A 71,619-nucleotide genomic window follows, 5' to 3' on the forward strand; every position below is an offset into this window, starting at 1 on the left:
GAAATGCTAGATATCCTATAAGCCAAAAGCTCCCAGAGACTTGACTGTCTTCCAACCGGTCCACAACTCTGTAAACTGTAGAAAAACATACAGCAAATCGCGCTGTTGGCGGAGGGACCACCCTTGCTGCTTCCCAGCAAAAGCCAACTGTACAGCCTCCGAGAGTTTTTCCGTATTACCTGTTGTTTGACTTTATCTTAAGTCTTTGGATTGGCCCTACAGTTTGTTGTTTTCTAGTGCTCTCCTTTAATTTGTGAGTAAATAAAAGTTTTGACACATGGTCATTTATTTCTGCATGTTCTTAATTCTTATCCTTTTCCTTGAGAAGGATCTCTCTAGCGCATTAAGCAGGAGTCTCAGGCAGGAAGTGACGGCATACTCAGAAGGGAAATGGAATAGGAGTTGGTGAAGGGACTATTTTTAGGGGTGTGAGTTCAGCCAGTGGGAAACTGTGGCCACACTGGAGGAACACAAAGGCGGCCAGCAGGGAGGGGCAGGGGAATAAATGACCTTTCTCTCCTTTTGTACTCTCAGCCTGATGAAGCCAGAGGGCACTGGAGACAGGGTGATAGTGTTAAATTTGTTTTCCACTGTTTCCCTGACACTTTTCTACTAAACCCGTCCTTCATGCATCATAAATTCTTGGTGAATTTAGAGTGTGGTTCAAGTCTGCTAAATTAAGGGGGAGAGGAATTATAAATATGGACTGGACATTACGGCGTATGCCTTTAATCTCAGCATTCAGAAGACAGATGCAGGTGAATCTCTCAGTTGGAAGTCAGCGGGAGATCATAGATAGTGAGATGCTTGTCTCAAAATAAATAAATAAATAATAGAATTTTTTAAAAAAAGGATTATGTATAACGTCCCACATAGATGAGTAACACAGCTCTTTTTTAAATGTCCTCTGCAGCACCAGGACAGCTTAAATTGGAAGCAAAAAGCTAAGAAACATGAGGGGACAGGGAGAAGGGGCCGGGGATGGGGGTGGGGGAAGATTTGACAGACTCTGTATGATCTTCCATGGTCATTCTCTGTATGTGTGGTGGAAGCTTAAAGAATCTGCTTTGGAGAAGAGAAACCGCACTTCATAAAACACGGGATGGGGCTGGTGCAACGGGAAGATGGGTAAAAGCTGTCTCCAGGCTGTTGTGGGTTCCCCAAGATCTGGTTGCTTCCAGATGAGTGAATTCTCCTGTACACAGGCCTTTGTTGTGTAAACCTTGCTCCCCAATTAAAGCGATTGGTTAAATAAAAGTGGCTACAGCCAATTACTAGAAAGAATGGAGGTAGGCGGTGCTTCAGTGACTGGGCTGGGGGTCTCAGGTAGAGGGAGAATGAGAGAAAGAAGGAGAAAGAAGACAGAGAGAGCAGGAGGTCTCCATTAGGCCAGGAGAACATGGCCGAGGGAGAAAAGTGCATTCTGAGGACAAACTGCAGCCCCAGGAGAAATGCAAATAGCAAGTAACTTGTGGAGCACAGCTGGGAAATAGCCAGCCTAGCATAGAAAATTAAACTACGGACAATCGCCCAGGAATTGTGTTAAAGTTGATTAAATAAATCAATAGGACTATGTTTCGATTATTGGGGGGGGGGCCTGACCAGGTCATCTTAATAACTAACAGAGTTATTAATAGCATTTACAACAATACCAGTTAAGAGCCCACTACTGGAGGGAGATGAACGATGCTGTGCCTAATCTAGCAGAAGGATCTGGAGCTCAAGGAATGATCTAGAAAGAAGAGGAAGAAGAAAGGAGGTAGCAAGAGAGATTGAAGTTAAAGTAGCGGAAGTGACCAGCCATGGTGGTCCACACCTTTAGCTCAGCACTTGGGAGGCAGAAACAGGCAGAGTTCTGTGAATTTGAGGTCAGCCTGGGCTGCATAGTGAGTTTCAGGCTGGCCAGAGATATAGAGTGAGACCCTGTCTTAAAAAAAAATTTTTTTTTTAATAGAAATGGATGGGAGGAGCAGGAAAGCAGGCTCGGTGGTTAAGAGTACTGGTTGCTCTTGCAGAGGACCAGGGCTTGGTCCCACCACCAATATGAACCCTCATGATTATCCAGAACTTTCATTCTGGGAGATTTGATGCCCTCATCTGACAGACACAGGCACTCACATGATACACATACATAGATACAGGCAAAACACTTATACACATAATAAAACAAAATAACCTTTAGAAGATGGATAGAAGGCCATCTGAATGATGTTTACTATTCAACTTTAAATTATTTTCTACTGAGTCTCTGGCACATCATCTATGTGAATAGTCTTCATAAAATCCTAATAATGAGATGCCTTCTATCAGCCCTTTAGTAAGGCTTGGGCATTGTGTAAACATGTATGGTGATACTATGTATGTTACAGTAACTTATGAAGGCATTTGTTGTACTTTCTAGAATCATATTGATACTTAGTGTCTTAGGGTTTTGCTGCTGTGAACAGACACCATGACCAATGCAAGTCTTATAAAGGACAACATTTAATTGGGGCTGGCTTACAGGTTCAGAGGTTCAGTCCATTATCATCGAGGCAGGAGCAGGGTGGAGTCCAGGCAGCCATGATTCGGGAAGAGCAGAGAGTTCTACATCTTCATCTGAAGGCAGACAGGAAAATACTGGTTTCCAAGCAGCTAGGATGAAGGTCTTAGAGCCCACACCCACATTGACACACCTACTCCAATGAGGGCCACACCTACTCCAACAGAGCCACACCTTCTAATAGTGCCACTCCCTGAGCTGAGCATATACAAACCATCACAATTAGAAAAAGTAAGACAGTCACACAAGGAAGGTCTTATGGCTGACACAGCACAGTCAAGACATTAAGCAGGAACCTAGCTAGGCTCTTTTCATTACACTACACTACTTTCCCACAGTCTCCCAGGGCCATCCTTATAGAACTGTTTTCTAGACTCCTAGCTAAAGGGTCACTGATAAGAGCCCCTCCCTCCACTGTGCCCACCTCAGTGAAATGATTGTGTAACCAACACCAGTTTTCCATGTTGAATCATGTCTGCTACTCTATAGTTTCCAACTGCTTTTGGCATTACCTAGAACAAACTTAGTTTGTTCATACAACAAACTGTACTACATTTGACAGTATGGTGTTGTAGGATACCTGGATTTATTGCCCCAAATACGTTCCCTTTGGCAGAGGCATTAGTTTGAGCTATAAGCCACTGAAGAAAAGCAGGAGACAGAGGAACAGCTATAAAAATAGCTTATCTCGTTAAGGATATTTCAATTTATAATGACTTGTCATTTCTCTAAACAATCATTTCACTGTACTATGTTGGAGATATTATATGCTGAGATTCAAGGCCACTTTTTGAAAATTATCATTCCCCGGCTATACACCACACATATATGAAATAAGCATCTTTCTCTTGTTCATCTATCTTTCTTTCTTTACAGGGTCTGATCCAACGAAGGACTTAATGTTAGAGTAGCCATAAAGACCCATTAAGAGAAAGACTCCGTCTGGTCAAGGAGATAGAATCTCTGACCTGGGTGAGATCTAACACTGCAGTTGGGCCGTGTCAATCGCCTGGCCAAGGACTCTTAGAAAAGTGGATTCACCGTAAGCTATGCTAAAGAGAGGAAAGCAATATTTTTCCTCTAATGAGATACTGTACTTTTCCTTCCCAGAATTCCTCCTTCCTCAACCCAGTCCCTACAAACCAACCACCACGAGGTAGTAGGTCAGAGTCAGAAAGGCACAATTTCCTTCCCCTCCCCCCTTCATCCTCCTTCCTCTTTGATGCTGGCCAGAACCTAAGTATGTGTTTCCCTGATACTTTGGGCTTCCTTACCCTTTTCTTTAAGGTCTCCCTTCCCACCCTGACCTCTATCTGACCTCCATCTCAGTAACTGGAACAGCAAGGGTTTTTGATTTTTTGTTTTTTGTTTTTTCCTCTACTCCATTCTCCTCCTCCAGGCAGTGCTGAGATGCACAGCTTGTTGACCCTGGAGTGTTTCGGTTTTTGTTTTTAAATTCTAATAAAATTATCCTTGAGCTTCCACTTTATTCTTAAATTCTTTTATAAATGAGACTTAGGAACCCCAAGAGGAGACCATAATTTCTACTACATACTGGAGGAAAAACTATTTTTCTTTCTCTATAGTCAAAACCACCTGCTTTTGTTTCCAGGTGGACAACCCCCCCTCTCCCCCCGCCCTATTTCGTCCATTTCATCCATTTCGTGCTACACAGCTTGTTGGATACAAAGTAACAGCTTACTTAAAGGGACTTTCACCTAATCTCTCTCTCTCTCTCTCTCTCTCTCTCTCTCTCTCTCTCTCTCTCTCTCTCTCTCTCTCTGGTGGGGGCAGGTATTTGTCTCTTTGTTTTAAGATAGGAGTCTATGAATCACAGGCTGGCATGACTTCGGAGGATTGACTTTAAACTTCTGACTTCCCACACTGTCACCTCCACTTGCAGGTCGCTGAGATTATAAACTTGGGCCAACAGTGTTTTGTGTTTGCGGGGGTTTGTTTTTGTTTTTTTCCTTTCTTGTTCTAGGAATGAAACCCAGGGCTTAGGACAGGAGCTACATTCCATAATGTATGTGTTTTTACAAAACCCAAGAGTGACCAGCTCGGAGCTGTCGTTCTCTGTGTACTTTACAGAACTGATAAGCTTCTCGAGAAACACCACGTGGTAGGATAGTTTTTCTTGCACCTAAGACACAGCAAGTGTTAGGGTAGTTGGATGGGGACGTTACAGTGTTCAGAAGATGTGATTTCTTTTTGTGGGAATTGATGTTAAATATGCTCTAATCCTACATTCACTATTTCTGTACATCGAAAAGACGGAGCAAAGATTCTGACTTAAGATAATAAGTTAACAGGACAGAGAGTGAAGAGTTTTTAAGTACGGTGGCAATATTGTTTGCAGAGAGTGCGGGGACTGTTGTAGCCGTGGAATTCTCTAGAGCCACATCCCCAAGTTCAACTCTTGTGCCACTGTTTGGCTGCACCTGCAAATCATGGGCTTGCATGATCCAAGGGTGTTTCGAGGACAGGCTCACTGCCAAGGACCCCCGCACAGTCTAGCGTTTTTCGGCCGAGACTGGGAGGGCGGAGGAAGTACGAAAGATAGGGTGCGAAGGGTTGCGACACAGCCCAAGCTGGACCCTACGATCCGGGCTTCCAGGAAATAAGCAAAGCTTCACGGCGTCCTATCCCCTAGCCACTTGCTCCGGGTGGTTTGAGGCCCCACCCCACAAAGCTGGGCACCGCTCCCCTCTTTTCTTTCACCGCCTCTGTCCTCCCGGGGCTCCGCTCACATGGGCGTGTCTTCAGTAAGGGGCGGTGGCTAGCGCTCCCCTTTTGTCCGCCTCCGAGCTACTGGGGCTCCTCCTGCGGGGGCGTGGCTCCAGCGAGGGGGCGGTGGCCCCGGCGCTGACAGCAGCTCCCCGCCTCCGCGGCCCGCCGCGGCCCGCCACGTCCCGCACGTAGAGCCCGGGCAGCGGCATAGAGCGGCAGGTTGGCGCCGGGAGCTCCGGCTCCTCCGGCGGGGCTCGGTATGAGGCTGGCAAGGCTGCTGCGGGGCGGCACGAGCGTCAGGCCGCTCTGTGCCGTCCCCTGCGCCAGCCGTAGTCTGGCCTCGGACTCGGCCTCGGGCTCCGGGCCGGCGTCGGAGAGCGGCGTTCCGGGCCAGGTGGACTTCTATGCGCGCTTCTCGCCGTCGCCACTCTCCATGAAGCAGTTCCTGGACTTCGGTGAGGGCGGCCGCCGGGCCGTCGGGCCTTCGTGCGCGGGCTCCGTCCGCCCAGACGCACCCCTCCTCCCTCCTGTCGCCTCCCCTGTGTCTTAGGTGCTTCCTTCCTCCCCGGAGGGTGCGGGCGCTGGCAGGCTGGGCACGTAACCGGGGCATGGGACTATAGTGTGCAAAAAAACAAAGCAGGGGGCCCGCGGGCTGCAACCTTGCGCGCACGTGCGTAGGTGCGCGCTTGGGGACCGGGTGTCTTCCGGGAAGCCTTGCTCAGGTTCGAGGCCAGAGCTCCCACTGCTTTAAGGGTGGCATTCTGTAGAGGCGAAATCAGTGCCAGCACAGCGAGATCATTTGGAGTGGCGTGATGGCAGGAAAACAAGTTACTACTGGCCCAGTGCTTTCCTCACCAGTGTTTCCACCGAAAGCAAATTCGTTTCAACAGCAGTCTCAAGCACGTGTAAAGTGCATGGTCTTGTCTGTGTGTAACAGATTGCAGAAGGAACTGCAGAATTAGGCCTTTGACTTTTGACTTCTCTTCAGGAGTAGTGAGGGGGAAAGAAAAATGCTTTAACATAAACTCTTAATATTGAAATCCGAAAGTTCTAGAGTAGAAAAAGTTATCTAATGGGTCGTGTTGTCAGGTTCTAACATGGTTAGCCAGCATGAGAGATTAGTGGTGTGGCTAGGCACTTTATCTTATAGTTTGCAGTGACAGGTGCTTTTCCTTGTATTTTTTTTAGTAAGGGAATATGAAAGGCCCCTGTTTTGTTGTTTTGTGTGTGTATGTGTTTTGGTTTTATTTATAAATGCCTATACTGGGGTGTTGTGGCATAGCAATGTTCACCTTGTTCATGGATACACTATTAAACTCTGACAAGATGCTTTCCTTAATGATACTGCTACTGTTGACAAGATAGTTTCTGCTAAGGTTCCAACATCTGCAAGATTGAATTGGTTTCAAATGGATTGGTGAAATGTGACTTTTTAGTTCAAGTGAAGGTGCTTGCCAGGGGATATTCTGCCAAACATCTGGACTCCAGTGGAGGAAGGGGCAGGTGATTTTCCCCGGAATCAGATAGCTGAGTAGGTCCCACTTGATGGCTGCTGACGTGGTGTTGATGGTCTTTGCCCGCCTTCTATTGCTTGAAAACCTCTGTACTGACTGTTCTGGAGGTTAGTATTTGTGTCCAGTCAATCTTGACCTACTTGGGTCAGAATTTCTTTGCTTTTTTCTTTTTTTGGTTTTTCTAGACAAGGTTTCTCTATAGGTTTGACCTGGAACTCACTCTGTGGATCAGGCTGACTTTGAACTCACAGAGATCCACCTGCCTCTGCCTCTCAAGTGCTGGGAATAAAGACAAGTGCCACCATACCACTTCCCAGCAGGAGTCAGAATTTCTAAAGGCAGCATATAGAATGGTCTTTTCCCAGTTCTCTTCACAGGTCCTGAGAATTATACAGACACATTCAGTTACCTGAACTCTAGGATGGATGGATAGTAATCGTGAAGTATGACAAAGTACCTACATGTTGTACTGAGTAGTTGGAATTTCAGGAATTGGCAGGTCGTTCTGGAATCAGGGTTATAGACAACCGGTTAGCTCAACTGGGCCTGGATATATCTTTGTTTCTTAGTCCTTCCTCTTACTATGGTAAATCTACCATTATGGCCTTGCCAAGTGACTCCCTTCTTTTCTAATTCCTGATTGCTTGTGCCTTCTACTTACTGCCTTTCACTGTGCTTGCTTTCAGGGTCAGTAAATGCTTGTGAAAAGACCTCGTTCATGTTTCTTCGACAAGAGTTGCCTGTTAGATTGGCAAATATAATGAAAGAAATAAGTCTCCTTCCCGATAATCTTCTCAGGACCCCATCCGTACAGCTGGTACAAAGTTGGTAAGAGTCCATCGTTTTTTGTTTTTGTTTTTTGTTTGTTTGTTTGTTTGTTTGTTTGTTTGTTTTTTGAGATACGCTTTCTCTGTGTAGCCCTGGCTGTTCTGGGACTCACTGTGTAGACCAGGCTAGCTTCAAACTCAAAAGATCTGGCTACCTTCTGCCTTTGGAGTGCTGGGATTAAAGGTGTACACTCCCCAATGCTCAGCACTGTTTACCTTGTGTTCATATTTAGTGTTTATAGTTTCAGCGGCTTTGTGGAATCTGTCCAAGGTTAAAGAAAATACTTTCACATATTTATTATTTATTCATTTGATTTTTTTTTTTTTTGAGTCAAAGTCTCATTATGTAGCTCTGGCTGTCCTGGAACTCACTATGTAGACCATGTTATCCTCATATTCAGAGAGGTCCACTTTATTTCTGTCTCCATCTTCCTAGTGTTATGATTGAGTGACTTATTTGAGATAGGGTCTCACTATGTATCTCTGGCTAACCTGGAACTTTATGTAGACTAGACTGGTCTCAAACTTAAAGAGATCTGCTAGACTTCTTCCTAGTGCTGAGATTAAAGGTGTGTGTCTAAGAATAGATTTACCACATGTGTGCAGGGGTCTGTGGCAGCCAGAAGAGGGCGCAAGATCCCATGGAACTAGAGTTCTAGGCAGTTGCGAGCTGCCCATTGCAGGTGGTGGGAATCCAATCTGAGTCCTCTTTGAGAGTAGCAAGTGCTCTTAACTATTGGACCACCTCTTTTGTCCTGCTTATACCCTTAAGTAGAATCTGAAGGCAGTCGAAACACCCCTCTGCTCTGTGTGTATCTTGTCTTCTTAATACTGTACTTCTTGGTTAAAATCTCTTGTTTTTAGGAAAACACATCAGGCCTGAGCTGAAGTACTGATACTAAATTTAAGATGTATGTTACTGTATCTGCAAGAGTGTTATATTCTAATGGAAAGTAGCGACTATTTGTTGATGGCTAGATACTTAATATACACATTCTTTTTATTCTTTCAACCATGCTAGGTAGGTGTTATTAACTCCTATCACTGGTGACAAAGCTAAGACATGATACAGTCTTTGTCCAGGTGTGAGCCCAGACACTGGAGCCCTGGGTTTCCGTCCTGGATGAGTCTGTCTCTCTTACACCCTGGTGTTTGAGAATGATGGCGTGCGTCCAGGGCTGCCTATACCTTATTATAAAGTGAGTTTATTCTGGTGAAGTACATCTTTTTCTAAATTAGAAAGGTTAGGGGATGGAGATGTAGGTGGTAGAATGGTTGCTGGCACATACTAGGTTCTGGCTTTAACCCCTAGCACTGCATCAGCCAGAGGAAGTGGTACACACCTGTCATCCCAGCACCCTTGGGAAGTGGAGGCAGAAGATTCAGAAGTTAAAGGTCACCCTTGGTTACATAGCAAGTTCTAGGCCAGACTCATCTATGTGAGATCCTGTTGCAAGCAATAGAACAATCACAAAAGTTACAACTTTTCTGCTCCTTAGAAACATCTGTATTAATGAGTTCAGCCAGATGAGGTAGTGTGCACACAGTCCTGCACTGACCAGTTTTTAGTAACATCTGTATTAACAAGTTCTGTGTGATGATGTAGTATGAACTAAGTCCTGCATCAATCAGTTCTTTTGTAACATCTGTGTTAACAAGTTCAGCTTTTCCCTTTTAAAAATAGAAGTTATTGGGGCTGGGGATTTAGCTCAGTGGTAGAGCGCTTACCTAGGAAGCACAAGGCCCTGGGTTCGGTCCCCAGCTCCGAAAAAAAGAACCAAAAAAAAAAAAAAAAAAAAAAAATAGAAGTTATTGTAATTACCTGGAAACTGTAATTTTTGCCAAAGTAATAAGGTTTTTAAGTTTAAAAAGTTTTTTATGTATAAGGGTGTTTTGCCTGGTTGTGTATCTGTGCACCAAAGGTGTGCCTGGTGCCTGTGGAGGCCAGACAGAGGTATCAGATCCCCTGGATCTTGAGTTACAGATGGTTGTGAGCTGACATAGAGGTGCCGAAAACTGAACCCAAGTCCTCTGGATGAGCAGGGAATTCTCTTAGCCACTGAGCGTCTCTTCAGCCTTATAATAAAAGTTTTAACTGTATGCATATTTTTATGTGGTCACCTGTTTGTATCCTTTATTTCTACTATTTATTTATTTTGAGACCGTCTTGCCTTCACGTCCCTAGTGCTGGGATTACAGGCCTGTGCCACCACAGCCTGCTTGTTAATTTTAAAGTGTTACTAATTTTATTTTAAATTTCATTTTACAAATTGTTTATGTGTGTGTCTGTGTGAGACAGTACTCATGTGCTTGGATCCTCGTGGTGGTTAGAGAACAGTTTTGCAAGAGTCAGCCCTCTCATTCTACCATATGGTCCCAGGGATTACATTTTGTTAGTAGGCTGGGGGACTGGTGCCTTTACCCATGAAGCCATCTTTCTGGTGCTCAGTCCTTGCTAGTTTGAGACCCTGTCTTGTGCAGGCCTGGCGCTCAGTGCACACACAGGCCGGCATGGAGAGCTCAGTGCACACACAGGCCACCATGAGAGCTCAGTGCACACACAGGCTGACATGGAGCTTGCAGAGATTCTCTTGCTCTACTTCTTTGGAAGTGGGATCGCAGGAATTGCTACCGTGTCCAATGCCTGTGTCCAGGTCAAAGCTGCTTTCTTCAGGTTTTTGAAACAGGGGCTCACTGTGTATTCCTGACTAGACTTGAACTTACTCTGCAGTCCAGGCTGACCTTGAGCTCACAGAGACCCACTTTCCTCTGCCTTCCCAGTGCTGGAATTAAAAGTGTGAGCCACCGTGCCAGGGAGAAAAGGGTTAAACAAAATTTTTGTTTGTATGCATGGCCAGGGTCAAGTATGAAGTGGGAAAAAAATGTAACTGCAAAACATTTCCTGATTATGATTCCTGCAGATGCTGGTTTTCTCTTTGTAGGTATTATAGTTTGTGAGAAACGCTGATCAAACATTAATTTGAAAAATAAACAAGGGGGCTAGAGAGCTAGAGCTCAGAAGTTAAGAGTGCTTACCACTGTGTTCTGTTCCCAGCACCCATAGTGGGTGGCTCCGTCACCTGTACCTCTAGCTGCAAGGGATCCAGCACCCTCCTCTGGACTCTGAGGACTCCAGTACTCACATGTTCCCCTGACACATAAGTGCACATAATTAAAAATAAGTCATGATAAGAAGAAGACAAACAAGGGCTTGGAAAGTTGGCTCAGTGGTTAAGAGTGTTTACTGCTCTTCCAGAGGACCAAGGTCACGCCAGCCATAGCTGCCTGTAACTCCAGCTCCAGGGCATTGGTCATGCTCTTCTGGTCTCTGAGGGAATACACACATACCCATTCGAGTGGGTGTAGACAGACAGACAGACAGACAGACAGACAGACAGACAGACACACACACACACACACACACACACACAGAGAGAGAGAGAGAGAGAGAGAGAGAGAGAGAGAGAGAGAGAGAAATTAAAAGAAAATATTAAGGTGTAGAAGAATGACTATTGCGTGTTGGTCCCCAGAGGCTAGTTAGTTCATGTATGGAGCCACTGCAAATGTAGTTACGTGAGGAAAGTGGGTTAGAAAGTAAGTATCATGGGATACATAGGAGAGAATGCAATCTTCTCATTCCTTAGAATAGTTCATTTGAACTAGCTTAGCCCGTTTTTTGAAATCTGATCTCGTCTGTATAAGGGTAGGAATTTAAATATTCCCTAAAGACTACTTTTTCTTGCCAGTGAAGATTAATTTCAGGGCTAAAGCAGGGTGGCAGCTATGAGAATCACTGGACTTTTGAATGCAGCGAGGCCTCTCTGGGCGGTGTGAGGCGCTCTCACGCACACATGCAGCATTTGGGCTGTAAAGAAGATGACTGGATGACTGCGAATGTGTTTGCAGCTCCAGCCTGTGCTGCCCTAGTGTTTGTCTGTATGATGTTGAGAAAGTCATTTGGCCTTCCTCATTTCGTCCTGAAGAAGAGATCTCCTACCTTAAATTGTTGGGTGAATTAAAAACTTACATTTTAATTACTTTTGTGTTTTGTTCAATGTATGGCAGGTTATAGACTTCCAGTAAGTACTTGTTGATTGGACCAAAATATCTAAAGTTAAAGTTTTTAAAACAAATGCTTTTTTTTTTCCAAGCTAGATTCTTAGAGCAAGGTATACCCTTAATTGCTGTGACTAGGACAAGCGTGTATCCATGATCACAGTTAGTAGTAATGGTTCAGTTCTCATGATGAAGTCTTTATAATCTGATTCAAAAACTCTTACGGTTTAGAACATAAATCTCCATCTCTTCACTCAGACTTGACCTGCTGATCTATGGTTCTGTGTGTTCTGAGGGACAAGTGATGAGTAAATGCTTTACTGCCAAACCACACCCTCCTGGCCTTATCTGTGCTTTTTGGTTTTGAGACAGGGTTTCACTATTTAATTCTAGTTGTCCTGGAACCCACTATGTGACTAGGCTGGCTTTGAACTTGCAGACATCTATCTGCTTGCCTCTCAAGTGCTGAGGCTAAAGGTGTGTGCTACCATGCCCAGTGATTTTTTTTTTAATGGTAAAATATGCATGCTCCTTCTCCTCCCACTTCTTTCTTTAAGTCTCTCTCTCTTGCGTGCGTGCGTGCCTGTGTGTGTGTGTGTGTGTGTGTGTGTGTGTGTGTGTCTGTCTGTCTGTCTGTCTGTCTATCTGTCTATCTGTTTATGTCTACATGGTTTTATGTAATGTGTCTGGCTGCCAACAGAGACCAGGAGAGGATATTGGGTCCCCTGGAGCTGGATTCATTGATGGTTGTAAGCCATCCTCTGTGAGTTCTGGGAACTGAACTTGCGCTGTCTAGAAGAGCAGAAAGAAAGAGCTGTATTTCCAGCCTGAAAATAGGTACCTAGCACTTCACTCATGCGATAGGTGTAAAGCTCCTGTTTGAGGACCGGTGGCAGCTCAGCTGATGGAGCATTTGCTCGCACTCACAAAGCCCAGATTTGACCCCTAGGGTGGCTTGAAGCTGGGCTCGGTGATGTGTCTGGCTCGCATGAGACCCTGTCTGAAAAATAAGAAAAGAAACAGTCCTGCTTCAACTATAATTTTTAGGAGTATTCTAAGTTTAAAATTATAAAATATTAAAAATAACCCTTTGTGCTAATTTTACAGTATGAGTAAACTCAGCTCTCTGGGTTGATTTTAGGTATATCCAAAGCCTTCAGGAGCTGCTTGACTTTAAGGACAAGAGTGCTGAGGATGCTAAAACTATTTATGAGTAAGTATCATTGTATGGTCCTATTCTCAGTACAACTTTATATCCTTTAAGAATAACTTACTTGGGACTGGAGAGATGGCTCAGTGGTTAAGAGCACGGGCTGCTCTTCCAGAGGTCCTGAGTTCAATTCCCAGCAACCACATGGTGGCTCACAATCATCTGTAATGGGATCTGATGCCCTCTTCTGGTGTGCCTGAAGACAGCTACAGTGTATTCACATACATAAAATAAATAAATAAGAAATAACTTACTTAATTTCATTTTATATGCATGGTGTGAGGGAACTGGAGTTACAGACAGTTGCGAGCCACCATGTGGTTGCTGGGCATTGAACCCAGGTACTCTGGAAGAGCAGCCAGTGCTCTTTTTTTTTTTTTTTTTTTTTGGTTCTATTTTTCGGAGCTGGGGACCGGCAGCCAGTGCTCTTAACCACTGAGCCATCTCTCCAGCCTCCAATTTTTTATTTTTTAAACACCACCACACAAATGTGGTTACCTTACTTTGCTATTGGTCTACTTTAAGGAAACTGATGAGCACTGAGGTGTCTTTTCCTGTACCACATAGTTACCGTATCCATGTACAGCGATCCACACAGGTACTGAGGACATCAAGACAGTATAAACCAGGGAGCTGGACTGGATGGATGTAAACCGTGCTACACGGCCCTCTCTATTGTAAGACAGTTCAAATGTGATGACCAGGAGAAATCTAGATGTTACCTGGATGCCTCTTGGTCTGTTAACCTGGGGAGGGCAGGCCAGTTGCAGACGGATAGACAGTCACCTGTGCCTCACTGCTCATTCGTTTGTGCATATGCTGCCTGGATAGTCGGAAGTTCTCTAGTTTTAAACAAAAGTTTGCTGGGCAGTAGTGGTGTATGCTTTTAATCCCAGCACTTTGGGAGGCAGAGGCAGGAGGATCTCTACAAGTCTGAGGCTAGCCTGGTTTATAGAGTGAATTCCAAAAGACAGCCAAGGCTGTAACAGAGAAGCCCTGTCTTTAAAAACAAAAACAAAAATAAAAAGTTCACAAGTCTGGATTTTTCATGTAAGGTCTCTAATTTTGAAATAGCAACTGCTTATTCTCCTTTTGTTATATAGAAGGGGTATAAAAAAAATCTCTGGTTTCTATGGTCTGCGATTTATAAGATAATATAAATCCTGCACCCAATTTCATAATATGCCAGAGTTGATAAACCCAATTAATTACTTAGGGAGTTATCTGCTTGTAATGAGTCTTGTTCAGAATGTAAAGACCACTGCTGTCAGAAACTGACTTTCTTTTTTTTTTTTTTTTAAGGAGGAGGTGCTATTTTTGTTTCGGTTTTTAAAGGGAATGTCAGTACTGCACTTTTCAAACATGGTTTTGGTTCGAAAGTAATTCATCAGATGTTCACTCCCTAGGTGAGTGATATCATTTAGTTGTTTAAAGCAACTCTACTGAGAGAGTGCATTTATTTATACACAAAGAGGGTTCATAGCTTGGGGTCTTGTAGCTAGTAATAGGCCTAGGAAGACTGCAAGAGGTAAACTGTAGAATATTCTATGACTGCTACTGTAGAACCCTTTGAAAACCGTCGTCACGAGAGCTGAGCCTAGGATATAAAGTGAGTTGGGCCGAGTTCTATGTTCCTTTAAAAATTCATGCCTATGCAGGCTCCTGTGTGTTTGTGTGGAAGCTTGAGGACAGCCTTGGGTATCAGCCTCTGGAATGTATGCCATCTACCTACTTAGAGACCGGCTCTCTTGCCTTAGCAGGTCAGTTAGACTAGACTGGCCAGTGAACTCAGTGGTCCTATCTGTTTCTCCAGCACTGAGGTTACAGATGTGTGCCACTACACTTGACATGGTGAGCTTGTGCAGGCAGAACTCAGGTCATTATGCGGTGGGACAAGCACTTTAGCAACTGCTCTGTCTCCCCAAACCAGCTTTTGTTTTCTGAGATAGGGTTTCCCATGTGGCCCAGGCTTTCGTGGAAACCACTGTGTGGTCCAGTCTGGCTTCTGGTCCACAGTGAGTTGCCTGCTTCTGCCTCTGCCTGGCATTACAGGTGAGTCACTGTGCCCTGCTCAACGAGTTTCGTTCTAAAGAGAGGAACAGGGAGGTAAGTGAGGAGAGGACTGGGATATTGGGGTGTTTTTGAAAAAAAAAATTAAAATTATATTTTGTCTTAATGGCTTGGTGTTGAAGTTTATTCCCAAGTAAGAATCCCAAAAGCGGGGAAATCACTGGAGCTAATGGCAGTCAAGCTGGTGCTTGAGGAAAGCGCTCTTTGAGAAGCGTGAATCCTGATGACTGGTCAGGAGATAGGCTTGCTGCGTGCATCACAATGGAGACTTCTGTCTGTTTTCTTATTCCCCAAATTGACAAAAGCAAGAAGGCAATATGAATTGAAAAATCTCTTTTAATCCAATAGTTTTCTTTTTCTCATCCACTTCGGTTTTTTTGTTTGTTTGTTTGTTTTGTTTTGTTTTTTGTTTTTTGTGTTTAGTTGGTTTTTTGTTGTTGTTGTTTTTTGTTGTTGTTTTGTTGGTTTTGTTGTTGTTGTTGTTGTTGTTGTTGTTTGCTTTGTTTTTTTTGTTTTTCAAGACAGGGTTTCTCTGTGTAGCCCTGGTTATCCTGGAACTCTGTAGACCAGGCTGGCCTCAAACTCAGAGCTCCCCTGCCTCTGCCTCCCCAAGAGCTGAGATTAAAAGTGTGCACCCCCATCGCCTGCCCGGCTTCTCACCCACAATATAAATTCAGGGCGAATGAAATCAAGAATTCTTCTTTCGATTTTCTATTCCGAGCGGCTTCTTTTCTCTGAGCTCTAGGGAGGAGATCCACAGCCAACTTTCTTGGCTTGATTCTCAGCTTGATTCCTTAGGGGGTGTTTCCCTAGAAACAAGGAACTTTTCTTAGGCGGTGTGGTGCGTCTCTGGAATGCAGTCCTCGTTAGCGAGCCTCAGATGCTTTGGTGATGCTGGATAAGGGGACTCCACACTGTAGTATGGCTTAGGTAATACTGGATAAGGGAAACTCACGCCGTCCACAGTAGTATGTAGTGTTACAGGAAGCCAAAAATTAGGTAAGTTTTATTTTTTGGGATCCTTGTACCTTGTGGGTTGTGTGTATCTTACGAGTTGAAATGAATTTAAACAAGCGTGGGAAAGCCTTCGGTGACTCTCCTTTCTCTGAAGGAGGAGGGCTTTCTGTGGCTGCAGCTTGTATCTTAGTATTGAAGTCACTTGTCAACATCTTTGGCCGTTCTGACCGAGAGGCTTGTTTAGATTCACAGACACAGTGATAAGGATCAGAAACCGGCACAATGATGTCATCCCCACCATGGCCCAGGGTGTGACTGAATACAAGGAGAGCTTCGGGGTGGATCCTGTCACCAGCCAAAATGTTCAGTACTTTTTGGATCGGTTCTACATGAGTCGCATCTCAATTAGAATGCTACTCAACCAGCACTGTAAGTGTCCCGAGCTTGAAAGAAGTGGCTAATTGATATGTGCAGCGAGCGCTCTTTATGTTTATCTAGAAAATGTCCCTTTAGAGTGAGCATCACTGCTCTTCAAAGGCATCTTCATTGACTGTAAAATGCCGTCTTTACACTTAGGGGAAATATTCGTTCTACTGTTTAGTTCTATTTAGATCTGGAAAGGGGTGTTAGGCAAATGTGCTGACTTGGTTTGGTTCTTCCCTATTGATAGCTTTATTGTTTGGTGGAAAAGGAAGTCCATCTCATCGAAAACACATTGGAAGCATAAATCCAAACTGTGATGTAGTCGAGGTTATTAAAGGTAAGTGCCTCTGTCCTTTGTAGCAGGATGTGGCGTCAGAGAGCTGAGCCATGTTCCTGCCCCCAGGACTCTTGCTGTGTCAGGAGAGAGAAATGTTAGGAGCAAGTGCTAGGTTTGTCACTTCGTGACATTAGTTATGCAGGACGTAAGGTGAATGTCTTTCCCAGGAGAACTCTTCGTTAGTAAAGTTTTACACGTTAGTAAGTGTGTTTATCTGTTTTTGCTTCAAAAATTCAAAGCTTTCCTCATCCTCCCTAAAAAAGGGCCTTTGAGATAGCTCAGTTTGTGAAGACTTAGATCCTAAATTTGATCCCCAGAACTCACCTAGTTGGCAGGAGAGAACTAACTATTGAAAGTTGTCCCTTTGGTCTCCATACATGTCTCTTGGCATGCACAGACCCACAGATGTACACACATACACAGTAAATAAATACAGTAAAATACTCAGGCTCTGACTTTGTCCTTTCCAGTTCCTAACTCAAAGTGTGGAAATTCCTAACAGTTGGATGTGCATCTTTTCAAGCATGTTTGTTTGTGTTTTCAGACAGCATTTTCTCTGTGTAGCTGTGGCTCTGTAGACCGGGCTGGCCTTAAACTCACAGAGCTCCACCCACCTCTGCCTCCTGAGGGCTGGGATTTCGTGTGCCGCCACTGATGGGCTCCTTTCAAGCATTATTTATTGACATAACATGCATATCTATGTATACGTTGTTTTACAGTTTTTGTTATTTTTAAATTTTTAAAAGATGTTAAAAGATGTTTATAGGTGTCTTGCTGTATTTGTCTATACCTTAGGGGCATACCTGGTGCTCTCTGAGGCTAGAAGAAGGGGGGGGAGGTCTTCTGGAACTAAAACTACAGATGGTTGTGAGCCACCATACTGAGAATTGAACCCAGGTCCTCTGCAAAAGCAGCCTGTGCTGGGTTTTTGTTATTTTTCCTGGAGGCAGTGTTTTCCCATGGGTCTCTGACTATCATGAAAGACACTATGGAAGCCACTTGCCTCTGTCTCTTGAGTGCTGGTTTTTGTTCTTTTTTTTTTAATAAGATTTATTTATTTTTACTTATCTGAGTACACCGTAGCTGTCTTCAGACACACCAGAAGAGGGCATCAGGTCGAATTACAGTTGGTCGTGAGCCACCCCGTGGTTGCTGGGAATTGAACTCAGGACCTCAGGAAAAGCAATCAGTGCTCTTAACTGATGTGCCAGCCCCGAGTGAGTGCTGGTTTTAAAAGTATAAATTGCCATGCTCAGCTAGCAGCTTGTGTTGAGTCTAGTCTCCAATCACTGGGTTTTGTGTTTTGTTTTGTTTTGCTTTGCTTTTAGAAAATGGAGTGCCTCACACATTTTGTTGCAAACTCATCGCTGCTTTAGAGTGGCTCTTTCGAATAGATCAGAGTGCTAGCCTATCCGTCTTGTAATATTTACCTAGGCTGTTCTCATTTTCCCTTCCTGTTACTCGCAGTGAACTCGCATGGTGACGTTTGCTAGTGTAAGGCAAGAACCAGAATTGACAGGCAGGGTAGTACTCGCACATACTTGATCCTAGCACTCAGGAGGTAAGGGCTTGGGAGTTAGATCAGACCAGTGTGTTTACATAGTAAGGCTGTTACCTCAACAGCAATAAATCCTAGAATTAAAAACATTTTTTATGCATTTAAATTCTTAATGCTTCCAAAAAAAAGGTATCAAACAATAGATAAAAATGTAGACTTCTAGATCCCTGATTCTTTCTAAGATGTCTCAAAGACAAATGCATATGCAAATATATATTTAATGTATGTAGCAATCTCTTTAGCCTGTTGTTTCTTTGCTTTGTTTATGGTATGTTTCTCCATGCTGATGTGTTTAAGTTTCTGTGGCCCTTTCTGTCATTATCCTGCTTTGCGACATGAGAGGCCTTCCCTCGCTAAGACCGTTTAGGTATGCTTTCTTCCACAGAGAGTTGTAAATTTACCTTCGTCCGTACTGTTGGCCTCTTGTTGAGTAAGACAGAAGTACATTTCTTTAATGCTTCTTTGTTTTGTTTGATCCACACCAGATGGCTATGAGAATGCGAGACGGCTTTGTGATTTGTATTACATTAACTCTCCTGAACTAGAACTTGAAGAACTAAATGGTAAGCTTGCCTAGGGGGCGCCTGTCCTAAGTAATGGGTGTTCTGACAGCCAAGGAGCAAGTCAAGATTTGCTTGAACAGTAAAGGGCTCTTCCATCAACTCCATCACTAAGTGGGAAGCCAGAAGAGTCAAGAGTGCAGCGCATAGCCACACTTACAGAGTTTAGTTTGAATATTTTGCTCTCTTGTTTTGGTGTTCTCTCTTTTTTTTTTAACTGATAATTTTGATTCTTTGCTATTTTCTTCAGAGACAGAAAGAAATACTAAGAAAATTTTAATTTTTTTGTATACAGCTCCTAGTAGCAAAGTTTGTCTTTTTTCTACTTCCTGAATTGTAAGTCAGTTTTTATCGTTGAAGGCAGAAGGCTGGCATGTGATAGACAGAGGAGGCCTCTCACCTTTCTGAGCAGCTCTGATGGTCTCCACCTTTGGATAAAGAGTTGCAGAGTTTTGGACAGAGACTGAGAATGGTCGTTTGACAAGGAAAACCTCTCCCGGGTTAAGATAATCCTTTGAGAAGGTGGTGGGAAGAAAAATGTTTTAATAGGCTTGAACTAAGCCACTTTCTGAACTTCTGAATCTGAGTAATGGGCGCGTACCCAGTTGAGGTAGCATGTGGTTTCTTCGGATGGTACCACCCAGTCAGTAAGAATCTCGTGCCCCAGGTGAGAGGTTAGAGGCCTGCGCTGTGGGTGCAGAGTCCACGTTCCCCACTCCTGTTTCCAAGTGGGAGCTTCTCGGAGGACAGTTTCGTTTACTGCTAAACTGTTTTCTGTTGGTCAGAGTACTCTGAAAGGATGGTGTCTTAGACCGCCTTGTTCTCCTAGAGGTCTTTATTATATAAACCTCTTGGGGAATGATGCTAGCTTTTTTTTTTTTTTAATTTTGCTTTTTTTTTTTAAATCCAGTGTTATATCCATAGAAATGTCTGAAATAAAATAAACAATGATCTACCCAGGTGAAACATATTTTTTCCTAAGATACCCATCTTGGGAAGTGCAATCCTACCTGAAGATTGAATTCTTCTAAGACTTGCTGTCCTAGAGAGGCATGGGAGTGTGGGTGGCGAACCTCTCACACCAGAGTGTGAGGAATGGCTTCTTGTCCCTGTCATCTGTGAGTGTGAGTCCAGAGCTCAAACTCTTAAGACAGTGAAGAAGTGGGGTGAGAGGACCCCCTGACCCGTAGCACCCCCCTCGGCTGCTAATGTTCGCTCCACGTCACTCCACAGTTTATTCTTAAGAATGCTTTGAGCGCGTCTCTCCGTACTTTCATATGTTTCTCTTCTGCTCTGTAGCGAAATCACCAGGACAGCCAATACAAGTGGTTTATGTTCCGTCCCATCTCTATCACATGGTGTTTGAACTGTTCAAGGTGTGTAAAATAGTATCGCGTAACACTTACCAGTCCTTCCCTGAGCTTAGGATCTGCTCTGAAAACCGTATCCCTTTGGGCTTCTATTTCATGATGATTACCATTTTATGTGAGTATTATGCACTGTGCTGGAAGTGAGCCTTCTGTCTGATCGGATGATGCCTCCGTACAGACCCGGGAGCCAGAAAGACCTGGAGTTGAATAAAGATTCGGCTGCTTAGTATGTAACCTTGGGCAAATGACTCAACTGCTCTGAACCACATTTGAAGCTAGGGTAATACTCTCAAATTTGTGAAAATTGGGAAAGATGTATTGAGTGGCCATTAGAACAGAGCACGCTACAGGTGCTTGGGAAATTTATATTCATATTTTCATGAACCAAAATAATATACAATTGTATTTCCCAGTTCCCTACCCCCGAGCCAGTCCCACTTACACACCTTTGTTGGTGTGTTTCTTAGGAGGTTGTCGATAGTGGACTTAGAGAGCTATTTATAACATTTGGAGAACTCAGTAGAGGCTGCTGGTGGTGCCGAGAGCTGCTCTCCCTGCCACTGGGGCACTGCTAGTGTGGTTGGTTCCTGCAGTAGAAATGACTCTCCTAGGTCAGCAGTTGCACAGCCTCCTCCCTTAGCCCCTCACCCTCCAGCCAGCAGCAGGTGGGAGGAGGAGGGGAAGGGGATGGCTTCCTATGGGACGATGCACAGTGACACTAGGCTGGCCGGGTGCAGTGGCACACACCTGGGACTGTAATGCCAGCACCTCTGAGGTGGAGGCAGGAGGGGTCTAAGCACTCTAGACCACCATGAGCTGCATAGAAAGACCCTGGCTCAAAATCCAGAAGGAAAGGAAGATCGAGAACAACGTACTGAGACACAGGAGACTAAGGAAGTAAGGGCGGTGGGACTCGCTTTCCTTTGACAAGAGAAGAACGCCTGTGTAGCGCCGACATTAATCTATCAAAGTGGCTGAAAAGCACTTGCCCCCTAATGTGCTTGAAATTTCAGTCTTGTAAAGATTCTACCCTCTAGTACTTAATAAAACGTTATGTAAGCTGTGACATACTTATCTAATGCCTGTGACAGTGGCTTTTGTCTGGAACTTAGTATTAAACCGAGGGAAACAAGGGTGGTCAGTCTCCCCTCCTCAGATCTCAGGTCTGCTCAGTCTTAGCGGCCAGGGGTCACTCTTTAATCCCACGTCCAGTCCCAGCTTCCCCTGGCTTCATCGGTTCCTGTTCCATTGTCACATGCCCTGGTTACTAGCCGGTGCTTAGGCAGTACAGGTCTGGTGCCTTTTAGAAATATGCATAATATGTATAAATACTTTTAGTTTCAAACCAATGATAAGGGAAACTTAAAATGCACATAATGTATATATTTCAAAATTATAAGTAGTTGCTTTAAAAAAAAAGCCCTATGCTTTAATGTAACCCTGATGTATTTCAGAACGCAATGAGGGCCACCATGGAGCACCATGCAGACAAAGGCGTTTATCCCCCGATTCAAGTTCACGTCACACTGGGGGAGGAGGATTTGACTGTGAAGGTAATTTCTTTAAAAGAAATGGATGTGTAGGCATGTAAAAATAATATAATATGTCTAATTTCCGTAATACGTAATTTATTCTCAAGGGAAAGAATTTCAGTCAACTAGATAATAAGCGCTTTACTTTGTTAATCTGGCAAATTATAGAATTATCTTCTGAGTCTGTTTCTATTCTGGTCCTTAATCCAGATGATTTGGGTTGAAGGAACACCTGGAGACAAACTTTGATCAGTGAAAACCTTAAGTCTTTGAGCACGTTGAGTGTGATGGAGAACATTAATCTTACCGCGGTTCCATCTGCTCTGTTCTGTCCTCAGCAGAGCCTCTTTGCACAGGAGAGTGTAGGTACAGTATACCTGTGGGAACTGAGGGTCAGTGAGGGGTCACATGGGGAATAGAAGCTGCGGACACCAGGATTCGACCCTCAGACGCACTGCTCGGCCTTAGGCATACCTGCTGTGATAGTGAAGTTTGCTTAGAGCAAATGTGCTTCTTCTAAAATAACCAGGTGACATAGAGAATATACAAGTCGCCCGTCCTTTCTGGCCACATAGGTATGATGCTCACTGTTTGTCTTCTCTGTTCTGTTCCTACTGAACTTCTGAGGGGTGTTCTGGCGTGAAGACTTTACACTGTCTCTCTGAGATGACTGCTAGAGGTGTTAGCCCTCTCGAATGTAGCAGTGGGCACTTGTCCCTTTCCTGCCCAGCCCCAAGCGCACCTGCCCGCCTCCTTCTTTTCTCAGTCTTGGTTTCATACATGGAATTATAGGCTACAAATAATGATTTCGGGTTCTGGAGGTACCTGGTGCTCCTGTCTCTGGTCAGTTTCAGTGAGTTTTAATGTCTGTTAAGTTCTTGGTTGCCCCAATAGGGTTTGAATACACCTGCCTTTATAGTCTAATTCAGTCGGATAAATTTAGCGTGGCACCCTTTCCAATGTCAGGAATAAATTGTTTGTCAGTGTACTCGCTATGTGGGTGGTGCCCTTCACTCGCCATCCTTAAAATAGTCTCTCAGGGCAAGGCACAGTCTGAAAAAGCCATTGTTTCTCACGACATGGAGTAACTTAGGGCAAGGTGTAGCCTGATCTCAGTCAGGTAGGGTTGAGAGCTTAGGGTCTTCTGGGGGCTTTCCTGGGTGGGAGCATAGGCCTCCAATACAGCCTTCCAGATTCCCAGGGTTGAGCTTTTCAAAGCCCTGTGGCCATCTTATTCCCTCACTGTCCTACTTACCTCTTTGCTTGGCCTGTTATTTATCTTAGTTCATCCATGTCCTTGTGTCCCTCAGGGTAATCCATGGGTCTGGAGAGATGGCTCAGAGGTTAAGAGCAGTGGCTGCTTGTCTTGGTTTGGGTTTTATTGCTGTGAAGAGACACCATGACCATGGCAACTCTACTAAAGGCAATTATTTAATTGGTGCTGGCTTACAGTGTCAGAGGTTTAGTCCATTGTCATCATGGTGGGAAGCATGGCAGTGTGCAGGCTGGCTTGCTGGTTCTGGGGGAGCCAAGAATTCTACATCTTTATCCACAGATGGAGCTTGAGCAGAGGACTTCAGAGCCCACACACACAGTGACACACTTCCTCTAACAAGGCCACACCCATTCCAACAAGGCCACACCTCCTCATAGTGCCACTCCTTAGGGGCCAAGCATATTCAAACCACCACACTGTTCTTCCAGAGGACCAGGGTTCAATTCCCAGCACCCATGTGGCAGCTCACAACCGTCTGTATAACTCCAGTCCATCCGATACCCTCACATAGACAGACATGCAAGCAAAACACCAGTGAACAGAAAACAAAATTGAAAAAAAATTTTTTTTTTTTTACAAAAGTATTTCATTATTTCTGATCTTTTCAGACATAATAGCGGTAGGGTGCTGCGGAACTCAAAATTCAGCAAATGCAAGCCTTCTGAGTGGCTGTCAGTGCCTGCTACTGCCCATCACTGGTGGGGGGGGGTCAGGGGGGTTGGGAGCAAGACGAAGACGGGAGTGAGCCCACGCAGAGCTAGCGGAGTACTTTCTGGAACACACGCCTCTCAGTTGCTTCATTTTCATGGGTTCTGACAAAGCGTTTGCCTTTTTCTTGGTGCTATACTGGAGCAGTGAGTGTGGAGACGCCCTTTCTTTGCTATTTTGGCAGGCGACATTCAGGTTGTCCTCCTGAGAAGAGCCTGACGTTCCAAAGGTTTTCTGCAGTTGCTCTTCCTTTCCTCCTCCTTTGTACAATCGGTTTTAGCTGTCAGTTTTTTGTTTGTTTTGTTTCTTGTTTTTTAACTGAAGTTCTTAGATCTTTTTCTGGATCGTGCTCTGGAATTCACTGTGATGTTAGTCCACGTGGACCTTTCTTTTTCTCTGGGACTTCTGGATTCACTTGTCTTATTTTCTTCTGTTGCTTCTCCTGTTCCCCCCTGGGGAAAGCAGCTTGAAAGAGAAGACATAGTTAAAGGGTACAGAACGTGATGTTGGGGAAGGACCTCCATAGTCAGAAAGGAGCCGTGATACTGGGGTTCAAGTAGCCTTCTCTCTTGCAGGCTAGCCCCAGACCATGGAGTGTTAGCAGCTACTTTAGCATGGGTCTTTCTACCTCAATTATCCTAATCAAGATAATTCAGCATTGCCAGAAGTAATCTAATCTAGATACCCACTCCCCCAATGGCATAACTAGAGGTAGTGTATCTAGACAAGCCCAGAGACTATCTTCTAGGTGAGTCTAGATCCTTTTAGGTTCTGATATTAACCCATCATCTCAGTTTCCTCGGGAGTGAGTTTCTCCTAGCAGCATGGGTTGGAGGGGTCGCTGTCAGGTCAGCAAGCCCAGCAGCAACCACTGTTGTCTGTTGAGCCATCTCACTGGCCCCTTCTTTGACTACAGACTCTCAGCGCTTCTACTGAATTTTTATTTCCAGTGATTTTTAGATTCTTTTAAGAATTTTTAAAAATTACTCCTTACAGTATTCTGTTCTGGCTCTCCTGTCACTTTGAAGGTAGTAATTAAAGTTAATCTATTTATTTCAAATTATAATTTATGTATTTCCTATTTTCGTGTTTCCCTATATTGTCTCCTTGGGATTTCTGGGGTTTTTTTTTCTGTTTGTTTTTTGTTTTTATTGACTATTTATTCAAATGAGTGTGACGCACAAATAAATACATAGCAGTTGGACGCATTTGCTGTAGGGGTACGAAGTATGCAAACTGAAATCATTCTCAGGTTGTATATTTTATTTTTTGCTTGAGTGTCTTGTTTGCATGTATATTTATGCACCATGTATGTGCCTGGTACCCACAGAGTTCGGAGGAGGGTGCTGGACCCCCTGGAACTGGAATAGTGGATAGTTGTGACCCACCATGTGGGTGCTGGGAACCCAACCTAGGTCTTCTACAAGAGCAGCGAGTGCTCTGAACTGTGGGGCCATCTCTCCAGCTTCATTTAAAAACACCAAGACAGACAGGAAAGGGTTCCTTTCCTCTGGGCCTGGAGTCACATGAATTGGCCCAGGGACTCAGTGTTGGGGGAACAGGAAGTTGGGGGTCGGGTAAGGGCTGTGGATGGTGGCAGCAGCTCTTGGCTAGATGCTGTGAGTGGTGGTTTGTGCTCTGAGGTGAGCTGGCACTCTGCTTCCCAGCCTTCTCGGGACAGCACTTAACTCTTCCAGGGTCTTTCCTTGGCACAGGCTCAGGTTCACGGTTATCTCAGTCAGTCTCCTGTTTCATTAGTCTCTCTCAGTGGAGTTGCCTAAGTGTACCCACCAACATACCACCCCTCTCTCCCCATCCCTGGAGGACTCAGAGCTCTTGGTAATCTATTAAATAGTCTTAGAAAAGCCTCCCTGAGTGGTTTATATAATCCCCCACATCTGTATCATGTTGACTGCAAAGCAGAGGCTATTCGTCAGGTCTAGCCATGACCTCTGGCTTAGATTACCCGTCAGCCTCTAGTGACATGCCACCCCTCACAGTCCTTTCTGCTCAGCTCCATGTTTTCTTCATACTGACAGGAATCGCCTCTCATTCCGTACATGCCACAGAGTTGTAGTCCATGGCTAGACAGCTAGTCTGTTGCCAGAAGGTTAATAAAGGAAATTAGGAAATATTTACTTACCTACCTTTTAATGATGCATGCAACTGTGTGTGTGTGTGTGTGTGTGTGTGTGTGTGTGTGTGTGTGTGTGTGTGTGCGTGCGTCCTGCAGTCCTGCCTCTGCCTCCGTCTTACCTCAGAAGCTCTGGGGTTGCTGGCAGTACTACTCTACACTTAGATTTATTTCACGTGTGCTCGTATGTCCACGTACTGTGTGCATGCCTGGTGCCCATGGATATAAGAACCTCTTCAGATCCTCTGAAATTTGAGTATGAATGGTTCTGAGCCACCACGTGTGGGTGCTGGGAACTGAACCTGGGTCCTCAGCAACAAGTGTGCTTAACCTCTGAGCCATCTCTCTAGCACCCCTCCCTTCTTTATCCTAATGTCTGTTGTGACATACCACTCACTTAAGGTTTCCAGTGCACCCTCACTTCTTACCGGGGAAGTGTAGCCAAACATTGAACTGATCATCCCAGAGGGTTTTAATTCATTGTACTAAAATACATAATTCCACAGGCCTTTGAATTCACAGCCAAGAGCAGTTTAAAGCATAATTCTAAACACAGGTTCTTTAGAAAGTCCTTCCATGCTTCGATACTGTAGTTTCTTAGTTCTAGCTGTTTGTGAGGCAGAGCTTCACATGATATATCTCACAGCAAATTTTTCAACTTTGAAAATCAAAATAGGGGCTGGGGAGATGGCTCAGCAGTTAAGAGCACTGGCTGCTCTTCTAAAGGTTCTGAGTTCAAATCCCAGCAACCACGTGGTGGCTCACAACCATCAGTAATGGGGTCTGATGCCCTCTTCTGGTGTGTCTGAAGAAAGCTACTTACATACATAAAGTAAATAAATCTTTAAAAAAAAAAAGAGAAAGAAAAAGAAAATCACAATAGGGCTCTGAGTGTAGCTTCTAGTATGTGGGAGGTGCTTGGTCCAGTGCCTTACACCCTTAGAAAATGAAAACAGCTATATAATTCTTAGTATGTTTCTAGTATATATACATTATCATCTTAAACAATATATGAAATCTCAACTATAAGCCATTTACGGTATAACTTTTTTGTATCTGTTATTTACACTTATTATGTTTATGCTAAGAGCATATTAATAACATCAACTTAGGTCTATGACAGAAGGGGTATCTATAGTAAATTAGGATATAGGCTAGGAAGGTAGACTATACTAACTATATAGGAAAACAATAAAAATAATGGGTAAGTTAATTACTAATTCAATCTACCATGTGGTTACTTGGTTTGAAAAATGACAGAATAGGAAAGATGTGCTTCCTTTAACTCACCAGAAGGTTGTCTGGGATCCTGTGTTGCAAAGTTGCATTTATTTGTTGTGTCTCCGTGTGTTGCACAGGTGTGGAGGTCAGAGGTGGCACAGGGTGATGCTCATTCCCTTATGTGCACTCCCGGGATTGATGTGCACTTCTGGGACTGATGTGCACTTCCAGGATTGATCAGGTCCTTGGCTCAGTGCTTTTACCATTGGGTCATCTCGTGGCCCTTAGTTTTGTTTCACTGAGACAGAATGCACAAGCTAGTCTTTAATTATGGCAATCCTCCTGCCTCGGCCTCCTGTATGCTGAGATTGCAGATGTGTAGCACCACCTGCAGTTTAAAGAAAGAGACTCAATTAGTTTATCTGTACGTGCCTGTGGGTTACGTTTATACGGTGCCCGTGGAGGCCAGAAGAAGGTGTCAGATCCCCTGGAACTAGAGTTGTTTATGGTTTTGAGCCACCATGTAGGAGCCAGGAACAAAACCCAGGCCTTTGCAAGAACAGTCAGCACTCGTCACTGCAGAGCCATCTCTCCAGCCCATTTCCCACTTCTGTTTGATAATATATCTTCAGAGTTAGAATCGTGAGTGTTTCTGACTTGTTTTTTGTTGGCTATTTTTTGTACACCTCTCTCTTGCTAATACATAAGAGTGTTGTACAGAACATTTAAATGACTACGTGGCATTCTGCTTTAGAATGCACTTTCTGTAGCCCCTGTGTGGGTTACTCTCTGCTTTTTCTTAAATCCATGGTGGGCATTCTCATGCGTACTTCACCTACATTAGTTTTTTTTTTTAGGATAAACTTAAGATGTGGCACTGATGTGTCTAGTATCTTTGCTCTTTTTAAATTTTATTCCGGTTATCATATTACTGCTAACCAAGAAGGGTTAACCTTGTGTTAGCTACACCGTTGAGGGCAGTGTTCACATTTGCAGCCTGGATTTCCAAAAGCAGCGTTCTCCCCACAGTCGTCTTTAAATCACGATACCGTACCGTGTGGGACCCGGTCACAATTTGATCCTTTCTCCTCTTAGATGAGTGACCGGGGAGGTGGTGTTCCGCTGAGGAAGATCGACAGACTCTTCAACTACATGTACTCAACTGCACCCCGGCCTCGTGTTGAGACGTCCCGTGCGGTGCCCCTGGTATGTGACACAGAAAGACTGTGGTGACCGTCAGCCACCATCAGAATGTGGCTTCCCCAAAGACACTTAAGTCAATTTCACAGGAGCTCACAAGGAAGGAAAATGTTTCAAAACTTTAGGGGCAAATACTTCTATCTGAATTTAAAGAGCCCTGGGATTAATTTTTAATTGAAACAGGCACAAGACAGATGATAGTTTGAGGTTTTTCTGGTACTCTTGGTCGTGACATCACAGCAGCCTCTTCTGTGGCAAACCATATGTACCTGTCTATTTCAGTATGAAGACTCCCTGTGGATTGTACCAGTCATGTTTTCCTTCAAGTACTTATATCTAGAAAGACCTCATTGGCAGATAGAACTGAAGGTCTCCTCTCTCTCTTTATTTGTGTTCTTCAGTTCACCCAAGGTTGCCTCCAATGCCCTGGTATTAAAGGCATATGCCACAGTGCCCAGTTTGTTTACATTTTTATTATTATTTTTGTTTGTAAGTGTATGAGTGTTTTGGTTGCAGCTCAGCCCTAGGACAGGAGAAAGCTGGAAATTGGGTCGTTGACTTGGAAGGCCACCTAGAAACGGTGGACTATAAAATAATTAGTACTAGCATGATGGTTCCATGAGAAGAATGCCGCCTTCTAACACAGACGGCATCATTTGATCCCCACATCCCAGGGTGGCAGAAGAGAGCCAACTCCTGGAAGAGGTCCTCACTTCCACACACAGAGCGCTATGCACACATACCTGCACTCATAAACACACCAATAATAGTAATATAAAAAATAATCAGTGGGAGAAAAGGCCAGAGCAGTGTTAGTGACTCTTCGGTTTGCATAAACGTGCTGTGAGGAGTACCACCCAAAGCATGGCTCGGGGATGGGAGCCATTTTTACCTCTTCCCAAGTGTCTGTAGAATTTCCTAGGTAAAGAAGGACCAGATACTGGAAACAGGTTGAACAAAGACCCAGTCCTGGGTTTAAGGAAGTCGGTGAAGGAGATCGGCTCCACTAGACAGGAGAGCAGGCAGAGACCTGATCTTGTCTTGGACGTTTTTAGAAGCTTGGCTCTTTCTCTCTGGGGTGGGGAAGTCCTGGTATGCTTTGAAGATTTTGGAGCAGGGAAGTGATCTGTCAGTGATAATAAGAAAGCGACTATTACAGATTATTTCCAGGTTCAGAACAAAGGCTGGGCATCCATAGTGTGAAGTCCTGAGATTCCCGTCTATTGTTAGTAAAGCTGCCACAAGACATTTTCTCGTCTTGCTCCTAAATGAAACAGTGTGCTTTGTACGAAATTACTGAAAGCTGTGTTGGGGAACCCTGGAGCAGGACAGCAAAGAAAAGCAACACGCCTTCTTGGGACTACCACAGATCATGTTATAGACCGAATTAAAGGCTTTACGTCCACAGTTGGTGAACTAATGGGCTCAGCTAAACTGCAGCTGCATCCTTCCGCATGGCTGCGGTTTACAAGCTCTCTCAGCTGCACAGGCTGACGATTTTGCCATACTCAGTGGCATCTATCTTAGTTAAAAAAGTGTTTCAGTGTGTGGGTCTCTGAACAGGACTGTTTTCTCATCGAACAGGCTGGATTTGGTTACGGATTGCCCATATCACGCCTCTATGCACAGTACTTCCAGGGAGACCTAAAGCTGTATTCCTTAGAGGGCTACGGGACGGATGCTGTCATCTATATTAAGGTAACAACCAAAGCGTCTTGATATAATTGTGTTTAGTTTTTATTTGTATATATTTTTATTTGTACATGTATGCATGTGTGTATGTGAGTTTATGTGGACCATATATTTGCAAGAACCCCCAAAAGGCCAGAAGTGGTCCTGGGGTCCCTGGAACTGGAGCTACAGGCAGTTATGCAGTACCATGTAGGTGCTGGGAACTGAACCATGGTCTCTCTGTAGGAGCAGCCAGTGCTTCGGCCCGCTAAGCCGTCTCTTCAGCCTGTTAACCCAACTTCTTTTAATGATAAGGAAGGTACCAGTGAGAAGTATAATGGGGCTTTACTAAACCTCATGCTACTTAATAAATGTAGAGATATTTATATGGGAATGCACAGTTGGATAGGTGAGGGCAGTGGGAAAGCAGTAGAGAATCCTGAATGTACAAGAACGACCCTGGGCTCAGGCTACAGCACTGTAAAAAAGGAGTAAATTTAGTTTTAATGGGAAACACGACCAGTCATCGAACTGCTCTTTTAAAAGAATGGTTGTGTGTTGTTTATTTAGTGGGTGTATGTTCGTGGGTGTGCACTGCATTGGGTCAGAGGACAGCTTTCCAGAGTCAGTTCTCTCCTTTCCCCCTGTGGATTTGGAGATTAAACGTGGGTCTTTTCCCTAGCCACCTAAAGTAGTTCTTTAAACATGTTTGTTTGTTTGTTTGTTTGTTTGTTTGTTTGTTTGTGGGGGCATCAGCTGTGTGGAGATCAGATGGCAGCTCACCAGAGGTCTTTGCTCTGACCATGTGAGTCTTGGAGATTAAATTCAGATCATTAGGCTTGTCGGCCACATACTCAAATAAATCAATGGAATGAGAGTAATAATTTTTAAAAGTACTGGCTATGCATTTGGTGCCTCCAGTTCCTGGCTCTGGCCACTAGATGGCACCTATCTTATAGGCTATGCTCAAACATTTTGTGAAAAAGTTTGCCTGAAAAGATTAAATTCTTCATAGTCATGTTATTATTTCCCCTAATATGTCATTGTGAGGAATTTAAATATGACCGTATCAGCATGATACACTAAATATAGTATCTTGGTCTGTATGACCGTATCAGCGTGCTACACTCAATATAATATCTTGGTCTGTATTTAGACTGCTCAGAGCATGGAGGAGTTGGAAGATTTTTCTGTTTGGGAAAAACCAGAACGCAAGCGTTAAGATGGAGTCATCACACCCAGTCACATTACAGACCCTGTTCAGCGTCACTAGGAGGAAATTTCCAGTTCCATACTGTCAGCAGCCTCTTGGGGAATACCAGTGGCCTGGTGTCAAAATGCTGACAGTTCCTACTGTGGAGACAGTAACAGAGTTTGTCCCTGGGTCCCATTATTTACAGGAAACTGTAGGGCACCGAGTGAATGGTTGTGTGTGGGAAACTGGGACCAAAGCTGACTTTAATGGCGGGAAGAGAAAACACAGTACTGCTTAGTGATACAGCGTGTGCTTCATGTACGAGAGAGACCTCATGTGCAGTCTCCAGCCTGGAAACTGGAGAGCGAAGGACCAAGAAACTTGAAAAAGCCCAGATGCTTACTTAGACCGAGCTGTGTGTTTATTGATGCGAATATTGGTGCGTTCAGGTTTTAATTTTTATAGAAGATTATTTTATGTGTACAAGTGTTTTTCTTACATGTAAGCCTCTGTGCTTGCTACCTGTCTGCCTGCCTGGTGTGTATGGATGTCAGAATAGGGCATCATCAGGTTTTCTGGCCTGGAGTTACAGGTAGTGGTGAGCCACCATGTGGGTGCCAGGAATTGAACCCAGGTCTTCTGCAACAAGTGCTAAGAACCACTTGAGCCATCTCCATTCCTGCATAGTAATGTTTTTTATAATACATTACTATATAGTGAAAAAGATTGGCTTTCTCCTCATTAAATCTCTATATGGGTATTAAGGTAGATATACTGATTTTTATACCATTCCTGCATAGTAATGTTTTTTATAATACATTACTATATAGTGAAAAAGATTGGCTTTCTTCTCATTAAATCTCTATATGGGTATTAAGGTAGATATACTGATTTTTATACTCTTACACTTGACCATCTTCTTAAAGTGACTTCCGGCTGTGTTTGCGCTTTGCAAGAGATGTCTGTTCTGCTTGGGTTGACATTTCCAGGCTGGCTAGTAGATAACTGAAGCATCAAACTCAGTCACTAGGTTACTGGTTCCTCAGTTGTAAATAGCATATTCCTGATATATCCACCCTGAAAAGGGTGTGTGGTTAGTAGAACCCTGTCTACTTTGTAGTCGCCATTTGCCACTGTATATTATCTCAGATATGAATTCTTAAAAATGGCTGATTTCTCTCCAACCCCAGGCTCTGTCAACGGAGTCCATCGAAAGACTCCCTGTGTATAATAAAGCTGCCTGGAAGCATTACAGAACCAACCACGAGGCTGACGACTGGTGTGTGCCCAGCAGAGAGCCGAAAGACATGACGACGTTCCGAAGCTCGTAACTGCACATGGGACGCCTGGCAAAGCCAAATGTGGTTTTTGCCAAACTTGGAAGAGAGATGTATTTGGAACCACATTGTACCAAATATGTCATGTGTGATTTTTCACAATCAGTGTTTGCTAAAGCTCCTAAAGGATCAATTATAGCAACTTTATTCTGATATGTTTTGTTAATTGGGCGTGTTTTTTTTTTTTTTTGAACGCACATAATTTTGGTCAGCTTCCCTTGGTGCGGTATGGAGTGTGAAGTCCCTGGTTTCTGTAGGAAGCTCAGTGTTTCTTCCAGGTTTTCCTTTATATCCTCTAGAAGCGCCTGAAGAACGTGGAGGAGCTGGTTAGCGGCCTCTCTGCTTTTGGAGTTCTGTCATCCGTGAGTGGTGACACCTAATCAGATGGTCGTCTTACCTCCCACGAAGCAGAACACAGCAGTCAGTTAGAAGCCACACAGATCGTCCGAGTGCTGAAATTAATTGATCATGGCGTCCTTTTATTGCAGTGGATCGTAACGACTGGCTCCCCATGGAGCAAAACCCAGAGCATGAGTAGCGAGCTTCTAGTCAACGAGAGGGACTTTCTTTAAAAACAGAGTCTCACTGGGTAGCCCCAGCTGCCTTGAGTTTACCCTTGGCGTCCTGAGAGCTGGGAAGGGTGTGCCACCACATCTGGCTTAGAAGAGAAATGTCATCCCCAAAGCCAGCCACGTGCCAGCAGAGAATAAACTGGGAGGCACCAAGCAGCCAGACCGAGCCGGCTGACTGTTGAGATTTTCTGATTATCTGAGCTTTTGACGAGAGTGAGTTTCTCGGGAGTGAATAGTGACTACTGCTGTTGCCAGAGTGACAGACTGGATTGGGAAGCGTGGGTGCCCCATTTTCAGGTCAGGTTGCTACACTTCCAGGGGACATAATCTGACTCTCAGGCCTGGTGCAGTCTAAAGTGTTAGCAGCTGGGGGATGATGGTCATCACAAGAGGTCAGATGACAAAGGTTCAGCCACCTAGGTTTTAAGTGGCGACTAAGGACATATACTTTTCTAAACTATCCAGGTTTTTTTAATCAAAGAAAAGTCCGTTTATATTGACTACAGAATCCCTTTGCAGCTAGCTGTGTGGTGATTGAAAGTCTGCAACCAGTGCTTTGGTGTACTGATGGTATTTGTGTCGAAACAGAACTATGGAGCAGGTACGACAGCTCGGTTCTCTCTCAGTGACCCGAAGTCACACAGAATTGGAGCCACAGCCTGAGCTATCTCTGCTGATCACCATCCACTGTCTGGAATATTCTTACCTCTCTCTTAAGCAATGGAGAACTCCTTGGGAAACACGCTTCGCCACTTACCTGGAGGGATCTGGGGGTTTGGTTTGGAAAACATCGTGAGTTGAAACATGCCACTCTTGACAGGATTTACCCAATTATCACTCTGTGCCCCATAAATATATATACATATATAGTACAAAAGCCAAGTCATGCAACATGGCACAGAAGAGGATTTTGATACCAAATGATAGGGACGTGTAGTCTGAGCTCCAGGGTGGCCAGGCCAGAATCCTTATGTGAGAGGTGAGGAGCCTGGAACTTGTGTCCTATTGGCCCAGGGCTTTTTAACTAATACTACCAAATGTCGGAAAATACACACCTTATCCCTGCTGTTCCTAATCGAGGACTTTGTAAGAAATAATAGACTCTGTTCATGAGTGACATTTACTCAGTGTATCGCACTTACTAGCTTTAAATTACATTTTACTGCAATGGTGAAATATTTTGGAATCTTTTGTACAACCGTCAATAAACGTACTATTTTTAATTTGTGAAATACTTTGCCCTCTCCAAGGAATTAAAACATGCCTCCCCCCCACCCCCTGCCGCCTAAGAGCTAAGAAAATGCTTTCAGACAGGAAGTAGAATTATTTGAGTTCAGCTTCGTTTTAAGATATAGCACCTTTTTGCTTTGTTGTTATTATGGTGATGGTTGGAACCTGAATGGGACAAAGCTCTGGGGGAGGCTTTTCAGAGTTGCTTTTAAAGATACCTTAAAGGGTTTTAGATTCATAGGGTGAGCCATTTTGTCTGCCGGTATTTGTTCTGTGGTTCGGGATAGGTATGAAAATAGGTTTGGCTGTTGGGGAATGGACAGCAAGTGATTTTTATAAGCTGGGTAGTTAACGAGTGTGCCAGTGCATTGTAGGAAAGGGTTGTAAGACTATTCCACACTAATATCAAATGCTGGCTGGTTTTGGTGCCTTTACACTTAATAAGGGTCAGTGTCTTACACTGTGAAGTTTCTACGCGAAGGCATAGGAGCAGAATTCTACCGCACCGTAAGACATTTTTGTGGTTGACAGTAAAATGAACACATGGGTCGGCTTTTTCAAAGAATAAATTTGAGTCACTTAAGGATTTTGGAAATGCACTCATGTCTTTTAGACAGTGGTCCCGGGGTTGGGGATTTAGCTCAGTGGTAGAGCTCTTGCCTAGCAAGCGCAAGGCCCTGGGTTCGGTCCCCAGCTCCGAAAAAGAAAAAAAAAAGAAAAGATAGACAGCGGTCCGTTCAAGGCTCAGTATCTGTAAAGGTTCAAGAAATTGTAGCTGTTGCCAGCCCAGTGGCTCAGCAGGTAAGCACAAGGTCATCAAGCCTGGGGGTTAGGGTTGGAGGTCTCTCCTTGACACATACGGTGGAAGGAGAGAAAGAACCAACTGCCCCGTTAGTTGTCTTTGGACCTCCACATGTGCACTGTGCACGTGAGCATCCCCTACACAGGCCACACTAATAAACCCCAGCTGTAGCTAGGCGCCTTGCACTCTCCTAGCACGGTGTCTGAAGCAAGGCTTCCACTGTCTCTAGCCTAATGAGGAAACCCCTAATGGGGTGTATGTGGTTTGACTCACCATAGATTTTCTTTTTCTGATAAACTGCCAATGGTTGACATGTACTGGAGAACTGGTGGATAATTTTGAAAAGCTGTATGAATAAGTAAATTGTCCACAGAAATAATTGTAGAGAGGGGTTTAACTTAACCAGCACTGCCTTCTATTAATACTGGTGGAATCTCTAACTTAGGTAGTCAAGACAGATGATGTGCTATCCCCTGTTGATAGCATGGAGTGGCCATACCTTCCTTTCACTGTTTGAGCCAGTAGGGTCCAGCTGCCACACACCTGTAGGGATCTCTGAACTTAGGCCAGCCTGGTCGGCCTAGGGAGCTTCCGATTAGCCAAGGCTACGTATATAGACCCCGTGTGACGAATGTTTTTAAGTCAACAAGGTCCCAAACAACTACAGAGGGAGGAAAAAGAATTGTCTGGTTCTGTGGCTAATTAGGGAGGAACCCCAGCCTTTGAGTTTATATCATCAGTTTTACAAGGAAATACAAAGCTTGAAAGGTCAGGGGGCTAGGATTAAATTTGGTTGTTTTTATTGAAAACTTCTCATTATATCTGATTACCTTGTGGTCTCAATACTATTATTAATTTTCTCACAGTCAAACCCAAGACACTAAAAAAAAAAAAAAAAAAAGAATTAATGCTTTGTGAAGGAAAATGAATGTGTTCCTATTTTTCATAATCCTGGCATTCTTAAATTACTGTATCATTAGTCCTACTTTTGTGTTTGCAAAGAATTAAACATTGTATTGTCCACTTTTCTTTGCCTTCATATTTCTTTAGCATATTTTGATCATAGGTTTTAGTAGGAAAACACAAGAGTGTCTATTTTGTTAGCTTCCTAAGGCTTTTACTTGGCTGGGGATACTTGGCTAGGGATAAAGAGGCTTTCAATCCTAGTACCACATAAATCAGGCATGGCGGTCTATGCTGCTAATCCAGGGGTCTGTGTCTGTAATCCGGGTTACAAGGGAGGTGGAAACAGGAAGGTCAGAAGTTCAAGGTTATCCTTGGCTATATAATGAGTTTGGAGTTAACTTGGGATATTTTAGACCCTGTCACTTACATCAGTGAATAGTGACAACTGTCTTTTTACTTCGTTAAGTTAGAGTTTTTTGAGCAAAATTTTCCTAGTAAGAGAAACTCATTGAGATTCTGGAAGTCCCTGCAGTTGTCATAAAGATGACAGTGGATGAGATTTAGAGCTGGGACTGAATATTGCCTCTTGCTTATCAGAAAAATTGAAAAATGTTGAAAAGTTCTTTTAAAAATAGCACGTGAGCAGTACCGTTTAGGTTTGACTGAAACATAAAAAGCTACAGTATTCTCTATTATGGTTTTGTGCTAGGTGCCCTGTAATGGATGCTCTGGTGTATCGAACAAATCATGTAACAGTGTATGGAAGATTGTTAAACACTTAGCTATCCTGCTGTATGCAACTACAGCACAGTATGAAATTGCTTGTTTATTTTAAAGATGGAGGCTGTATTGTGTATTTGAGATAAGGGTGCAAAAGGCAAGCAGTTTTTTGTTGTTTTTTTGTTTTTTTGTTTTGCTTTGTTTTGTTTTGTTTTCCTATCACAGCATAAAGACCACTGGTTTAATATGAACTGGTCAAACTCTTCTCCATGGCTCCAACGCCTTGTCTGTGGTAGGCAGTTATGTCTACCAAATGTGTAACGATGATTCATTTACCAGCACTACCCAGTCTCCATGACACCTCAAAACCAGTCAGGAGGCAGAGCAAGCGGTGCTAGTCACCAACAGGAGGAAAGGCAGGGGGAAGATTAAGTATGAAGAAGATGAGAAGAGTAGCCAACAGTGCTGTGAAGACGGTTGAAGTTCAGAGGAAGCAAGCACTCATCGGGTAGACATTAAAAACCATTTTGCTAGTAACAAGGGGGACATTTTTTGGGGTCCCTTCTTGAATAGCATATACTTCAGACTCAACGAGTCAAGGGTTAGGCCCATTTCATGAGAACATGACGCTCAGTAGGAGGCCAACTAGACAACACAGGCCTATTGTCTACTGCAGGAAGCAGGGAGACGCTAGAGCTTAATGAGAGAAAGCAGGGACCAGGCGTGCTAACATGTAGGCCGTTGCCCACACTTTCTGACAGGTGACAGGTGCAAAGATTTCTCTCTTAGAACTCAGTCACGGGGAGGAGTGAGTGGGTAAAGTGCATCTGTGCAAGTACGAGGACTGGAGTTTGGCTCCCAGCACCCAACTAAAAAGAAAGAAAAGCTGGGAGTCACAGTGCACACCTGTAATTCTCATGCTGAGGGAGATGCGGGACGATCCCTTGGGCTGATGCCAGACTAACTGACGGTGAGCTCAAGGTTCAGTGAGAGACCTCATCTCAAAAGCAAGCTGGAGGTGGTAGAGAAAGGTACTTCTGGCGTCTACACTTATGTGTGTAAATGAGTATATCCATTACAGACTGACACTCTCTCTGTCTCTCTGTCTCTGTCTGTCTCTCTGTCTCTCTCTTTCTCTCACACACACACACCACATGCAATCTCAATCAGACGTGTTATGCTTACAGTCTTATTGATCCCCTAATGTCTTGAAGGAGGTACTGAACGCTTATCTTGAAGGCACTCACATATTTCTAGTGGCCTTTGAGGCCTAAAAAGCCCTTTATGTCTTACTTCCCCGGGACTGCTTGGATGCTGGGGCACAGAGCATACCTTACCGTGACCAGTTGGAAACCTCTGCCCAGGCAACACAAGAAAGATTCTGTGCCTTCAGAAATCCTACCTTCCAGGGGCATTGTGGCTGCAAGGTCAGAATCCTGACATAGAAACAGCCTTGGTCCTGTAGCTCATGGCTGCAGTGAGGCCACACTCCTAGATATGGGTGCTCAGTGGTGGCGTATCTACCCCCCCTTCTAAATGGAATCTAAATGGATTTGTTTATTATGCATCACATTCTGCCTGCATGTATGCCTGCACTCCAGAAGAGGGCATCAGATCTCATTACAGATGGTTGTAAGCCACTACGTGGTTGCTGGAAATTGAACTCAGGACCTTTGGAAGAGCAGCCAGTGCTCTTAACCACTGAGCCATCTCTCCAGCCCCCCAAAACTAGCCATTTTAAAATGTAATCCAAAACAAAAAGAATAACTCAAAGTTTATACTTTCAGGGACCATTTCTTTTATAATTTAATATTTATTTGGGTACATGTGCACGCAGGTTTGCAGAGGTCGGAAGACAGGAGTCGGTTTTCTCTCCACTGGGGCTCCCAGGGATTGAACTCCAGTTCTCAGGCTTGGTGGCAAACACCTTTACCCGAGGAGCCCTCTTGCTGTCTGCAGGGATGATTTCTGTGGTTTGGTGAGGTGTAGTTCAGTATGTCCACAACGGTATACAACCATGCATCTACCTATTTCCAGAAAAGACTCCATTGTCCCATCCCAAAGTCAACCCTGGACCATTGAGCAGGCTTGTTTCACTTTCCTTTCTTTCCCATGGCAATTTCTCGAAGAATCTAGTCCTGAGATTGCAGCCTTTTCTGCAATAGCCTGTAGATGTAGGCTGTCCTAAATTACCTCTTGGACATACTTCCTCAAAGGAGTGTTCTAAACCAGCCTAAGGTTAAGATCAACATACACACACACACACACACACACACACACACACACACACACATATGTGTATATATATATATATATATATATATATATATATATATATATATACCTGCTTATATTTTAAACTCCCCAAATTGAACATCCAATATGGAGACTTAATTTTTTTAAAAAATAAGACTTGGGTAACTGATAAAGTTCTTTTCCCAAACCAAGCTAGTCATGTTTTTTCTTTTCTATGACATATTTTGTGCTCGCAAACGAGCCAGCCATTCCCAAACCTGTGTCTAACTAAAACAAGACTCGTTGTCACCCCAAGTCACAGACTTTGTAGTGCCACGGTTGGTAAGTCCCAGTGATCAGGTAGCAAGGTCTGGTCGACCCAGCAGGCATCAGGGGAGGAGGAACAACCAGAGAACAATGATTGACAGCTGGCGTTTGGATTCTAAAACTTAACTGTTGTTTAGAGCATCCAGTGTGTACATGCTGAGGTGGTTCCTGAGCAATTACATAGAAGCAGATATATTAAGGATTTTTAATTATCCCTAATGAGCTCATAATGACTGTATACATTTATGAGATACATAATCAGCATAGGCTCTCCCAAGCATTTATACCTCCTTTGTTTGGGGAACATTCAAACATCCTATTTTGAAGTCTATAATGTGTTATTACTCATAGTGGTCACCCTGTAGTGTAAAGCACACCAGGGCTTTCCTCAGCTCTCTGTGTGTTTTACCTCATCCCATCCTCTCCTGCCTCTTGCTACCCTAGTTCTCTGCTCTCGGATCAGCTGACTGAGCATCCATAGGTGAGTGAGATCACCTAGCGTTCGTCTTTCTGTACCCAGCTTACCCATCCCGGTTCCATCTGCATTACCACACTTGTAAGATTCTTAACACTTTGTAAAATTTTTATTATTTACTTTCATGTGCGTGGATGTTTTACCTGCCTGTATCGTTTATGCCCCGTGTACGTATTGTGCCTACAGAGGTCCTAGGCTTGGAGTTACAGACGGTTGTGAGCCATCACGTGAGCGCTGGGATTTGAACCCAGGTCCTTTGGAAGAGCAGCGCTTCCTACTTCTGAGCCGTCTCTCCAGCCCCTGTGGATTTCAATATTTTTAATGGATGAGTGTGGGACAGTGAAAGACCCTGGTTCCCGGTTGAGGAGGTTTGAAATCGCGGTGATCCTGAGGGACAGTAGGCGTTTTGCCTGACTCTCAGGAAACCAGGCCGGTCACTAGCATTCAGTCCTCCATAGATTTGTGACCACCAGTCACTTAAGGGCAACGCTCCAAGCCCCACACTTAGGCTCAAGACAGATCTCCGTTATAATGAAGTACCTAAAGGCCTGGAGGCTTAGCCAATAATCTTTCCTTCCCAGACACTCCTCCCTGCAAAAGATTATTTAATCTCAGGCCCACTCTGAGAAGTGGGATACGGTTTTACTCATCCACCTTCAGCCATGACTGTAAATGCCTTGAAACCACAGACCACCTCTTTTCGGGATCCGCAGTGGGGAGCCGCAGAGAAGGCCATTGCCTATAAAGCTACTGTTCAATCTCCCAAAGAAAGCCTCCCTGTGCTCCCAGTGGTGGCAGCCAGCAAGCACCCACCACCACCGCAGTCAAGCCAAGGACTCTCCCCAAGGGACCAGTCGGTGCTCTCCCTTTTCCCACCTTGGCCCCAGGCTAGATCCAGTCCCTCGGGCCCCCACTCCGTTCTGACTGCCCAGCCTCCTAGCAGGCCTGGGGACTCCCCCGGAGCCAGCTCTGGCTGTGTCTGGTGCTCAGACTGCATTTCCCCATCCCTGGAGTGGCGCCCTGCATCTTCCATAGCCTGACACCTGCCTGGCAGTGGTGGTGGCCACAGTGGCGGTGGTGGCAGCGGTGGCGGCAGCAGCGGGGTAAGCGCGGTCAAACTTCCAGCGCCCTGCGGCCCTGCCTCCTCGAACGGTCCGAGCCTTGAGGTGGAGCGGACACGGGACCCCACTTAACCTTCCATTTTGTCTGTAATAAGTTTCCTTTTATCTCTTCATCACTGATGGGTACCTAAGTTGATTCCATCTCCCCGAAGAAACAATTTTTGGAAAAGAATCTATGTTTGTCATCAGCTTGTATTAATCCACGAAGTGTTGTTGAATTGTGTACAGTTTTTGTAGGGTAAGGAACAATCCGAGTAAGCCAGAGATTAATAGCAGAGTAGTTAATACTTAACTGAGGAGAACCTCACACAAAAGGATAAAAGGTAAATTTTAAATTCCCATCATATTAAGTTTTACAATTGACTGCTGTTCATTGGGCCTTGTCTGCACAGAAGGGCAGGTCCAGATAGATTTTCCTATGACCGACTAGCTACTTGCAGCGTTCATCTTCCAATCTTTGTAATTTTCTCTCTGTTTCACTGTTTGGGCAACATCCTTCATGTTCTCATGAGTTAAGATGGAATCATTTTTACTGGAGATACCTAGAGCTTAGGGAAAAATTACTTATTCTTTAATGCTTAAACACAAAGTTTTGTTTACTTTTTGTTATGTATGAGTGTTCTGTAGCATGTATACCTGCACACCAGAAGAGAGCATAAGTTCCTTTTACAGGTGGTCATGAACCACCATGTGATTGCTGGGAATTGAACTCAGGACCTCTGGAAGAACAGTCAGTGCTCCTAACTGCTGAGCCATCTCTCTAGCCCCTAAACTTAAACTTTTAAATGCTTACTTTATACTAGGTGTTATGAGACTCTGGGATACTAAAAGAGACAAGCATTGGGTCTGATGACATGGCATGTGGCTGTCACCTGACTACCAGGAGGCCAAGGCAGGAGGATTGTTTGAATCTAGTTTGGGTAACATAGACTCTGTTTCCTAAACACAGACATGCATGTGTGCACACAAGCCCCACTCTCAGATGGCTTTTCTAGTTATGGAATTAAATGTCTCCCCTTGGCTGGACTCTATTTTTAATTAGAACATTCAGAGGCTCACAGATGATTGGGTATTTCCATAACCATATTTTATAATATTAAATTTATATGAACAAAATATAAGTCCAAATTTACAAAGATTACTGTGACTTTTTAGATTAGTCAAGACATTTTTTTTGCCACAGAACCTGTACTTTAAAAAGTCAGCGTAAGTTTTCATTATATAACATTTTCTTTCTTTCTTTCTCTCTTCCTTCCTTTCTTTATATTATTTATTATATGTACATGTATCAGATCCCATTACAGATGGCTGTGAGCCACCATGTGTTTGCTGGGAATTGAACTCAGGACCTCTGGAAGAGCAGCCAGTGCCCCTAATCCCTGAGCTGTGTCTCCAGCCCTATATAGCATTTCCAACAAGGTTTGTTTTTTATTCTCCTCCCCACTTCTCCATCCCTGACCCCCCTTGCACTCTTCCACCTACCCATCCATAACTTTCTGCTTTTGTGTTTCCTGTGTTCTTGACCCCTCCCCCGCACTTAGCACTTCTCTTTCTCTTTCTTGATTTCCTTTCTACTTTCACAGCTACTCGCACACTCACACCCTGCTACGCACATCCATATGAATGTAGGCTAGATCTGTATATGATGAAGAACACACGATTTTTATCTTTCAGAGTTTGTTAATATGATTGTTTGAATACCTGCATCTTCTACAGCGGCAGCGTGAGTCCTAGGCGCCTTTGGAAAAGCGCCTCATGGGTATCAGTAGATGGCCGCGTGCATCTCAGTCCAAGAGGGGTTTAGGATGGCGTTCTGCATGCATGCTAGAATGAGTGTGCATAGCTTCTAGAAAATTATTCTGAAGACTGGACAAGTCCAAATAGAGCTTCTGATTCTCCTTGGGTGGCTATTGGGTGCTTTGGCCAAGCACTTTTAAATTAATAAGGTGAAAGCCCTCATCACTTTCCCTATAAACTGGCTTTCCCTGGGCATGCGATGTTAGACAAGGTGTCAATATGGCCCCATGACATTGATCTTACTGCCTGTAACCTGTGATGAAGAAACCATTGTTGTCTGTGTAAGTAGAACCTGCGTGTTTATACAATTATCAAATCATCCAACAGTGCATTTCCCAGCCACTGGTGAGCCACTAAGCACAATCCAAGTATTGAACATACAGAAAAAAATATCCTTGTCACATCTGATCTAAAGTAGTGTCTAGGATTTAAAAAAAAATGGAGCTGGAGAGATGGCTTTGTACTTAAGACTACTTCCTGCTCTTCTGGAGAACTCAAGTTTGGTTCTTAACATCCATGTAGGGTGGCTCACAACCACCTGTAACAACAGCTCTGTGAGATCAGACGCGGCCTTCTGGACTCCATGGGAACTGGCACACATATGGAGTACACACACACACACACACACACACACACACACACACACGCACTCACTAACTCATTAAAAACAACCAAAAGTCTTCTAGTTTACAATTGTTTCAGGAACTCTGCTAGGCCCATACAGAAAAGGCATGCTTTATTCTTTGAGACTATTTTCTTCTTCCCAGCAACTGTCCATTGAACTACTGACTTACCATTACCTTTCCTTAGTTATTGCTGCTGCTCACCAACTACCCTGCTCCTTCACCAGCACCAAGAGTTCAATATGCTTTCTTTATGATGTATTGCTGGAGTAATAGGACGCTAAACGAGATTCACTAGATCCGTTTTAGCTGGGGGCTTCCCTGTGATGGTTACTTCTATTGCTCAACTTGACACCATCTAGAACCACCTAGGAGACAAGCACCTGGGTGTGCCAGTAAGGGAATTACTAGCCTGGGTTACCCAAGATGAGAACAGCTACCCTAAATGTGGCCAGCAGCACTGCACCTGCTGAGGCTTGGGCTGAATGAGGAGAGATGTTGGTGCAATATGACCAGCTCCCTCAAGTTGTCGGTGCAGCACCCCTCAAGATGGACCATCTCATCAAAGCATGAGTGTTGGTGCCTGCACCGCCAGTGTGTGAATATCGGACGTAGGTCTGCGGGATTGAAAGAAAACATGTACACGGGTCACCTGTTTTCAGAGAGTGCCACCAAGGCTTTACTGAGATCTCCTTATATACCCGAGGCAAAAGCCGTGGAAAACAACAAGGCAGGTGAAAATCCCCAACCAGGAAAACAGGAAAAGTCTGTGTGGTGGAAAGTCCCAGGCCCAATCAGGGGCATAAACAACTTCTTAACAACAACAGGCAGGAAGGGTGGAGAGGAAGGGTGCCATGGAAAGTCCCGGTCGCAAATCAGGGGCTAAGAGCAGCTACTAAGAGTACGAACAACTTAGCTATAGCAGGCTAAAAGGCTCAGCGAGGGGGAAGGGAAACACCACAATGTAGGACCCAACACATGAACACAGGTAAATATCTTCTTTAGGTTTTCTTGGGCCAGGTATTGTGTCCGAGCAGTGAGAAAAGTGACTAATATAGCCTCAGGTTTGCAAATGACTCAGAAGGTGCCAAGTGCCCCTATTTGGGGATATGAGCTCAGGGTGGAACCCAGGATCCCATAAATACTAAGTACTACTTGATGTGTTTATAAAAAGATAAAGAGAGGGGGATATATTCTATGGAGGTGTGGGGGAAGAGTGTGCCTCAGCGGGCCCATGCTGAGACATCCCTTCCCGCTAAGGGACCATCTGCATGACTGTATAGTATAGAATAGAGTTTATTCAGGGCTTGTGGAGGGGAGTTAAGAGGGTAGTGGGGAAGAGAGAGAGAGAGAGAGAGAGAGAGAGAGAGAGAGAGAGAGAGAGAGGGAGGTGGTGGTTTGCCCTGGAGATATCTGTATTTTGATGCTAATTCCTTGCCCCAAGCACAGCTGCCTAGTACTGAGGACTCAGGTGACCTTATCAGTACCTTCTATTTAATTTGTAAAATAAAGGTGAGAGCCCGTGATTTGGGCAGAAGAGGGAAGTTGGAGGGGAGGAGGAGAGAGAAGGGATCGGAGGAGGAGGAGGAGGAAGAGGGAGTTGAAGACATAGCATGGAAAGACCGCACGTTAGGAGGGATTTCAGAGTTGGAGATAGTGAGGTGGTAGATCTGCCCAATCTAGGCGTGAGCTGATCAACTCACATTAATCGAGTTGTGTTTTCTTTGCGCAGGCATATTCGGGTTGGAGAGGTTACCGCAACAAATTGGCGCCCAACGTGGTTTGCGTGCTGCAGGATGAAAGAAGAAAAAGACAGCCCTGAAAAGATCCACACTCTGCGATGCTGAGATTCTGGGACCCTCCAGTCTAGCTCCTCATTTGATTCTACCTCAACTACGTTGAAACTGCTTCTTTTAAAGATTTGTCTCCAGAATGTTTCCAGAATAGCTAGCTTGCCTATCCAGTCATTTAGACTGTCATAGTCAAGATGTCAGCGAAGTGATGAACTTTCTCAGCACACAGTGACTGGAAGGCAAATGATGCCAGTTAGCTCTACTTTGACAAAGCCAACTTTCCTAATTCCCCTTGGGCTACAGTAGGGAATTCTTTGCCCCAATTCAGCTGGAAGCAGACAAAGGAAGATCGTCATCCCAGTTCCTTATGTTGGGATGGATGGTTCTGGTTATTTTAAGAACTGTAGATATGTTTTCTTTTAAGGGATACTTTACAAATGTAGCTTTGGACAGGAAGGGAACTAGAGAGTTTAAACTTAGGGATTGCTACTTTTCCTTTCTTCTTCTCTATACTTTCTTCTTAGGGAAAAGGAAAAGGAGTGGGGAGAAAGGGAGAATATAGTAATACCATAGAAGTTAGAGAAATAGACAAATAGGGATAGGTTAGCAAATTTACTCTTTTTTTTTTTAAGAAAGATTTTATTTATTCCATGTATGTGGGTACACTGTCCTGTCTTCAGACACACCAGACGAGGGTATTGGATCCCATTACAGATGGTTGTGAGCCACCATGTGGTTGCAGGGAATTGAACTCAGGACCTCTGGAAGAGCAGTCAGAGCTCTTAACCACTGAGCCATCTCTCCAGCCCGCAAGTTAACTCTGAAACAAAAATATTTTATAGTTTTATTTTACATTGATAGAAATCTTTGTAATTGATACAAAGTTGAAGTTGCAATCTTTACATTGGTATAGAATTCATTTTATACAAATGTAAGGCTTTCATTGGTATAATTTCTTATTGATTTAGAATTGAAATTAATATTGCTACTTTAATATAAGCATTGTGCCTATACAATACATTTAAGAATACAAGTCTTAGACCCAGTCCTATAACTGCTATTGTACATTGTTTTTAGTTGATTAACCAATACGAGTTAAAGGACAGATAGCAAAGTAATGGTTCTGAGTCATTTAAGGCTGTTTTTTGAGATACTTCAATTAGAAATAGACAACGGGTAGTCAACGCTTAACAGTTCAGAAATGTCTAATGTAGATAGAAAATCTTCAAAGGTATCAGAAGTCCACAGAATATCACATTTATGGACATTTCTTTATTAAGATCATTTGACTAGAGACCTGTCTGCTTCTGACAGGATCCTTTCTTAGATTCTAAGAAGAAATTGGGCATCAGTGGAATTGTTCCAATTGTGATGAGACAGCCACTGGGCAAAATTGCTTCAATTCATCTACAGAAAAAATACTGTCCAGAAAAGGACAAATTTTGCAGAATAGTTGACTGATAAACTCTGCCAAGACAGGGTGATCAGCCCTTCAAAAATCTGCATTACAAAGGTCTGTCAGATGATCCTGGGCCAGAAGTCTGAGGACTGATGCTCCAACATTTTGAGGAATGGGGGACTGTCCAGGTGACCAGCAGTCTCTATAAATTGGCTAAGCTTGGAAGCTATGTTTTGTGCTTCTCATATTTTCAGGTAATATTAATCATTCTTGGATTTCTGATGTGGTTGAAGACTGATAGTCTCATAGACAACCCAAGCTATTTAGCATTGAGAAAGATAATAAATCTGAAAGGATGGTTTTTTTAGGTGACATATAATCTAAAACCAGGATATAAGTCAGGTATAGAATTATAGTGTTAGGATAAATTACAAGATGCTTTAGTTAATGGACAGATTGATGGACTGGGTGTTGAGTGTATCACATGTTTTATAAATTGTAGAATGGTAATAATTGTGCTCAATTTATATATACGGTAAAAGACCTTTTAACTGGACAAAAAGGGGGAAATGTTGTGGTTTGCCCTGGAGTTATCTGTATTTTGATGCTAATTCCTCTGCCGCAAGCACAGCTGCCTAGTCAGAACTGAAGACTCAGGTGACCTTATCAGAACCTTCTCCCATTTAATTTGTAAAATAAAGAGAAGTTGGAGGGGAGGAAGGGAGAGAAGGGGTCGGAGGAGAAGGAGGAAAAGGGAGCTGAAGACTTGGCATGGAAAGACCGCAAATTATGAGGGATTTCAGAGCTGGGGAATAGGATAGTGTAGTGGTAGATCTGCCCAATCTAGGCGTGAGCTTGTGCTCATGTTAATCAAGTTGTGTTTTCTTTGTGAGGGCATATTTGGGTTGGAGAGGTTTCTGCAACAGAGAAGAGAAGAGAAGAGAAGAGAAGAGAAGAGGAGAGGAGAGGAGAGGAGAGGAGAGGAGAGGAGAGGAGAGAAAAGAAGAGAAGAGAAGAGAAATGGGAGAGTAGAGGAGTAGTGGCCAGCCATGAGCATGTGGAGAGAAGGGGGGAAGGGAATAGGGAAAGAGGGGACAAAGGGGGAAGAGGAGAAGAGCAAGAGAGTGAGGAGGGGGCAAGCAACCCCTTTTATCGTTTCAGGCATACCTGGCTGTTGCCAGGTAACTGTGAGAATGGAACTTAGAATGCTAACACTACACCACCACTGAGCTACATGCTCGGTCCTTATCCCTTAGTGAGAATTTGGACCACTCAGGCAATACTCGTGAACCAGAACCCTGGAGTCATCAAGCATCATGAAATAAAAACAAAACAAAACAAAAACAATGAAGTTTATAAGCCTGAGAAAGGAAAATCAGAGCCTTAGAGTTAAGACATTTGAAAAACTCCAAACAAAGCAAGGAACTCTCTTTAGTTCTTTTGGAAGAAGACAGCCAAGGGCTTAAATGACTCTGGTGAGAGAGAAATCAGGAAAGGCCCAAACTCCATTTTTATTGTGCCCTCTTTGGTAACCAACCTCCAACAGAAAAGAAAGGAGTAAAAGGAGAAGAGTTGTGAGACCCACAGCCCAAGATGTGCAAAAGTAGAAGAATTTCCCTCTATGACAGGTGATACTGGGTTTGAAACAGAAATGGGAATTCTCAGGTTTGAAGCTCAGGTGTGAAGGTATCTTAGATTTGATGGGGGCATTAAGGTGTTAGCTAAGGGGACAATCTCCATAGTCACACCCGAAAGTTATAGCTAGAAGGCCTGGAGGAAGACAGCCTGGGAGAGGCAGGAAGCTTCCTCAGTTGGGCTATAACTGAAGACTCACCTGCTCAAAGTTCCTGAGCTGGGACGTCTTTTTAGAAGGTGAGAAGCCCACCACTGTATCCTTGCATCATCCAGTTATACACAGTCATGCCCTAGGAGGGTCATCAACATGGGTGATATAATTGGAAAAGTCAGTGGATATCCCCAGCAGCCACAATGTTGACTAGTAGGAAGAATGCTGGATGGATATGGGCGGGCCCGTCTTTGCATGGCTTCCCTCACTTCTGTGCTACTATCAGGCTGCAGGGAAATCATTCTGCAGGGATGGCTGAGTTTGTATAACTGATACACGTTTTTCATTGCTATCCCTGCGCTCCTTTCTGGGCGGGAGGAAATCCTTGACTCTTTCTCAGGAGCACTCTTGTCTGTGCTTGGCTTTCCAAACAGACTCAGAGCAGCTCCTTCCAGTGTCTGAGCAAATACCCTTGCTCAGAGTGGAAGATGAAGGGAGGTGGGTGCCACAGGATCAGAGGGAACAGACAATGCTATCCAGAGCCACTTACCCCTCATATAATTTTTATGACCTAACTTCCCTTCAGGCCTAAGTTATATATATATTTTTAATGTCTGACGTTACATGCCTCAGATGTTTGAAAAATCATTTTCTTTGCCTTTCTACTGTAACATCCTTCCCCAGGGCGATGGGTGCACAGCTCCCATGAATGGAAGACAAAGAGTAAAAGAAATTCAGAGAAGGCACCTCAGGTAGCATCTCAAAATATTATCCTGCCACAGTCGCACCCAAGGACACTAATGGACCTGGGGGCGGGAGCAATGGAATCTTGTGACAGTCTTTGATGGCTCATGGGAAATGGAAAGAGACCAGATGATCAAAGACAGGGAAAAGGTTCAGTGTTTTTCAAACACAGAAAAAGAGGGTGCTGCACATTGTAGGCAGGGAAAGCTCCAGAGAGAATTTGTCTATTTTCTGGTTTGTTTTATTAGTCTGTCTTGGAAAGAAGCCATTGAAAGGAAGCCACTAGATGTTAGCAAAGAACATGAGTATCTCCTGAAATATTCAGGAAAAGACTCAAAGACGGGGAGAAGTCAAACGGGTTTGAGTGTGCAGTACAGTGAACTTGGAAAGACCACTGGACCTCACTCTCCAAGTCATTCCTGTTTTAGGGAGTGGAACCCTACAAGGGATCATTAGCATGGTTTGATCTCTGTGACGTGTCCGTTAACACTGTTCCTTTGCTTCATTGTCTCATGTTCCTGGTGGCCCACTCTTCCTCATGTCGTCAGCTCTGTTCTTTGTGGCACTTCTGTATTCACCTGGTCCTGGCTTGCTCTTCAGCTCTGATGCCATGATAGTCTCAGTGTGCTGCATGATCACAAACGTGGCAATACGGTGGGTTGGTTTCCTTTCCACAGGAAGGCAATTTAGGATTGGATCATTCCTGAGATCACAATGAGAAGCGTGTGTGTGTGTGTGTGTGTGTGTGTGTGTGTGTGTGTGTGTGTGTGTGTGTACACCAAATCCTGTCTCCTTTGCCTTGTTGCTTTTGGCACAGTTGAAACCGTACATGGTAAGTAAGGCTCATGCTGCAGGAAATGCCTCTTTGCTCCAGCCTTGTTAACCCAGTGTCGGGCTCTCTGAACCACTTACTTTTTTGCTAGGTCACACAGGGCCTTTGGGCAAAGAATTTGTGTGTGTGTGTGTGTGTGTGTGTGTGTGTGTGTGTGTGAGAGAGAGAGAGAGAGAGAGAGAGAGAGAGAGAGAGAGAGAGAGAGAGAGATATGGTGTATGTGTGCCAGAGATCTGAAGAGGATGTCAGGGGTTCTGCTCTATCCCTCTGCATTATCCTCTAGAGGCAGCACTCCATTTAGAGAAAGGGAGCGAGACAAGACGAGTCCTAAGAATGCTCTTAGGTTCTGAGCAGCCATGATCCTACTTCTAGGAAAGGTAGACACCTTTCTCATTGCTTTTCTCATTTCTGGGATGAAACACGAGACAAAATGAACTTAGGGAAGTGTTTTAGTTAGGGTTTTGCTGCTGTGAATAGACACCACGACCAAGGCAACTCTTATAAGGACAACATTTAATTGGGACTGGCTCACAGGTTCAGAGGCTCAGTTCGTTTCATCAAGGTGGGAGCATGACAGCATCCAGGCAGGCACGGTGCAGGAGGAGGTGAGAGAGAGTTCATGGAGGCTGCTGTTTGAGGCCACTGACCACCTCGCAGCTATGGTCAGCAGACCACAACGTGAAAGCAGAGAGCCACAGGGGAGGTGCTAGGCTCACCTCCTTTTTATCCACCCCAGGACCCTAGCGTTGGTATTCTGTCTAAGCTCCACCCCCACAGTTACCTGGCAACAGGCAGGTATGCTCCACCCCACAGTTACCTGGCAACAGCCAGCTGTGCCTGGCACTATAAAAGGGGTTGCTTGCCCCCTCCTCATTCTCTTACTCTCTTGCTTCTTGCTCTTGCCCTCTTGCCCTCTTCCCCTTTGTCTCTTCTCTCCTCATTCCCCTTCTCCCTCCCTCCACATGCTCATGGCCGGCCTTTACTCCTCTCCTCTTCTACCCTTCTTCTCTCATTAAACCTTTCCACGTGGAACCACGTTGACCTGTTGTGTTTTGTCCGGACTCGAGCTGAGATTTCTATCCCAACACCCAGTCCATGGAACGATGCCACCACGTGCAAGGTGGCTCTCCTTTCCACAGTCAAACCTCCCTGGAAGGACCTTCACAGACCCTCTCGGAGGTTTGTCTCCCATGTGATCCTAAAGCCTATCGAGTTGGCCGTAAAAATTAATCACCAGGAAAAGAAAGCGAAGAACCGAACCCAAGTCGGTTGTCACTTCCGCTACAAAGGTGTTTTATATGATTTAGAGAAGAAACTAGTGATTCGGAGAGAATTTTATAAAGGCTTATGAATATATTCGAAGTCGATTTTATGGTTCGTGGCCGGCAATATTAATGGAAACAATATTAATAAAAGGTATTCTTTATAGTAATAAAAACCTGAAACAAGGACTCACCGATCATTTTTTTACCAGTTTCTAAGGCAGTTAACTTTCCAGTGTAATTAAAGAGAAAGTAGACTTTAAAAAAAAACAGACAAGTAGACTCTATCTTAAACTTAGCTGTCACTCGGTCTAGGGCAAAGACAAAGAGGAACCAGTAGCAGTCAAGGATAACACACCATGGGCACACTGGCATTACAAATGTGACATCCGAGGCCCGGTGACATGGCTCAGTTGCTAAAGGTACCTGCTTCCATGCCTGATGACCTTGAGTTCTGCCTGCAGAGCCCACCTCGTGGAAGCAGAGGAGCTCCCCCCACAAGTTGTCCTCTGACCTCTACACAGGCACCATGGCATGTGCTCACACACGAGTAAACGCAAACATTCATAAATTGTTAACAGGAGTGCTCCTGTCTCCCTACTTGGTGGCAGAAGAGACAGAAGCCGCCCAAGCACCACTGGGTGCTTCCAGTTTGAGGTTCAGTTGACTCCTCTTGCTTTTCACTCTTGCAAGATTCTAGCTCAAAGTTCGCTGACGTAAAGCTTGTGCTAGCGTTGCTTGTGGCTCTGGCTCTGCACCACTTGCCCTGTGGGTTGCTACCAGAGTCCCCCGTGTTCCACTCAGAGATCCCTGCTCCCACACCACGTAGCTGCCCACCAAAGTCTCATCTTCCTTGTCTTCAGAGCTGCCTAAGCACCGTTTGCCAGGGAGAAGGAATTGGCCAGGAACATGCAGACTGTATCTGATCCCTTGAGGCCAGAATGGTTTTGTTTTGTTTTGTTTTGTTTTCTTCAGGAATCATTAGGGATTTAAGGAAAAAGGTTGGGGAGAGCCCTCCTAGTATCACAAATACCACGCTCTGTGGCAATGTGGTATTACACATTCTAAGAGACTGGACCTTTTGCTGGATCTCACAGCCTGGCTAATAGTACCCCTTGAGGTCATTTACCACTTGAGACTGCCATCTTGCTTTGTACACAGCCTGTTTGCTTTTACCAGACTTTAAGAGAACAATGTAACAGTCACTCTTGCTGTGCTTGGATTTCCCATGGAGTGAACTTTTACAACCTCAACGATGCATAGTTGAATCTTAAATTATGCATTCTTTCCGGCCCCTGACCCAAAGGACAATGCATGCGTGTTTGTGTGTGTGTGTGTTGTGAGAACCATTTTCTGAAAAGAGCAAATGGATGAAAGCAGCCATATAAAACGAGCGTCTGCCATAAATACTGAAAACAGCATGTGGAACCTGCTTGGTAGTGTTTGCTTGTTTGTTACCGGGGTCAGTTGGGGTCAGTTGGAGCCAGTGACTTAATTCCTTGTAAAACTCTTAAAGATTTCTGTAAATTATCCCTCATCCCTCCCTTGTTTGATGCTTTCTGTGCTGTTCAGTAAATACAGAGCAAAAGCCCTTTGTTAGGGACAGACGGTACAGATTAAGACAAGACAGCATTGAGGCAGGCACGCATCCAGATTCACGACAGACAGAAGGCAGAAGGAAGACACAGGAGAGAACTGGAGAATTCAAACTCCGTATGGCTTGCTCTCGGTTAAACTGCTTCAAGGGGACACCTCTAATTTCTGTGATGCAGCACAGAGACGCATTAGTGACCCCAGGTTTATGGCTGAGATGCTGAACCAGTGCAACACACCTTTTGAGTAGAAAAGCGGGGGTCTCATCCTTTATGATGTCAGGGAGAGAACATCCTTGGGACTCTGCCTGTGCAGAGGGGAACAGAACCAAGGAATGAGAAAGGATGACAGAGGCCTGACGTCATATTTGAATGCCTGCATCCGGCTGCAGTCAGACCCCTCTGAAGCCCAGGGCATTTCAGATTTCTGAAACAGTGAGTTCTTGTCTACTTACACTAGTGTATGTTCAGCGTTGCTTCGTGCAACCCAGGGTCCTAGTTAATTAGGCAGGCCAGAGTTCCCTTTATGTAGTAGAAACGTAGCTTATCTGAAAGCTACGTTCAAAGGGCAAGAACCTCGATCAGAGGAGCTCTTCATTTGCAACGTAAATGCGTAAACATTAAGTCTCCTGTTGCATTTTTTTAAATTTATTTATAAAAGTCACTGCAGCAGGCTCACCATTTCTGAAGGAGAGGGCTGAGCTCCGAAGCTGTGCAAGACTTGGGGCTGATTTTGTGAGTTAAAGCAGGCTGCTGATTGTGACAGACTCTGTGCTCTGATTTATTGCTGCCATGTGCTTCTCGTATGGTTCACATTCCAGCGAGAGGGATCTGGATTTTCTGCCTTGGGATCAGATAGGGGTTTGTGACACCTGAGTTTCTGGGGTATAATACAAGTGATGTGGGTGTCTGAGGCTGGGCTAGGAAAAGAATGCAACTTCTGGGCCAATGGGATGACTCAGTGGGTAAAGGTGCTTGCTGTCAAACCTGATGACCCTGAGTTTGATTCCTGGAACCTGCATAGTGCAGGGAGAAAACTGACTCTGGCAAACTGTCTTCTGGATTCATTTGCTGTGTGTTCCCTTTGGCAAATATCTGATTGCATACGGCAATACCAGGTCTATTGAAATCTTGCAATTGCTCAAACCTGTAATATCCACATGTCCAATATGCACTGTGTAAATCAAATGTTTATCTGCATGTTTATGCTATACCCATTTCCATAGCAACAGAGTAGAATTTACAAAATGGAATAGTTCACATATTTAATGGCACCAAAAAGGTAGATTGCCTTTCTTTTTTTAAATTTTTTTTTTAAGATTTTATTTTATTGTATGAGTACACTGTAGCTGCCTTCAGACACACCAGAAGAGGGCGTCAGATCTCATTACAGATGGCTGTGAGCCACCATGTGGCTGCTGGGATTTGAACTCAGGACCTCAGGAAGAGCAGTCGGTGCTCTTAACCACTGAGCCATCTCTCCAGCCCCTAGATTGCCTTTCTATCACCTTATTTCAACTGTACTTTTTCAGATTCTGTGTTTGCCTATTTGGCATCTATTTATCACAGAGCTAATTATATTAACTTTATTTTCCTTTCTTCTGTCGTTTTGGTGCCCTGACATTTAGGGTCATATGGACCTATGACCGTCCCAGCCAGGGCTTAGTAGCTCCTCAACATCGTGAACATCTTTGATATGAGCCAATAGAGATATTTAAGTAACTCTCACACATCCACCCTTTATGTTCCTGATATCCCAGAAAGTTCCAGAACCACTCAGAGTTGGCAATACAGACCATGGAGCAAGCTCTCTCCTTACTCCTTTCTTTCTCACCAAGTCTGGTGCTTCCTTGTTGTTTGAGTTGCCATAATAAAACATTATGACCCAAAGCAGTTTGTGGAAAAGTTTATTTTGGCTTATGTTTTTTTGGGGAGCAGGGTCTGTAATGGGGAGGGAGGCATGATAGCAGGGGGCTGGAGCAGGAAGCTTAGGGCTCAGATTTCTGTCCATGCACAGGAAGCAGAGAGTAAAGTGGACACAGGGTGAGGTTATAGAGTCCCAAAGCCCTCCCACAGTGGACACTTCCTCCAACAAGGCCACATCTCTTAAAGGTTCCCATAACCTCCCTAAACAATGCCTCCACCCAGAGACCAAGTGTTCAAATCTCAAGCCTACGGGGCAGATTTCATAATCTAGCCATCACAGTTGTTGATCCTTAATAACATGGCATACCTCTGTCTGTTGGGAAAACTGGGTGGGAGGCAAATTCTTCTTTCAAGGGCCTTGACCTCTTTGTGTCAGCATTGTATCACCTACAAAGTTTAAATCCCTGAGACTTCAAAGAGGACATACAGAAGAACACCTACTATATTTGTGTACACACACACACACACACACACACACACACACACACACGCATGCATACACAAATCAAATGTAACCGGAGACAATGAAAAGCAAGCCTCCTCTCCACTTCAGTTTCCTGCAAGCACAGGTAAGTCAGTAGCATGTAAACATATAACAAGCAAGTGATATTGCAGGGTTCCCATGACCAGACCATGCTAGAAGTCTAGTATGGGTCCATACATTCCAAATCAGGACTGAGTCCAAAGATTTCTACATAAGGCCGCTCAGTTGTCTGCAAACGTTTCTTGGTCCCCACTTTGACCAGTTGCTCTTCCTCTAGCCCACTAGCTGGTGGAGGGCCATTTACCATTGTGTATGGATGTCCCCACACTCACACCATCAGGGGTCATTCGTTCTGCTTGTTTCCTACCCTGAGATATTCTTTGCGTGTTGATCAATTCCAAAGGTTACACCATGCCCAATACAACCATTTAAAAATTGTTCTTTGGTCAAAATTAAATAAACATTGGGACATTTGTTCTAGGGAATCCTTTTTTATTTTATTTTTTAGAAACTTTGTACCAACTGATAATTTCTGATGCTCCTCCACTTCATGTTTTCCTGCAGATTTCAATGTAATAGACTTTTTTTCTTTTCTTTTCTTTTTTTCGGAGCTGGGGACCGAACCCAGGACCTTGCGCTCGCTAGGCAAGCGCTCTACCGCTGAGCCAAATCCCCAACCTCAATGTAATAGACTTTAACAAGTAAATCTAAAGGGGAGTACTTTCACCCTAGTCTGTTCTCTTTTCTGCTTCTATAGACAGACTCTGTTTTTCTTTAAAATGGGAAAGAGAAAGGTGATAAAATCAACACTAAGTTGCAGAAAAGGATTCCTCGTGTGTGGTTGGTTTTCTTTATTGCTAACTGGATAAAACCCAACAAGTCCCAAATCTGGTGGTGCGTGCCTTTAATCCCAGCACTCACACTCGGAAGTGGGTTCAAGGCCAGTCTGATCTACATAGCAGGTTCCACCCAGGGCGACATAACAAGACCCTGTTTCAGAAGCAATCCTTCATTCGAGGAACTTGGGGTCAAATGACATTTTCAAGCATGATCCAAAAGAAGGAATGCTACAGACAGCCACGGTCTGAGGTGTCACTTCTCTTAAACACATTGACTCATGAAGAAAACAGTACTTATGGCCATGTATGGATTGCCTTGGGGTGTGCTACTCTTATTGGCAAAACTAAATACTCAAACAGTAAAATAAAAACTACCCACCGACTCACTTCACAGTCTTGTCTACATATATTCCAAAAGTCATAATTCTTTCCTCTTAATGAAATGGTACAGGAGAAAATTACTTTTTAGAAATCACTTACAGAGTTGGGTGTAGAAACTCACACCTGTAATCCCAGCACTTTAAACGTAGAGGCCGGGGGAGCTCCAAGAATCCTACCCTAAACAAGGACTGAGTAATGAGGTCTTGTTTCTAAAACAAGATGACAAAAATCACTTACTGGATCCTATCAAAAATATTAACATGTAAAATATTATCTCTTTGGTGGAATAAATCTTATAGTAAAAAAAAATCTATGTAGGGCTGGAGAGCTGGCTCAGTGGTTAAGAGCCCTGACTACTCTCTCAGAGGTCCTGAGTTCAATTCCCAGCACCACATGGTGGCTCACAACCATCTGTAATGGGATCTGGTGCCCTCTTCTGGTGTGTCTGAGGACAGCTACAGTATACTTATATATAAAAAAAAATCTAAAAAAAAGAAAGAAAAAATCTATGTAGTGACTATTTTTAATCCATGAAAGAGTCCTGCCTATTGAATACAAGATGTAGCACATAATTAGGCAATATTAATACTCAAATCTTATCATAAAACTTTGATATTTAGCTGTAATGTGAAATAGTTTTATAAAAGCTATTTCAGCTCACTAGTGTCGTCACCAGGAATACCCTTCATTTGTAAGTTGAAAAGACATCATGTTCTGAGGACAGTAGAGATAATTTAATTTCTCTGTCCCTCATTAACTCAGTCTTTACCACGCTCCATTTCTTCTCTCACCCTGGCCTTTCCCATCCCAGGGGTGGCCCCAGCAGGGAAAGCCCCACCCCAGAAAAAACTCTCCAAGGTCCTCCCTCAATAGTTTAGGCCTAAACATAGGTATCCTAATGAGTGAGCAGAAATAGGACATGTGCTCATGTAAGGCCTGGAGCAAGTGGAAGTTAGGACTGTGAGCAAAAGAGACACCACGTGTGGCTGCAGGTAGGATGCTTGTAGCTGAAGAAGACAAGCAGATGCTAAGACCTCTCAGACCTTTGGAACGGACATCACCTCAGAAAAGTGAATATATCTTCTCCAGGTCCTTCCCCTCCCTACTTGCACAGATTACCTTCCCTGTTGATTTTAATCTCTGGTGTGGGTTTATGGACTGTCAAATACGTTCTCAGGAAGGTGGAAGGGTGGACATTTATGGGCCAGAGCTTCGCTGTGGATACAGCAGGAGTGACTATGAGAACCCAAAGGCAGAACTTCCCCAAACCGACAGAATTCTACAGATCAGTGGCATCAATATCCTCTGGGAACTGGATAAAATATAGCCTTAGACCCCCAGATCAGTCATACTGAAAGGGACTCCCAGGGAGACTCAGCACCCTGTTGCTTTTTAAACAAGCCCTCGATGTGGGTTGGTTCTTCCATGCCAGAGAGAGCCAGCCAGGCCCAGTGTCCTTCACTGAATCCTCCCAGCACAGTGGCCGTCAGCTGTGTCCTGAGTACTTAGGACTCCCAGCCTAAGCTCTTGGTGTCTCTGCCTCAACTCTGGCTTGTTTCCCCTTTCTTCTTCTGCCAGAATCTAGAGACTTTTAGTGCTAAGCCTTAAATTTTAGGAAATCATCTGTTTTCACACTGGGTGAACTTCGTAAAGAAAATTATTAAACTAATTTGCATATTCAGAATTGGATCTCTTGAAGGAAGGAGTTCCAGGTAACTCAGGTTGTCAGTAGGATAGCACTGTGGAATCCTGTCACGTTTATTATAAGTCATTAGCCAAATGATTGTAGCAGCTTTCACACTGGCTGGTCATCAGGGCCTGAGCAGGAGACCTGTAGCCATTAGGAAGTGCTCCCCTCGTAATGATGTAATCAGGATGTAAATGTGAGATTACTACCTCACTTACTCTTCACCCATTTGTCAAATACTCAAATCACTTAGGATGAAGGCCCACAGGTTCCAAGCTGTGCTTCAGGAAGAGCGCTATCATGATGCTGTATGCCTGCCAGCACGGAAATACTGTACAGGAGTAGCCTGGGTCTTGATCTCTGAGCTGTGGAAGGCTGGGCCATGATGCTTGTGGTGGTTTGAATGAAAGTGAATCCCTCAGGCACTATTAAGAGGTGTGGCCTTGTTGGAGGAGGTGTGGCTTTGTTGGAGGAGGTGTGGCCTTGTTGGAGGAGGTGTGGCTTTGTTGTAAGAAGTGTGTCACAGGGGATGGGCTTTGAGGTTTCAGATACTTAAGCCAGCCCCAGTGTCACTCTCTCTTCCGGCTGCCTGCCATTCCAGACGTAGAACTTCCAGCTACCTCTCCAGCATCGTGTCAGCCTGCATGCCACCATGCTTCTTGCCATGATGACAACGGACTTAACCTCTGAACCTGTAAGCCGCCCCAATTAAATGTTTTCCTTTATAAGAGTTTCCATGGTTATGGGGTGTCTTCACAGCAATGGACCCCAACAAAGACAATGTTCTGCAAGTCTCAAGGTATCCCTTCCAGCCTCTGGGCCCTGGAATTTGCTGCCCAAACACCCTTTGTACACACAGGGCTTGAGGTCCTCCTCATAACAGATCTTCCTAGGGACAGGCTATTGCCAAGAAGTAGACAGAACAGATATTTCCTTGGGTGGGTGGGGGGAACCGAGCTTGGCTGTGTGGGGCGGAGTGTTTGCATTCATGTGTGGAAAGACAAGACTGACAGAGGGGTGTGAAGAAGGACCTAAGGGTGGGTTAGGACCAATTTTCCCTGCCCCGTCGAGAGAAACTCTGAAGAATTCAGTGATTCCGGATTCAAATGCGGCAGGAAAACCAGACGATTGTAACCATTTACCAGCTTGATTTATAATTCTGTTTAGACAAATGATTTTGTGGGCTTCCATTAGCATTCTTGTTCCAGGCCCCATAAGCATTAGAGGTCAGTCCCCCCACCCCCCATAGTCTCATGGAAAATTTTTGTATTCCCAATGATATGGAGTCTCTAGTTCCCATTACTCAGTTCTCTGAGATTCATCCATGAAGGGTGGTCCATTTCAGACAGTTTTATAGAGAGGCAGGGTTAAGGAGCAGCTCTGAGATAATGCCAAGACCCCTGCTTTAGATAAGAAAAAAAATTATTGTTAGGGTAGGAAAAGAGACGTAAGATGTGCCAGGAAAAACACAAACAACAACAACAACAACAACAACAACAACAACAACAACAATTGAAGAAACATATCAGGACTAGCTGCCGACATGTCAAATCAGCCATGGTGAGTTCAGGGACTGCACGGGGTAACACAGCAGTCTAGAGTTTCAGCTCTGAGAATATGCCTGGCTTTAAAATCCTGGATACAAGATGCATAACCTTTGGGTAATTTAACTTCTGTGCCCAAAGACAGAATAACAATAAGATCTGCTTCCCAGGGAGGTTGTGAGTTTACTTAAAATGGATTTGTGTGGAGTACACACATTGCTGTAAGCATTCAGTAGATAGATGCCTGCAGATTCATTTTCATGAGAATTGGTTCTCATGAGAAAAGCGTGTGTGTGTGTGTGTGTGTGTGTGTGTGTGTGTGTGTGTGTGTGTGTGCGCGCGCGCGCGCGCGCGCGCGCACGCATGCATATTGAAGCTGGGGTTGTCAAAGTTAGTAGTAATGTGCTTGCCTAGTATGTGCAAGGCTCTGAGTTTGATTCCCAGTAGCACTTAAAGTGGGAAATCCCTAAGGAGATATTAGCCGAGGGTTTCTGATTGGTTACACTTAAGTTTTCTTTTATTGGTTCAGTTGGGCTTCGGCTGCACAGAACCCTGGCTACAGGTACCTGGATCACTTAACCTCTGGCTTCCACGTCTGTGAAATGGAGACACAAGCCCATGATGTGCTCATAAGAATGGTGGTAGGTGGTTTGTGGGACTCAGCTTGTACCCCTGGCAGAAGCAACTCTTATATCTTCAGGATTTTACAAGTCAGCTGTTGAACCACTGGACAACCTTACATTAGCAATGACTACAAACCAGACCTCTTTCTCTCAGAGGGCCATTTGCCAACACAGTGGTGATTACAACAGAGAAACATTTAATAGTGTGGGCTTAGGTTTTTAAAAACCTTCTTTCAAAAGGGTTTTTAAATGCTTTAACCTCCCTTCTAGTGCACTATTTGCCAGAGGTAGTGGAGGTAGGGCAAAGGGGGATGTGGATCTATTTAGAAATAGTTCTTTGGAGATGATTTCAATCTTCGTTCTCAGAATCTCAATAGTGGTAGCTCGATCCAATCACAAATGGCAGTTTGATCCAGAAGACATCGCAAGGCTCCATCAATCGGCCCGCGTCAGCTGAAGCAGCAAGAAACCACTGGAACATCAAGAGAAGTTCTTTGGTGATTTATCTCTACAAAGTTACAACGAACAATGACCAGTAAAGCAAGAAAGGTGAAGCAATGCCACAGTGTAGTCAGTGAAGACCGGCATCAGCAAAGCCCAATGAAGGCCAGCAAAGACTGGCAAGGCAAACCATCGTCTACTGTCTGTTGAGATACATTTACACCCTTTCCAGACATCATGTGTCCTCTCAGGCTTCCACTACAGCACACGTCCCTTCACCAGGCAGCTTCCAGAAAAACATCACATGTCTGTTCTCAGCAAAACATCCTCTCATGACAGTCTCTAGAAAAACATCACATGACACAGCTGAGTGTTCAAAAGAAAACAGAAATTTCCACCTCAAGACAGCATCGATACCGCCCAGAACGAGAGCTGACACTGTTCAATGTCGTCAGTTGTTAATGGACCCTTAACATGCACAGAAGTGTGTTTTAGGCACTCTGGGACTCATTGCTGGAAGCGGGTGAGTGCATACACAGTGCCCTGGGGAAGGTCAGCTTAGACTGTCTGAGAGGACAGCACTGTGAAAGGGTTGCCCTTACAGTCACTGAGACTGGAGGTCTGTCAGGGAAATCTCCATTTCTGTCAGGACTTTTGGATCTCACTTTAAATTGCTGGCTGGTCTGGAACTCACTGTGTAGACCAGGCTGGCCTTGAACTCACAGAGACGCACCTACCTCTGTCCTGAGTTCTTGGATCAAAGTTGTACATCACAATGCCTGTCAGGTTTTCTTTAACTCTTAAAGATAGAGATTGTAATGTCTGCCTCATTTTCCATAGGAGGTTTCCACAGATCAAAATGAAATAAGGGATATGAACGTGCTTTATAAAACACTATCAGCCTTTCCTAGACTTTGATGAATTCTGTGTTCATTCTTACAGTGAGCCTTTTCTCTTTGAAAGCCAAGACAAAACAAACAGAAGGATCCTCTGTGCAATGCAGAATTGTTTCTGCTAAGGGAAAAGCCACTCAATTTTAAAAGAAGGATTGGCCACATACATCATTTTGTTTGACTGTCTATTGATGCAAGTAGGGCTAATATCTGATCGTGCTATTTAGTCATATGCAAATGGATTATGAATGAAATAGTATATTGTAGTTTAGATTTAAGCAATGGGAAAGAATCTGTCTGTATTCAAAAAAGCAAAAATCATCAAGAGTTCTGCTCCTATGTGATTTATTTATTTTTTAACATTTATTTATTTATTTATTTATTTATTTTTATGTGCATTGGTGTTTTGTCTGCAAGTATGTCTGTATGAGGGTGTTGGAACCCCTGGCATTGGAGTTATAAACAGCTGTGAGCTGCCATGTGGGTGCTGGGATTGAACCCAGGTCCTCTGGAAGATCCGCCAATGCTCTTAACCACTGAGCCATCTCTCCTGCCCCCTATGTGATTTAAAACAAACCTTCCTCCTTCTACCTGGTATAAAATGACATTAGCCTAACTAGCGGCCAATCAATGGGACACTCTTCACCAAGGTGGGTTGCAGCCTGTGGAGCAGCCATCCAGTGAGGTCCTAATTTCCTGTGAGGCAAGAGTAAGATGAGAGACTCAAAAATAAAAAAATCGTTAAAGCAGCATTGTAGACATATTCACACCTAAGTTTCTATTTGTAGCTAAGCGGCAAGCACTCACAATTAAATCACGAAGGGTTTATAGAGTTTATTTAGCGGCAGAAAAATAATAATCGTAGACGTGAATCATATGGTTTGTGACTCACAGCTAATTACTGTTTTCCCTTCTCGGAAGCAAAGACATAGGAAGTGCATCTGGGGGTTAATAGGGATGTGGCACTGACGGGTTTCAGGGTCTCTTAAACTTCCAATTCCCTATCCCCAAATACAGAGACCAAAAGCCCAGGGGCTTGGGCTGCTCTTCCTCGCTCAGGCAGACCCCAGTATGCAGTTACAACCGATGCCTATGAGATAGCAGGGGCCAGATTTCAGCCACACTTGCAACGATTCATCTTCGGACATAAATCCATAGGATGTTGCAAGTCCAGAATGCAAGAGTACAGAAAATTCCTTCTGAACATTCCCTCAAATTCCCCAGAGTCAACCTTTCTTTAAAAAAACAAAAAAACGGGGCTGGGGATTTGCTCAGTGGTAGAGCGCTTACCTAGGAAGCACAAGGCCCTGGGTTCGGTCCCCAGCTCCGAAAAAAAGAACCAAAAAAAAAAAAAAAAAAAAAAACCAAAAAAAAAAAAAAAAAAAAAACAAAACTCCTGATTTCACATCGAAGGTGAGAACGTCATTAACGGAAGTGTGTAATTTAGGATTTCTTGATAAATGGCAACTGTATAGACTTTTTTTTTTTAAGTCTTATTTTTTATGTGTGTAGGTGTTTTGCACGCATGTGTGTCTGTGCACCACATGTGTGCCTGGTGACCGAAGAGTTCCAGGAGGGGGTGTTGGATCTCCTGGAACAGGAGTTACAGACCATGGGATTCACAGTGATGAGCGACCGTGAAGGCACTTAGACTCAAACGCAGGACCTCTGGAAGAGCGGTCACTGCTCTCAACACTGAGCCATCTCTCCAGCCCCAGCTGTGTGGACTTTCTGCCTTGTTATCTTATTGGAGAACGGCATGCCCAAAGGCAAAAGCGGAAAGTCAATTCCCAGTTTCACCATTGTAAAACTGTGCTGTCATTAGCTGCATTTAATATTTTATTGGAACTGTCTGTAGCATTTATTTGCTGAGGAGCCACGGGCAGACAGCCTAGTAGGTGAGTACAAAGCTATCTTTGTGTCTGGTGATAATGCAGACTTTAGTATCTGTTCTTAATAGAGAGCGCTAGGGGATAGAGAGTTATTTTGTTATCTACAAGGAATATGTTATTTAGAGCCAGTTGTGGTGGCACATGCCTTTAACTCTAGCATTTGGAAGGCAGCGGCAGAGGCAAAGACAAGGGCAGGGGCAGGGGCAGGGGGAGGGGCAGGGGCAGGGGCAGGGGCAGAGACAGAGACAGAGGCAGAAGCATATCTCTGAGTTCAAGGCTAGCCTGGTCTACATTGAGTTCTCAGAACAACCAGGGTTACATAGAGAAACCCTGTCTCTAAAAACAAAACAAAACAAACAAAGGAATATGCTATTTGATGCCCTTCAGAGGAAAACGAGGCTTTGACATCTGAGACTTGGCTACCCAGGAGGAACCACTGTGGTTCTGTTTTCAACTTCTTCCCTTAGGGGGTCCAGATACTGCTGTAGACCAGGCAGGGAAGGATGAAGCAAAGTCTGGAGTAGGCGGGTCAGCAGGATCCTGGAGACTGCAAGCTTCATAGTGAGGTGAAACTGACCACTCTTCTCAGGGCTGTGGGATTCCTATAGATGGCAAGTAATTTGCCTTTTGTGTGAAAACCTACGAGCTCAGCGTTCACCCTCTTGTACTCTAACCAAGAGAACATATCTCTTCTCCAACCATCCAGGGACACATGCCAGACAGTCACAGCTAGCCCTCAAACTAGCCAATCTTCGACCTCAGAAACCACAACCCAGGTTCGTGTCCACCTCTCCTGGTCCAGCCCTTTGCCTCTTGCCTCTTGCCTGGGTTATGTGTGTCTCTGTGTAGCTCCGCTTAGAGAGTATACTCACAGAATACTTTAAAACAGAAATCGTTATCTCTGTGCCTTACCATACTTCACTCAAAGCATCCTGCATATCTGTTATGACAAAATAGATTTTTAAAATGGTTAAGAGAAGCGTATGGCATTTGAATAGTCCAAGATTGTGCCATCTATTCTAGGTGGCTTTAGTGGTTAAATTAACGTGTCTTAGAGTGTTCTGGGAAGAAAACCCTCTATTGAAGAGTCTCCTAGGTAGGGATGACCTGTAGGAGACTGTCTTGATTAACTGATGCAGGAGAGCTTAGCCCACTGTGGGCAGTGCTATCACTAGGCAGATGAACTTTGGCTATAAGAAAGATAGCTAAATAGGAGCCTTTGAGTGAACCAGCAAATGGCATTCCTCTGTGGTTTCTGTTTCAAGATCCTACTTAAGTTCCTTTCCTGACTTCCCTCAGCGATTGAGTGTGAACCGGAAGTATAAGCCAGTAAGTTCTTTCCTCCTCTAAGTTGCTTTAGTCATGGTATTTACCAACAGCAACAAAATGAAATTAGAAAACCATCCACTTGAAAAATAATTACTCCTCAACTCAAAGTTTATTGAGTCTTCCTCAAACATAAGTGACCACAGTCTTGGAACATGCCCATCAGGTTGTACTAAACGGTATGCTCCATCTCAGAAGTGGTTACACAAACTTTGATAATCAGGGCAAAAGAAAAGCATAAATCAGAGCATTTACTAAGTATGTTTGTGAGGGCATCAGGTAGGTGGGTCACAGCTAAGTGGGGAAACAAACAGCTATAGTTTCACAGGCTGTCAGGTGACATTTATGACTGGGCACAGTATTGGCCTGTTAAGTTACTGTGTACTGGTCACAGTTATTACGTTAATTACAGAATGTTTTTGTTTCATTTCTGTGACAATGACAAAGAGAATCTGAGGGAGAAAGTTTATTTCAATGTAACATTCCAGGTTAGTCTATCATTGTGGGGAAGTCAGGGCGGGAATTCAAACAGCTGGTCACATCCCACTCATAGTTAAAAGCAGTGAGAAATGAAAGCATATGATTGATTGGTTGCTTGTTTACGCTTAACTTGAGGGAGGGATGGGAAGAGAGAAAAAGAGAGGGGGGTAGGGAGAGAGAGAGAGAGAGAGAGAGAGAGAGAGAGAGAGAGAGAGAGAGAGATCTCATCTGTTATGGGCTTTTGAAACCTCAAAGCCTGTGGTTTGGTTTCAGACCAAGGGACAAGGGACTGAGGTACATAGTTTACATATCAAAGCAGACCTGGCCTCCATGTTTTGCCAACATCCCTCAGTCTCTACCTGGCATACCCTGCCCCCAACCTTTAACTTTCCAGCCCAGAGACTGGGCTGCCCTTTCCCCTAGAGTCTCTTCCCTATATAATCCAGACATTTTGGTCTCTCTCTATCTCTTCTCCTTCTTTTCTCTCTCTGCAGATGGCCTCAGCACCTTCCCGAGAGCAGCTTCCCAATAAACCTGCTTTTAATATAATCTAATCTGATTTGAATTGGTTCATTTCAGTGGTGACTGAGCAGTAACCCGTCACCTGCCTCCAGTGACCCACATCCTCCCACAAAACCACATCTCCGATTTGTAGTACAACCAGCTTACGCTAATCCCCAACTAGCTTACAAATAAATGAAACACAGACTATGGTTATTTCATTTGGCTTTGACAGTTACTGAGAGGTCACCCCTAATCTACTTTTCTAACCGCTAGCCTGGCTACCTCCCCAGTGGTGTACCCCAGATATTTGCTGTTTCTCCTGGCCATGGGCCCATGGTCCATCTCCCCTCATGGCAGCTTCCTCTTCTCTTTCCCTCCTACCTCCTCCCTTGGTCTTCCTCTCTCCTTTTCTTTCTCCACTCCCAACCAGGTAACTCCAAACCCCACCTACTTCTAATCCCTCCTGTAGTTGGCTGAAGCCAATTTTAGTTAACTAATAGGTTTAGATGAAGGAGTGAGATTTGCACAATGAAAACTTGCAAACATAAGAATTCACTCCTAGGCCTAGACATTCTAGGATTTAGCATTGCAATACACAGCAACAGACCACAACAATCGATCCTTCCCAAACAGTTCCATTAACAGGGACCAAGTACTAGACTGTAAGAAGAGCCTGTGGAGTTCATTCTCACTCAAGCCCCCACACAGAGGTTGGTAATAAATTGCTATTGAGGCAAGCAAACAAAACCAAGACACGTTGGTTTTCTATCTGCAGTACCGGATCCTCCCACAACCACAGATTTGTAGTCAGTGGATCAGTATGCAGAATCTTCCAGACAAATGTGACTTTCCCAGCAGCCTCAGTCCACAGTTCAATTCTCTACATGAAAGTATCCATTAAGCATACCCGTGTTATGTGGAAATCTACCTTGTGATGTAAGAAACAAGAAAGTCAAGAAAGTCTGACCTACCCTGAGTATAGACCTACCTTACTTTCCATTTAGACTTGACTTTTCTCTCCTGTAGTCCTCCTCTCTTCACCCACTGTAATGTTTCTTCTGCTCCCTGCCTTCTAGCTTCCCCCAATGAGCCCTTCCTTTCTTCTGCTTTCCTTTCTTCTCTCTTAGCAGGTTTGTACATCTCCCTTCTATAGCTGGCAGGGCCGTGACACACTCATACCCCACAATGGTTACATCCCATCTTGCCTGACTCCTGGAAAAACAGGCTAGTTATTCACAAGAACTATGAATACAAACATGAATAGGAAATTTGTTATAATGGGCATTTAGACATTGCTTATTCCTAGCTGGGTGTGGTACCTGATGCCTATGTCCTTAGCACCTAGGAGGCTGAGACAGGAGGATTGTAAAAAAAAAAAATTGTGAGAAAATGGCTCAGCAAATCAGAGTATTGATTGTCGATAACACTCTGGACAGAGACCTAAAAATGACTTTGTAAAGACAGAGGCTTATATTTCTTTCTTTTAAAAATTATTTTATTTTGCTTTCTTGTCTAACTCAGGACAATCTGCCTAGGGATGACAACGCCCACAGTGGACTGGGTCCTCCCACATCAACCATTAGTCAAGAAAATGCCCCACAGATCTGCTGCCTACAGGCCAATCTGTTGGAGGTATTTTCTCAGATTACTCTAGCTTGTGCCAAGTTAACAAACTAATAAAAACATTAACACTTCCACAATCATATATTATCACAGTTTGTTAATGAATATTACACGTTTATAGTTATATAGCTTATAGGCAACTTGTATTATTATTATTGTTATTATTATTATTATTACTATTATTATTGACATGGTCTCACTGTGTAGCCCTCTTGCTGTTCTGAAACTCCCTACGTAGATCAGGCTGGCCTTGAACTCACACAAGTCCTTCTGCCTCTCTTTCTCAAATCACAGTGGCATTTGACTAATCTTAATGAAACCCATCTGCCCTGCGATCCGATGCCCTCTTCTGGTGTGTGTCTGAAGACAGCCACAGTGGACTCACATAAACAAAGTATAAAATGTAAAACGTATTCCAAAAATCATAGGAGTCTTCACATTCCCTCCTGGTCGTCTATCTGGTTTTCCTGTCACCAGCCACTAACAGTCTTCGATTTTGTTACCTTTATATACTATATTTGTAGAATTATAATGTAAGTTATGATTATAAATACAATGGGCAATTTCTTAATATTAGTAAAGAGTAGCTACATAATTTTGTTCATTATGAAGTTCTAACATAAAGTCGGGCAGTGGTGGCCCACGCCTTTAATCCCAGCACTCAGGAGGCAGAGGCAGGGAGATCGCTGGGAGTTCATGGCCAGCCTGGTCTACAGAGCTAGTTCCAGGACAGCTGGGGCTAAACAAAGAAACCCTGTCTTGAAACACTCCACCCATCCAAAAGAAACTTTAAGATGAAATTGTTTTAATAGATTGAAATATACCTATAAAATAATTTTCTTTTTAAAGTTTTTAATGTTCAGGGCCTCAGTTTCTTCCACTGAGAAGTCTAATATTCCCATTTATTTTTTAGGGGAAGGGTTGTTCTAAAAACACCTTAAACTAATAATGATTATGGACATTCTTCATAGGCTGTTGTCCACACGATTATATTTGCTGTAAAGGTATCCATGATGTGGAACTTGTTGATAATATCATAAATCAGGGCATAGAGAAGTAGTAAAAAGGGCAAAATGTGTCTTTCTTTTCTTGTTTTTTTTTTCATGCCTGCAGTCAAACATGCTATAGAATAGAGAGAAAGTAGTTAACATGTTTTTGATTTTTTTTTAATGTATGTTTGTACAAATGGGTATTTGCTCGCATGCGTGTATGTCTGAGCTCCAGCTGCACGCCTGTGGTGCCTGTGGAGACCAGAAGAGGGCGTTCTGGAACTGGAGTTACAGACAGTGCGTTGCCATGGTGCTGGGAAAGCCCTCCTCTGGAAGAACCATTCTCTTAACCACGGAGCCATCTCTCTAGCCCCAGCATGTCTGAGAAGAAAATTCTACCACCAGAATTACAGGGAAATTGAAATCAAGTAACGGAGCAAAAACTTAAATACACTTTAGGAGGGAAACTTGGAGGAAGATGGGACCTCAGTAATATTTACTCCACAAATGAGCGAGTGGACAGGAGAACAGAAAGCCCACATCTTGCTCCTATTGTTGTTTCTGTAGACAGTCTTGGGAGTCGAGACAAAAACAGCATCTTTGATCTTGAAAGAGAAAAGCATTTTTTGGAATGCTGAGTGAGTCCGCAGAGAGGAAGACGAACTCCCACCCGCCCTTCCCAGACGGCTGGTTCCTTATTTGTCTGTGAATCAGCGAGGCTCCAATTTCATGCCCTGCCCTTTCAAACTTAGTTTAAAATTAGTATCATACATCAGAGCACCATCTCCCGCTAAGACACAGCTCTCCTTTCTGTGTTTGGTGACTGTATTTTTAGCCACAAATCGCTAGCGTTATCTGGATGGCGGACCTTCTGGTTTCAATGCTTAGTCTCAGTCTGAATGTCAAGCCCGTTTGCACAACGACTGGGGACCTGGAATTGCTGGTCATGTGATGAAAAGGTTGTGGTGATGTCACCACAGTTGGCTTTGATTTTAAGATGGCGAAGAGTGTTGTTTTTGGCCGCCACAGTGAGCCACATTTTTACAAGACTTGGTTAGACATGAATGGAAGTTTGGAAAGTTTATTCCGTCGTGTACAAAGATATTCTTGCTTCTCCCTTTCTCCCTGCCTTAGTTTGTCTACTACAAAAGGAAAGTACTGTTAGGCATTTTATAATCAATAAGTGTTTGTTGTTTGTTAGAAGCTGTAATTGTAGGAATGAAAGGCAGCATCTGGTAGGGAAATTTCCTCTGTTACTTCCTCTGATGGAGTGCAGAGGGTCCCTGGGCAGAGGCGGTGCCTGCAGTAATTCCCTAACACTATTAGAGAGTACATACTAGGCTCATCTCTGGCTGAAATACATCCTTGGCACAAAGTAGGTGCTTTTCAGCTATTTGCTCATGAACAAAAGTGAGAAATATTCAGCAGCGTTGTCAAAGGCAAAAGAACCTTCTAGTAACCAGGTTGAGATTCAAACAAATATATAATGGCTTGTCACTTTATCTAAGTCGGATTTTTCAGAGGAAATTCCTGCAAGAGACACTGGGCAGGGGACCTCGCTACAAAATATAACTGTGGAGTTTAGAATGCAAAAAATGTTGGTATTCATGCAGAGAGCCCGTTAGCTTGAGGGTACCCAAACTGATGGCAGTCACACTTTCAGGAGGGGCAGCCTATGTTGTATGGCTGCATGGATGAAGCTGGTTGATACCTTGGTTGGTCGTTTCTACTGAGTTGGGGTGCTTTGGTCTTTGACTTCCCCAAATGAGCATATTCAAAGACTTCTTCCCTATCTTTTGCCCAAGGGAGAGTGTTGGGGGAAATGAGCTGGAAGTATTTTCTTTTGGAAAGCATTCTTGTGGCCTAATGCACTCTATTTATGGAAGGGCATGGTTCAGCCAGGAGCTGCTCAGGCATTTGCTGTGGGAATAGGATCAACAGGTTGTGAAATCGCAGCTTCTTGTTTCCCAACATATTTGTTCTCTCTGCTGTAGTCATTATGGGGAGGGAGGGGATACTGGGAGAGGAAGAAAACAATGGAGAATGGGAAGGAAAAGAGGCAAAACCACAGATCCATGTTTGGAACCAGTGCACCTATTTTCCATCATCTTCCTTAAGAGCTGTTTCTGCCACAAACATAGGAAAGGCACTCAATAAGTAAATAGCAGAAAGGAGGCTCTTGATTTGAAGCTGTTTGTCAAGGCTTGAGATCTCTGAAGGTGGCCTATTTTTCTGTTGTGAGGTGTCACCAGAGAGGACTACTCAGACAAGGGTTCGAGTCAATAGAAGGCCTTTATTAGCTCACTGGTGACTACACTGGGTGCTCAGGACCAGAGTGCAGGCCCAAGCCTTTCTGAAGTTAAGCTTTGAAACACAAAACCACATCCCGGGTTAATACACCTCAGTTAGCAAGAACTGTTAGACAGAAACAGAGCTATATAGAAGTCAAAAGGGCAAGGTTAGTACATTTAGGGACTCTCCCAGAACTATAGACACTGATGGAGTGGGTCATTGATCCTGTTGTGGGGGACCAGGGTGCGTGCCTACATGCTGGGTTCCAAGGTCTGAATGGAGCTTCCGTCATGGTGTCAGTGGTGCTAAGGTCTGGGGGGCTGCTATGCTTCCCGGAATCATGATGTGGAATTTCCAGACCCTGATGCGGCAAGTTCCAGCTGCCTGCATCTCATAGATATCTCTGTTGTCATCTTTATCACAACGGCAGACACATGTCAGTAATTGCTCATGATGCTTCTCAATCATGGGAGGACACTGTTTTGGTCATCATTGAATGCCAGAATATCCCACACTCAGGGTTTGACACAGTGTTTGCCCAGTTCAAATTTCCTGGATACATGAATTAGATTGTTCTTTTTCTACTTTATAGGAATCCCCTTTTCTGGAACCAGTGTATACTTATTGACAACTTGACTCTGACCAAAACCAACCAATCAACCAACCAACCAACCAACCTAGCTAGCTATAACAACTAACTAACAACTAACTCACTAACTCACTAACTCACTAACTAACTAACTAACTAACTAACTAACTAACTAATGGAATCTGGTGATCAGCCACAGCTATCTAGTCAGAAGGAACCAGATGATGGCTACTCTCTTAATTTGTAAGCAATCCTTTCAGTTTAAATTGAGGGCTGGCCCCATTTACACACACAAGAAGCACCTGGGGATGCCTTCAGGCTCTGACGTGCATCTGCTTTTAGTGAGTAGACTTCCCTTAGCTCACACTGCACTGCTTAAATTGTGAAGTGACTCAATGAACATATGTCTTATGGTAAGAAATGGCACCATCTCCTTCATCAGGCCATAGACTTTGGAAGTCT

The 71,619-nt window shown here is 44.1% G+C and overlaps 1 protein-coding gene across 4 annotated transcripts; it reads left to right on the top strand.

Annotated features, from left to right (window-relative positions):
* The first annotated feature begins 5,377 nt into the window (after positions 1-5,377).
* On the top strand, positions 5,378-36,059 carry Pdk1 (pyruvate dehydrogenase kinase 1). Of its 4 annotated transcripts, none has more exons than NM_053826.2 (11): positions 5,428-5,727; positions 7,473-7,614; positions 12,811-12,882; positions 16,151-16,335; positions 16,577-16,666; positions 18,710-18,787; positions 20,084-20,160; positions 21,609-21,707; positions 28,121-28,231; positions 29,810-29,923; positions 32,282-32,594. In NM_053826.2, exons 1-11 carry the CDS (start codon positions 5,532-5,534, stop codon positions 32,420-32,422), a joined length of 1,305 nt encoding a protein of 434 aa, NP_446278.2. In that variant the 5' UTR covers positions 5,428-5,531; the 3' UTR covers positions 32,423-32,594. The 4 variants fall into 4 exon arrangements, 3 of the variants coding, with proteins under 3 accessions (NP_446278.2, XP_006234414.1, XP_038960041.1); XM_006234352.5 differs by having other exon boundaries at positions 5,692-5,822; positions 32,282-36,059; XR_010064554.1 differs by lacking the exons at positions 20,084-20,160; positions 32,282-32,594 and having other exon boundaries at positions 5,378-5,727; positions 29,810-29,848.
* Positions 36,060-71,619: the final 35,560 nt, after the last annotated feature.

Source organism: Rattus norvegicus, chromosome 3, assembly GCF_036323735.1.
Source record: "Rattus norvegicus strain BN/NHsdMcwi chromosome 3, GRCr8, whole genome shotgun sequence".
Lineage (NCBI taxonomy): Eukaryota > Metazoa > Chordata > Mammalia > Rodentia > Muridae > Rattus > Rattus norvegicus.

Bases quoted from the DNA above. Each gene is read 5' to 3' on its own strand.
- Pdk1 (NM_053826.2), top strand. From the start codon at position 5,532: ATGAGGCTGGCAAGGCTGCTGCGGGGCGGCACGAGCGTCAGGCCGCTC. The intron at 5,728-7,472 runs GTGAGGGCGGCC...GCTTGCTTTCAG, and splicing joins GAAGCAGTTCCTGGACTTCG to GGTCAGTAAATGCTTGTGAA. The intron at 16,667-18,709 runs GTAAGTGCCTCT...GATCCACACCAG, and splicing joins TGTAGTCGAGGTTATTAAAG to ATGGCTATGAGAATGCGAGA.